The sequence below is a fragment of the Adiantum capillus-veneris genome, chromosome 5 (assembly GCF_014529385.1).
Source record: "Adiantum capillus-veneris isolate H3 chromosome 5, ASM1452938v2, whole genome shotgun sequence".
In the NCBI taxonomy this organism is placed as follows: Eukaryota; Viridiplantae; Streptophyta; class Polypodiopsida; order Polypodiales; family Pteridaceae; genus Adiantum; species Adiantum capillus-veneris.
Genome location: NC_140935.1, coordinates 22,430,542 through 22,502,630, shown reverse-complemented (window position 1 = coordinate 22,502,630; position 72,089 = coordinate 22,430,542). Strand labels below are relative to the sequence as shown.

Sequence of the window (72,089 nt, the reverse complement as noted above, 5' to 3'; positions counted from 1 at the left end):
CAACTCCAAACAAAAGCTTGAATTTTTACTTTAAGCTCAATGCAAGTCTTTTTTTTTTCTCTTTCATAGGACTCTAATACCATAGGCTATACGTGAGTGAAGTACCAAAATCCAGCTGGGATTTCTCCTCCAGCTTAAGCTTTTACACTTGTGGCACTTTTGTGCTTCCATATCCTTTGTATTCTTACTAGTGCTCTTTGTTGTGAAGTGAGCAAGCCTCTCTATGCCTAAAACCCTCCTAAGGTCTCAAACATTTAAATAATTTTGCCAACTAGGAGTGGTAGGTCAAGTAAATGAATTAACCTAAAGTCACAACCTCCTAACCTCAAGGGTTATCAACAATAAGATTAAGCTCTATGTTAAATTAACTAAAGCATGTACAAACTTATTTATCTCTACTGGCAGATAACAAGACATAATAAAATGGACTCAACCAAACCATGAAAAGCCACAATAAGCAAATATAGGTGTACAAAAACATATAGCATAGGAAGTGATACACCTGGAGAAATATGATGCAGCTCCTTAGTAGCTGTGGAAATCGGCATATAACCATGAAGCTCAATGGAACCATGAAATCTGGAAGCTGAAGTCCATCTATGCTGCAAAATCATAAGGCAAGACACTACCACCTAGAAAGGTGTGTCAACATAGAAGTGAAAGTTTTATTACAAAATGAAAGAAATCCTAAACTAGGGTCTCAAACCTGGATACCTAGAGGAAAAAAACCCGTAGGAAAAAAGTGTCTCTAGTATAAATGCATGCAGCTAGTGCACCATAGTCAATATGCTCAAGTCAATGGTCTAGTGCAACTAGGAGAGATAAGAGAAATCTCTCCAAACAATAAAGCCTTTAATCTTCTAGCTCTTTGTCTAATGGTTAATGGTTGGCTAGCACCTAGCTCCATAGAATTTATAGCACAAGTAATGGGTCTAGGGAGGACATCAGCCTGTGACTATGTCATCAAATAACTCTGTAGCTTAGAATCCCTCAGTGGATGACTATTGCCTAGCTCTAAATCAATAGCATGATCAATAGGAATCTTTGGTGAGCTATGGCTCATGGCACCCTATGGTGTAATAAGTGGTAGGCTCTTTGGTAGCCAAATTTTCAATGTCCACGGTATCTCAAGGAAGGTATATCGAGATCTCCTCATATGTGGTCGTTGATATCTAGCTCGTGTATGTCCTCGGCTTGGAATAGGCCTCTCTAATGGTCGTGAAAATGGTCTAGATCTCTGTGGCATAAGTGTGGTCTAAGAAACTGTAGTAGATGTAGGAGGATGTGCAATGTGAGCCAACCATGTGATAGTCCATCATGTGTGCTGTGGCTCTCAATCCAAACTGGCATGTCATCACTAGCTAAAGTTCTAACATGTGTCATCGTGCGAGGCACATAAACATGTCTAGTAGTCCTATCATAAGCTCTCGATGATGAGCTATAGGCTTGATATGTCCTTGGTGGCTCATGGGTGGGACTACTCCTGGTGAGAACATCCTCTAATGTAGGCTCTACCTCTCGGGGTATCTCAAGTACAATGGTAGAAGTCACTGTCGTCAAAGGGGTCCCTGGATCCTGATTTGTGAGGTCTACACTCAAGGGGTGACATTCATGGTCTCTAGATACCTTATCTGTCCGTGTCTCGCATGGGGGGTCTATGTGCTCAATCATTAAAGAATCTGGTGGTAAATGCTCATGAGTAGGTATCTCTATGCAGGAATCTGTCTCTATAGGTATCTCGATCTCTAAAGGCTCTGTAGTAATGTCAACACTCTCATGGTCATGTGCATCGGCTATCTCCTCATGTATAGGGCTGTGGTGGGACATCTACCTCTATGATAAGTGCAAGGGGATCATCAATAATGGCTATGGAATCTGGCTCTCTATCAATCTCTAGTGGCTCAATGCTCGTGTCTAGTGGAGGAGCAATCTCACTAGGCTGTACATCCCTCGTAGAACAAGTATCAACCTCTGGAATTGGCAATGTAGGTGGCTCCATGGTAGGGCCCTCTAGTGTACTCATCATATCGTCAATCTCAATATTCATCCTCTTCATCTCAATCACTCTAGATTGCAGCTGATCAACTATGCTCTGTGGAGAAATCTGTCTAGGTGATGAAGCTCTGGGAGGTGACCTGGTGTTAGCAGCAGCTAACACAGGCTACACCTCCCACTTTGTATAAGTCTTGGGCTCATTGGGAGTTCCAAAGTTGTATATGCTAGTTAGAGGGCTCAAACTTAAACCCATAGTAGAAGGGATTGTGGTGAAAGCCTTTAAAAGGAAGCCTTTATGCAAGGAGGCTTCCTTCTTGAGTATCCACTCTTGAGGATCCACTTTTGAGAGCTCTCTCTCTCTTGAGTGCTTTCTCTATGGATGGCCTAGCCTTGATCTTAATGCCCATGCTTAAGAGGCTAGTACTAATCCATTGTAATTAGAGAAGCTTGATTAATCTAATCCCTATTTTACTCATTAGTTTTATCTTCTCTACATTTCAGTATGTCATATAGTAGTTTTACACTCTCATTATTCTAGATTTGAGAGAGGTAAGTACTCCTTGCTTTGATCTTAACTCTCTTCTTTCATAAGGATTTCAATTAGTTGATTACTTCTCTAATTCTCTTGATTAGTGTAGTGTGCGTGCACTCTTGGTCATGTCATTAGAGTTTGTGCCTAATTGTGTGCTTAAGTGTGTGAAGGTTTAAGAGCCTTGAGCTTAATGCCACTTATGTGTGATGTGATTAGAGTACCTTGGTTGGCATGTGATGATTGGGAAAGCCAACTTCAATGCAATTAGTGTGCGCCTTGATCATGGATGCTTGTGTTGACTGTGTTCTTGTGACTCCATAAGATTGGCAAGTCGGACTTCGGTGGACTTGATGTGTGTAGGAGTTGATTGATTAGTGATTAGAGTATGTTTAGAGTTAGTCTTGCCATGGCTAATCTCTACTTGCATTGGTGAGGTATTCTCTTGAATCCTCTATTTCTATTCATCCGATGCTCGTGTTTCCATGCCCTAGCCGGGTTGCTGATCCATGGATTGATAATTCTGTGTGGGTTGTGATAAGGTCATTGCTACAATGCCTCCCAACATTTGGCACCGTTGTCGGGGATCGATAACCTAAGCTAGTGAGTATAGGATATTTAAAATAGAGTAATTTTCACTACTAATTTCATCTGTTTTTGAGTGTGTGTAACTCAATTTTGGTTTGATTTGATGATGTTGTGCAAGAAATTGAAGCTAATTGTTGAGTTATGAATACCCCAAACCCCAAATTCCACCCCCTATTTCACTAATTTCATACTAACCCTTACTAATTTTGCTTCATTTCCATGCTAATTTTTACTAATTTTTGACTAACTTTGCTAATCTAACCACTAACATTTGAAGTGTAATGTATGTTAAATCCCCTTAAGAGGTGGAATCAACACTTCTATCAAGTTAATTGTGCTAATCCATGCCTAATTTGATGATTTGAGTGTTTGATTTTTGGCCTATAATGGTCAATTTTTTGGATAATTTGGACGAGCCACACATGTGTGTGCATGATGGAATCGTCGCGTGGAGCAAGGATTAGCTTGGATGAAATCGATTGTAAGTGCATTGACCTACACCATTCAATTTTTGGGTGGTTAATTTGATTCCAATGTGTTGCTAATTCATTGCTAAAATTAGGTGTGTATTTCAATTGACATACTTTGAGAAGCCTAATTTTATTGTTTTGAAATGAAATTAATGGTCAATTTTGACTAATGAATGATGTGTGTGTCAAGATTAAGCTTGATTTGCAAAAAGAAATCATGTGTGCATAAAAATCATTGTGTGTGTAATGCACCAAAGAGGGAAAAAAACTGTCAAAAATTCAAGTGTGTGTGTACCTAATCTTGAGTGTGTGCATGCATAAAAATTGATGAAATTGATGATTTATGAATGTGCAATCATCTAGTTGATGTGTATGCTAGGCTAATTCAATCATTGGATAAGCCTAATTGCCAAAAATTTGGGCAAAAATTGAGTGTGTGTGCCTATCCAAGACCACTTGATTTTTTATGATTGATGGTCAATTAGGGCACCCAAATGATTTTTGATTGTGAAATGTGCATGAAAATTGTGTGCAATCATTAGGTGTAAGTCTAAATGCATTGCCAATTGAGCCAAATTTGATCTTTTGTGCATAATTTTGAGTGTGTGCATTACTTGATTGGGTCAAAATAGTGTTAATTTTTTAGAAATTGAGCATGCATGCATTCAAGTATGCTTGATCGAGCTTGCAATTTGAACATTGCAATGAGAAATTGATGGATTATGTGCATAAATTTTTTGGCCTAAATTTGGGTGTGTGTGCCAATCAATGGCATGTACAATCCAATTTGTGAATGAATAATTGGTAATTTTATCAATTATGATGATTAATTTGGCCAAATAATTTATGTGTGTGTCACAATTGGCTTTGAGATTTGGGAAAGATCACTCAATTGGTACTCAATTGAGTAGATTTTTAGTGCATTGCCATGATAATGATGAATCAATTTGATGAACATGGGAAAATGCACTAATGTGTGTACCTAGTACCAACTCAATGGCATTTGATGTCCAAATTGAAGATGAATGATCGGCCTTGGTTGCCAATTGTGATGATTAAGACCTAAACTTTGGTACGTGTATGATTTATTGATTTGAGATGACTCAATTGCACACAATTGAGGATAAATTAATGGACTACCATTGCATTGAAGCCAAATTGATTGGAATTTTATTAAATGTGTGCCTATGTATTGATGTAATCGAATGAGTATGGTCATGCAAACCAAAATGACAAAATCCAATTGGATTTGAATGATTAGAGCTATTGGATATGAGCTACTAAAGATGCAATGGTTAGTTTGGATTTGCAAATGAAACCTAATTGATTGTAATTGGAGAATAACATTTTTGCAAATTTTGAACTTTATTTTGTGTATGGTCATGCAAGCTTGTGGTTTATGACTAGCATTGGCAATTTGAAATTGAGCAATCAAATGATCATGGTTGTAATTACCAATGAGAGAAATTGTGAATTATAGGTCGGCATGCATGCAATTAAATGCTTTGATTCATGACAATATGAAAGGGTGATCTCTAGGATTATTCTGCACAATGACCATGAGCAACTTATGTTGCAATAATTAGGAAGAGAGATCGAATTGATAATTGAAAGGAAATTTATGCACTGCAATGAGGGAAAATGCATTATGTCTTCCATAACTTTTCATGAAAACTGATTCAATCCTCGTATGCAAAAGATTGTGATTTTTGATTAAGGACTACAAAACTTCTTTTATAATGATCGATTGCTCTTAAGGAGTATGCTGCAAAATGTCTATTGAATGCATCTCTCCTCATGGTTGAACCCCACCTTCAAAGACGTGCACAAACGCTTTGTGGGAATCTCCTCTTAAGAGGATAATTTTTTTAATAAAAAAAAAAGTTGTTGTGCCACCCTGTTTCCTGTTCTCTCTCTCTTGCACACAATTTGCGGCCCTTTTTTGGCTCGATCCCACTTACTTTGGCTACACACACACACACACACCCGTGCCCTGCTTCCTCGCTGGCAGCTTTGGCGCTACTCACACACACCCCGCTTGCCTCGCCACTTTTGGCTTGGATTCCTCACACACACACACACACTGTCTCTCAAACCACTTTCCAACTGCAGAGTCGCACACCCTGGTCCCCGCCTTGGCGCGTCCTCACACACACACACACACATGTTGCGGGCATGGCTGTTCTCATCCAGCCCTGTATCTCCGTTGCCTGCAGTCGGTGCACCCCACACACACGCGCTAATAGCCAACAGATGCCTTGTCATTTTTGAGGGGCTCACAAAACACACACACACACACACACACACACACACACACACACACTTGCAGTCACTCTCTTTCTCTCTCTCAGTGAACTTGGTTGCAAGCCTTATGACGTCCACTGCAGAAAAACTCTCTCGCAAGAATTCGCATGCAGACCCACACCAAACACACTCTCTCTCTCACTCTCACTCTCACTGTCACTGTCTCTCACTCTCTCATTTTCATAGGCTGCGATTCAGAGTCCAGAAAAAAATGAAGTTAAAAGAAAATCACAGACGAATGATTTTAAGTGGGAAAAAGATAGAGATGACTCCCACGAGATCTCCTCTCTCACCTTCGAAAACCATACGACCTTGTGAAATTAACCATAATGGTGATGCTATCACAATTTAAAATCTCTTGGACCTTCAAAACTTGCAATCGAGAATTCCATTTTGATTTTTTGAGATGAAGTGCAAATAATACAAAGAGCTATACATTGACATTTTGAAGGTATTTTGCCAAAATAGTCATTGTGTCATTGAAGGGAGGTTCATTGAATTAAAATTTTGCATCACATTGATTTGTGTAGTGCTCTATAGATCTTATGGATCATATTATATGTGTTAAATGAACAATGAATGTTGCGACCAAGAGCATGCGGGCATTGATTCTATGTAATATGATTGTGACTATGCACAAATGACCATACTTGCATCAATAATTCGACTTGTGCATGGTTTAATGCTCGGCTTGATTGAAGTTTTTTGCACTAAATGTCGAGATCTTTTTGAAAAGCATGTGAGCTTCATGTGAAAGTTACACTAGACAATGAGTTGTGTTTGTTTGGTTGGGACTTTATGCTTAAACATGACATTGCTTGTACCTTTTAGTGCTTGATTTGAATGAGAATACCTTGCATAGCACTAAAAAGTTGAGCTTTCTTTGGCCAAAACAAAGTTTAAAATTTGACTTGTGGATTCTTTTAGTGCTCATGTTGAATGATCATATGATTGCAAAGCACTAAGATTGAGCTTGTTTGATGGCCAAGAGTGAGCATTAAACTTTTGAGGTTATGGTTGATTGTGCATTTTTTAGTGCTTATTTTAAATGACAAATGCTTTCATGCACTAACAATTGAGCTTCATTTTGAAGGATTGTGGGAAAAGTTGTGATTTCATTGATCCAAGAAGGGGTCATCATTGCAAAATATTGCAAAATGTGGCTAGTTAGAGCCATTCCAAATTCTTTGGATTAAAAGTTGTATACATGCTAGCTCATAGCTTGGTCAAAAGTTAAATTTTTTCATTTTTGAGCTAGTGTTTAACCAACTTTTTTTAAGCTTCCAAGTACATAATTTGGCTATTGAGAGCCATTCATTTTCATTTCATCAAGTTAAAGTCATCTCTAGCTCATAGCTTGCTCTAGAAGTCCAAAATTTCATGAGCTAGTGTTTAGCCAACTTGTTTGGAGCTTTAAATTGTAAAATTTGGCTATCGAAAGCCACTTCATTTCACCAAAGTTACATTATTTTTTAGCTCTTGGCTTGTTTTAAATTCCATACTTTAAGTGAGCTAGAAATCAATCAACTTTTGAATCAATAGACTTTTGGAACACCTTCTTGAGGGTTCAAGGAGCCGAGAGTCGCACCTAGACTTGCCTTGGGGTGGTAGCCTTGTGTCATGATTTACTTTTTCCTATGAATGACAAAAACAAAACTTCCATGAGCTTCAAAAATCTATGACAATGTACTAATAGATTAGGAGATTTTTTATAGCCCGTAGACACGATAGACTTGAATGATTTATTAAGATTGGTCACATAGTTTTTAAGCTAGTAAGTTTATGAACTTTTAGCCTAGGGTTTTAAATGATTGCTTGTGTTTCATGCATAAAACTGAAATCTCAAGTGGTTTAATCTTCACGATAGGTGAGGTGTCTTTTTTGCTTTATGTTGTCTAGTTTTTTACTATGATTCACCCATCTTTTAGAAGCAAAAAATTCACTTTACATGATTGTTCATTGTACTTCATGTTTTTATCTTTATTGGCCTTCGATGTTCGTTACTTGTTCTTATGTTCTTGCAGCTCAACATTTCTTCCATGGACTTGCTTTCTACCATGTTACTGTGTTTTGCTTCACCGGCACACGTGGACGTGCGCCAAAAGTTAGGAAGGGGGAAATGTTAGCAGCGGCTAACACATGCTACACCGAATATGCATCAAGCAGGATGCTATGGTGTGCATAATATTTCCAACTCACTTTGTATAAATCTTGGGCTCATTGGGAGTTCCAAAGTTGTATATGCTAGTTAAAGGGCTCAAACTTAAACCCATAGTAGAAGGGATTATCGTGAAAGCCTTTAAAAGGAAGCCTTTATGCAAGGAGGCTTCATTCTTGAGTATCCACTCTTGAGGATCCACTTTTGAGAGCTCTCTCTCTCTCTCTCTCTCTCTCTCTCTCTCTATGGATGGCCTAGCCTTGAGCTTAATGCCCATGCTTAAGAGGCTAGTACTAATCCATTGTAATTAGAGAAGTTTTATTAATCTAATCCATATTTTACTCATTAGTCTTATCTTCTCTACATTTCATTATGTCATGAAGTAGTTTTACACTTTCACTATTCTAGATTTGAGAGAGGTAAGTACTTCTTGCTTTGATCTTAACTCTCTTCTCCCATAGGTATTTCAATTAGTTGATTACTTCTCTAATTCTTTTGATTAGTATAGGGTGTGTGCACTCTTGGTCATGTCATTAGAGTTTGTGTCTAATTGTGTGCTTAAGTGTGTGAGAGCCTTAAGCTCAATGCCACTTGTGTGTGATGTGATTAGAGTACCTTGGTTGGGATGTGATGATTGGGAAAGCCAATTTCAATGTAATTAGTGATGTAAATCTCACCCAATGGGTCCATATAAATGCTATCATGAAGATCTCCAATAAGATATGCCATAACGCTCTTGGCTGGCTCAATATTCCATCTCGTCTGCTCATATCTGTATCTACGTCCACAAGCATCAAAGTAAGTCAATGTGTGCTCCAACCTACGTAACTGCACTATCCTAGGATGTACATGGGTATCTAAACAATCATCGGGATGTTCTCTGTCAATAGAATCATATGGGTTGGTTGGCAAGAACATGTATGTGCCCTTGAGTTCATCGGTAACGAACTCAATCGTACCAAAATGTCTCCTCTAAACTCTGGCTATCCGCCGTATATAAGGGTCTATGTCTCTGAGAAGGTACCTCTGGTATAGGAATGTCCATCATGGTCAAGAAACTAAGGCCTGGCTCCTCTATGGCCTACAAAATGTAGCACAATCTCATCTCGGTCCTTAATACTCGGAGTGTCAACCCTAGGCTCGGCTCGTGCCTGCATGGTGGCTCTAGGTGATCTAGCAATCCTCGGTAAATCTGGTGCATGTGAGCTAGAAAGCTCAGTATCTGATGTGCTCATGGCTGGCAATGTGGAAGGTGGTACCATGTCTACAACCTCTCTAGCATGTGTGCTAATAGTAGGAACAATCAAAATCTAAGGTGTAGATGTCTATGTGGCTCGTAGCTCTGGTTGTGCACTAGTATGGCTCTGTATCCTACGCTCCATATCTGCCCTAGTCTCTGCTATTATCTCTGCTGAGGTCAGTCTCCTAGATGGTGGTGGGGTGGAAATCCTGGAGGGGATCGAAGTCCTGTAGGCTGCATAGTCATCATATCTATTGTATGCTCAGTATCACTAAGCCGTGAAGGAGAATATCGTAGTCCACATAGTAATACAAATGTAGAATCATCATGGACACTTTTATAGGTACCTCGGAAGGAACCTGGGGGGATCACAATCATTGTATCATAGAAGGGATACTTTCCAGAGCTAGCAAGCTCTCTCATGTAAAACCTCCTATCCTCATCCACATATATGGGTCCAGTGTCACACATTCGCAATGATGCAGTCTGTGGTGGCTCAAGTGTGTCTCTGCAATCCTCAACATGGGCTAAAGTGATATGCTCCGAACTATCCTCCGTCAAGTGTTTATATATTGTACCAACATCATCAAGAAGATGACCTGGCAATGTGGCATGTGCCCGGGCTCTAAGCATCTGAATCTGGGGCCTGGCTATCTGTGGGTTGAATCTGGATATACCATTGATGGGTATCTACATGGATGTACACAATTAATTCATCTAACTCGCCATGGATCCATAATAATCGATCAAATATGGCCTCAAGATCCATGACTGCCAAAGCTAGCAGTCTAGGTCAAATCTGTTGCTAGGGGGCAATAAATCAATGCACTAGGTGCAAGGCGTAATCTGGCAATGAATCCAAATGTAATCGGGATCTATGTGTGTAATATAGCTCTAAAATCGGTCACTCGATCAAAGTCGTAGCCAAATGTAGGTCTAGTAACCAAATCGAGCTCTAATCGCGCGTCGGTGTGCTAAGAATAGCCAAAAGCGTCCAAATCAAGTTCTCGCATGTGAACAGACTCTAACTAGATAAATTTGGTCAATATCAAGGCCACAACGAATCTCTATAGTAAGTCGAGGTTAAATATGGTCAATCGTGGGACTCTGCGATGAAATCGAGCCAAAATGCAATATTACGCGTGAAACAGCTCTAAAGCGTGTAATTTGGAAAATTGTAGACCCAAAATAAAAATCCGTGTCAAACAAGGTCTGTGTGTGTGATCTGGCTCGAATATGCTAAAAACGGCTCAAATCAACAAAATCGGACAATTTCGGATGAATTTGACTCTCAGGGCTCTAAATGCGTCTATTCATGTTTAAATGCATGTGAACGGGGCGTGTGGGGATGTTTGATGCATGTGCAATGTAATGAAGAGAAACAAGACAAAGAAAAGAAAAAAAAAGAAAAAAAATTGAGTTTTTTTGTGTGTGTGTGTGTGTGTGTGTGTGCGCGCACGCGAGAGAGAGAAAACGTGTATGTGTTTGTGTATGTGTGTCTGTATGTTTGTTTCTTTGTGTGTTGACTTTCTTGTCTTTTCTTTTTTAAGTCTTTTGTCTTTTTTTCTTTTATTTGTTTTGCTTTTGTTTTATTTGTGTGTTTGTGTGTGTGTGTAGGGGTTGGGTCACACGAGGTCAAGGAGTGGAGACTGGTTAGAAAGTGTTTGCACGAGGGCAACGAGTGCGGGACAAGGTAAGTGCAAACGTGGATGCAGCGAGGTTGAGCGGAGTCCGGTGGTCACGGAAGCGGGATAGGTGAAAATATACACAAATGCAACAAAGTTAAAATTACCCAAAAAATACTCGAAAAATGCTAAAAACAACCAGAAACTTAGCGAGAGTTCATTGTTTCAGAAATGTCATTTGGGATCGATTGTTCACATCAAATTTGAGCTAAGGCCAACTTGAAAGAATGGAAAAAGACACCTCTGGGACAAGTCCATGCAACAAGACAAACTAATAGTGACACACACTGGGAGCTGCTTGTAAAGCCATGGGCCAGTATGAAACTGAGCTCGGGGGTTGCCTAGAAAGGAGGCATATGGCTAAGTGGAGAATTAGGTTTCATATAGGCCTTAGATTGGGCGCAAAAGCAATTATCGGAAGCAATTTCTTATCTTATAGGTATGACATAGTAGCTTCCTCAGTTTGAGATATCCATTAGCATATGGACTTCGAGGGGGTTTGCAATTGTATCTAGCTGGTTATTCAAGGGGTACCAAGCCAAGTGGCTTACATACAATGAGCTCTATTTTTACCAGAACCCATGACTATGAGCCATATCCAGTTATTATTGTTACTTCTTACTCCATTGCCTAGACTGCACATTCTGTCCAGATTTTGAGACAACTAGTCACAATGGATGACAAGGTTCAACAATTTCAAGTTTTTTGGTGTTTTTAACCTTTAATTTGGAAAGATGTTTTGCTTTGCAAAGAAAAGGGCTTTAAAGGCCATAACGAGCAGCAAGGCTTCTACCCTGTGCCGCCAAGGTACTGCTCATTGACTTAGGATCAAGGACAAAACACACATATTTGGGGGATTGGCAATATTGGGATATAAGCTCACATTTTAAGTAGCAACGTCAAATTGTGATGTATCCATTCCAATATAGATTGTGCAAGGCACTTACCGTATCAGGGCTCAAACTATTTAGGCCTTCCTTGTAGCCGAGGGCTTATGTCTCTATTTTTCTAATTTGCATGCATGATGAAAAGTGTCAACTATATCAAGATAGAAGTAGGGCCAACTTGGGCCAACTAGGAAGGATCAAGGTAGGAAGCGGCTCAATTGTCTCTAATCTTTTGACTCCATTAGCTCTTCAAGCATGGAATGCCTATGATCTTATAATATGGGCATCTACATATGTAATGCTCCTTACTCTCTACTTCTGCTATGCATATCCTACAATGTTGGAATTAGGGTTGCAGGAAAACACACACAGCTTGGAGAAGACGAAGGAAGCTCAAGGCACACAACGGAGAGTGTATTATGTTACCATATACATCTGGTAGTGATGTGTGTGAACACACTAGGACCGCCGGGGCATTTTTTCCCGCTTTAGGAGGTTTTTTCCCCTGTGCATTGTATATACGCCCATCACTCTAGGGCTATCTATCTTTCCATTTGCACACTAAGTAACACACTCTCTATTGTGTGCCTTGAGCTTCCTTCGTCTTCTCCAAGCTGTGTGTGTTTCTCTGCAACCCTAATTCCAACAATTGGTATTAGAGCAAGTCACGTCCTCCCGGGCTTAGTCGCAGCTGCTCCAGCACACGCCTGCTAACTTTCTCCGATTTCAGTGAGCTTTGGCAAGCGTTCGCAGGTCGACAAATATTTTGGGAAAGCTCGAAGAGTTGGGTCTGCTCAGAATTTTGATTTGGGCCCATTTCGGCCTCCGTTTCCACTATAGGCAGTACTGCATAACAGGTGCCTTATAGTCTTCTACGGTTTGTGCTATATAGCACAGGTTGTTCCCGCTCCGTTTCCACTATAGGCAGTACTGCATAACAGGTTTCCACTATAGGCAGTACTGCATAACAGGTGCCTTATAGTCTTCTACGGTTTGTGCTATATAGCACAGGTTGTTCCCGCTCCGTTTCTCCTATTTTCGGGTAGTTTTCACATCAGGTGCAGCATTTACCATGGCTGACAACAACAACACAAATGTGTTCAAGATGTTTGCTGAGGACAGGTTGGATGGGGACAACTACCCTATGTGGGCTTATATGATGCAACATGTTCTTGTGTCAAAGAGTGTATAGAACATTGTGCAGGGCATTGTTGTACGTCCTAGTTCTGAGGATGTAGGCGATGTTGAGATGTTGCAGGTCTTGTTGCAAGGATTGCAGCTGTTAGAGTTGTTTTGCCCACGGCAAAACAAGCTCGTTGGGTTGTTAAGGATGCGCAGGCTCATGCATTGATTGCGTTGTCTGTGAAGCGCACCATTGATCCTCACATCCGTTCAGCAAAATCTACAAAACAGGCTTGGGATATTCTAGCAGGTCTTTATGCAAGCCGCAATGAGGCTAAAATTGCTTTGCTGCGTAAAGAGCTGGAGTCGAAGATTATGCATGAGGAAGATGATATGGACACTTTCCTTGCTAGTGTCAAGGATATCAATGAGCAACTTATTTCTGTAGGTGAAATCATTTCAGACAGTTCCCTTGTGCAGACTGTTCTTGATGCCTTACCAGCTTCCTACTAGACTTTTGCTAGTACTTGGAGACTGATGACCCAAGGAAATCATGAAGTTGTCAAGTTTGATGCATTATGCACATTGCTGTTGCAAGAGTCACTTTCTAGAAAAAACAGGACTAGGCAGCGTGCAGTTGAACAGGCTTTTATTGCTTCTCAAAGAAAGGGTGGTAAGAGTAATGCAGCCACTTCTTATGGTTCTGCTGCGAGTGGAAAAAAATCTATTCCTAATGCTTCTGCTGGCAGCAATTCGTCGGGCAATTCTGGTGATAAGGGCAAAAAGAAGATGCGTTGCCATTATTGTAAAGCTAATGATCACTTGATCAACTCGTGTCCTAAGTTGAAGGCCAAACAGGCTAAGAAGAAAGAGGGTGGTTCCACTGCAAATGCTGGTTCCACTACAAATGCAGCCATTGTTGAGTCTTCTGTGAAAGGAGACTGTAATGCTGATGTTGATGCAGAATGGGCTTTTAGCGCAGAGTGCACTTACAATCCTGCTGTCCATAATGCATGCTTGTCAGTTGCTGCAGATTCACATGTGTGGTATTTCGACGGTGGTGCTACAAAGCACATTACCTCACATCGTGAATTGTTTACCTCTCTCGAGTCTATCCCTCATGGGAATTCTATCACTTGTGCCAACAATGCCTCTTATCCGGTTCAGGGAGTTGGAAAGATTGTGCTTACTGCTGCAAATGGCAGTTCCTTCACACTTGTTGATGCACTTTATGTACCTGGGATCAAGAAGAATCTCTTGTCTGTATCCGCACTTGACTTGGACTTGTAGTCAAATTTGTGGATGACAGATGTACAATTCATGATCTTAGTTTTGGTGATGAAATTGTTGTATCTGGGCTTTTGTGCCGTGGGCTGTATAAGCTCACTTTGTATGACAAGTGTGGACAAAATTTTGCAAATGAAGTTGCCGATTCAAGGGCTATTTCAGATGCAAAACTTTGGCATGCACGTTTTGGTCATCTGAATTTTGCCAGTTTGCTGCGTTTACAGAAATCTGATATGGTTGCTTCTTTGCCACCTCTTGAAGCACCTGTCAAATATGTTTGTGAAGGCTGTATTTTGGGTAAAATGCAGCGTTCTAAGTTTCCAAAGGATGGTTCAGTTCGGGCCACATGCAGGTTGCAGCTTGTGCATAGTGATGTTTGTGGGCCCATGCAAACTCCGTCCTTGGGCAATTACCTGTACTTCGTGACTTTCATTGATGATTACTCCAGGCATACATGGGTATTTCCACTTAAAGCGAAGTCCGAAGTTTTTATGTGCTTCAAACAATTTCTGGCTATGGCTGAAAATGTCTCGAAATCTACTATGGGCACCCTCCGTTGCGATCGAGGGGGGGAGTATATGTCTCATGAATTTAATGCATTTCTGGCTAGTCGTGGGATAAAACACCAATGTACAGTGCCTTATACACCTCAGCAAAATGGTGTTGCTGAGAGGAAAAACAGGTCACTGACGGAGATGGCACGATGTATGGTCACAAGTCAAGCGTTGCCGCATTCTTTTTGGCTTGAGGCCATCATGTGTGCCACTTATGTACTTAACAGGTGTCCTACGAAAGCTTTGCAGTCTATTACTCCATATGAAGCATGGCATGATAGAAAGCCTTCTATTGAGCACATGCGTGTTTTTGGCTGTCTGGCATATGCTTTGGTGCCACAAGTGCAGCGCAGAAAATTGGATGATAAGGCTGTCAAATGTATTTTTGTTGGTTATAGTGCTGAAAGCAAAGGTTACAGGTTGTATCATCCGCAAACAAAACGTATTCTGGTTTCTCGGGATGTAGTGTTTGTGGAAGATTCTGTTCAGCCCTTGCTGTCATGTACTAGAGACAGTAATGTAAGCTCACAGGACATTTATGACACTTTTTTGCCTCTTTTCAGTGGTGGAAATACGAATGTAAGTTCCAATTAGGCAAATGTACAGCCTATGGGGGTTTCTGAAAATGTTTTAGATCAGCCTATTATTGATGCAGATGTACATGATGTACTTAATGAAGAAAGGGCTGAAAATGAGCAGGCTAGGTTTATGCCAAAATGGATGGTGCACACTTTGCATGACAGTAAATTGGATGCACCTTTGTCTAGTCGTACTCGTTCAGGCTGTCGCCATGCATCTTATAGATCAGATTGTTATGCTTTGGGTGTGTCTAGCTTACATGATGTTGAGGAGCCTCTGTCTTTTGATGAAGCACAGAATTCAAAAAATTGGATGGCTGCCATGCAATCAGAATATGATGCACTTGTTAGAAAATGACACATGGACTTTATGTGATTTGCCTCCTGGCAAAAAGGCCATTGGTACGAAATGGGTTTACAAGTTGAAACACAAGTCGGATGGTGAGATCGATTGCCATAAGGCTCGACTTGTTGCAAAAGGTTATGCACAGCAAAAAGGCATAGATTATGAAGAGACTTTTGCTCCCACTTGTCGTATGACTACTGTACGTTTTCTATGTGCATTGGCAGCTCATTTTGGTTGGGATGTACATCAATCAGACATTGTTACTGCTTTCTTGAATGGTGACATATTTGAGGAAGTTTATGTAACGCAGCCTAGCGGTTTTGTCATAAAAGGACAAGAGAACAAAGTGTGCAGATGTAAGAAGGCTTTGTATGGGTTGAAGCAATCTCCTTGTGCTTGGTATGAGAAAGCTGACACTCATTTGGTTAAACGAGGCTTTCGTAATAGTCCAACAGAAAGCACATTGTATGTAAAGCGTGAGGGTGATGTACTTCTCATTGTGGTTCTTTATGTTGATGATTTGCTGATCATTGGACCAAATGAGAGACATATTGCTGAAGTTAAGGCTGATTTGAATGCTACTTTCAAGAGGAAAGATTTGGGGCTGTTGCATCATTACTTGGGTATACAGTTTAATCAGTGTGATGGTGGTATTGCCTTGTGTCAGAAAAGTTACATAGAGACATTGCTATGTAAGTTTGGACTTGAGGATTGCAAACCTATTGCCACTCCCATGGAAACAGGTTTGAAGTTGAGTCTACATGATGCTGGCGATCGTGCTGATGTCACTCTTTACCAAACTGTTGTTGGCTGCCTCATTTATGTATGCAACACGAGGCCCGATATTCAGTTTGCAGTCTCACAAGTCAGCAGATTTATGCATAGCCCAGGGTCTAAGCATTGGTAGGCTGTCAAGAGGATTTTCCACTACCTTAGTGGAACTTTACATCTTGGCTTGTTTTATCCCAAGGGGGGATCATTGCCACCAGACTTACATGCTTTTTCGGACTCAGATTGGGCTGGTTGTTTTGACACGCGAGTGTCCACGAGTGGTTTTTGTTTCATGCTTGGCAGTTCATGTATATCATGGTTGAGCAAGAAGCAACCTACTCTCGCCACTTCGAGTTGTGAGGCTGAGTACAGGGCAGTCTTCACAGCTACGGTTGAGTGTGTATGGCTCAGATGCCTTATGGCTGATTTGGGTGTTGGACAGGACACTGCCAACACTATCTACACTGACAGTCAGAGCGCATTGGTAGTTGCGAGGAACCCAATTTTTCATGCTCGCACAAAGCACATTGAGGTGCATTACCACAATGTCAGGGAGAGTCTCTCAGTAGGAGAGATCAGCTTGGCGTATGTGCCAACACAGGACAACCTTGCAGATCTTTTCACAAAGGCATTGTCTCGTGAGAAGCTTGAAGCTTTCCGCAAAGCTTTGGGCTTACTCCCCTTTGTGGACTGATCATGTCCTCAAGGCATGGCACTACCCTTTACTCCCATCACTCTAGGGCTATCTATCTTTCCATTTGCACACTAAGTAACACACTCTCTATTGTGTGCCTTGAGCTTCCTTCATCTTCTCCAAGCTGTGTGTGTTTCTCTGCAACCCTAATTCCAACAAATTACTTAGTGTGCAATGAAAAGATAGTTAGCCCTAGAGTGATGGGCGTATATACAATGCACGGGGGAAAACACCTCCTAAAGAGGGAAAAAATGCCCCGGCGGTCCTAGTGTGTTCACACACGTCACTACCACATGTATATGGTTACAAAATCCCCCCTGGAGTGATGCGGTGAACGAGAGCTGGCACATGAGTAAAGGGAAGTGCCATGCCCTGAGGACATGATCAGTCCACAAAGGGGAGTAAGTCCAAAGCTTTGCGGAAAGCTTCGAGCTTCTCACGAGACAATGCCTCTGTGAAAAGATCTACAAGGTTGTCCTTTGTTGGCACATAAGTCAAGCTGATCTCTCCTACTGAGAGCCTCTCCCTGACATAGTGGTAATGCACCTCAATGTGCTTTGTGCGAGCATGAAAAACTGGGTTCCTCACAATTGCCAATGCGCTTTGATTGTCAGTGTAGATAGTGTTGGCAGAGTCCTATGCAACACCCAAATCATCCATAAGGCGTCTGAGCCATACACACTCAACCGTAGCTGTGAAGACTGCCCTGTACTCAACCTCACAACTAGAAGTGGCTATCGTAGGTTGCTTCTTGCTCAACAATGATATACATGAATTGCCAAGCATGAAACAAAAACCACTTGTTGGAACTCGCGTGTCAAAACAACCAGCCCAATCTGAGTCCGAAAAAGCATGTAAGTCTGGCGGCAATGATCCCCCCTTGGGATAAAACAAGCCAAGATGTAAAGTGCCACTAAGGTAGCGGAAAATCCTCTTGACAGCCTGCCAATGCTTAGACCCTGGGCTATGCATAAATGTGCTGACCTGTGAGACTGCAAATTGAAGATCCGGCCTCGTGTTTGCATACATAAATGAGGCATCCAATAGCAGTTTGGTAAAGAGTGACATCTGCAGGATCACCAGCATCATGAAGACTCAATTTCAAACTTGTGTCCATGGGAGTGGCAATAGGTTTGCAATCCTCAAGTCCAAACTTACATAGCAATGTCTCTATGTAACTTTTTTGACACAAGGCAATACCACCATCACACTGATTAAACTGTATTCCCAAGTAATGATGCAACAGCCCCAAATCTTTCCTCTTGAAAGTAGCATTCAAATCAGCCTTAACTTCAGCAATATGTCTCTCATTTGGTCCAATGATCAGCAAATCATCAACATAAAGAACCACAATGAGAAGTACATCACCCTCACGCTTTACATACAATGTGCTTTTTGTTGGACTATTACGAAAGCCTTGTTTGACCAAATGAGTGTCAGCTTTCTCATACCAAGCACGAGGAGATTGCTTCAACCTATACAAATCATTCTTACATCTGCACACTTTGTCCTCTTGTCCTTTCTTGACAAAACCGCGAGGTTGTGTTACATAAACTTCCTCAAATATGTCACCATTCAAGAAAGCAGTAACAATGTCTGATTGATGTACATCACAACCAAAATGAGCTGCCAATGCACATAGAAAATGCACATTAGTCATATGACAAGTGGGAGCAAAATTTTCTTAATAATCTATGCCTTTTTGTTGTGCATAACCCTTTGCAACAAGTCGAGCCTTATGGCGATCGGTCTCACCATCCTCTCTCTCTCTCTCTCTCTCTCTCTCTTTGTTTATACTGTAAACTACCTCACATTCTCTAGTCATGTCCAATCCCCGCACACATCGGTCTAGAGGTGCACAGAGATCAGAACCACCGGGTTATAATCTCGTCTTTATTGGTCAATGCTTATATTTGTGGGTACAAGAAATCTACACACCCACGTCTACATGATAGTGCATGTAGTGGACAAAACCCCTTTGCCTCTTCTCTAGTTGTAGCATTTCACAGCATCTTAACATCTTTTCACAGTAGATCTTTGTCTGTAGCATGGAGGTACGCCATTCTTGCAATGTAGCTGATGCCTGCTCAAAGCACTTAATTCTTACTCTAGATTTGACGGGCTGTGGTGTGTGTGTGTGTGTGTGTGTGTGTGTGTGTGTGTGTGTGTGAGAGAGAGAGAGAGAGAGAGAGAGAGAGAGAGAGAGAGAGAGAGAGAGAGAGACCCTTGGAATCGTCATCTTGCATCACTAATTTCTGTGTAGGCTCAATTTTCTCTTCCATTGGCTGATCATGACGGCTTATTGTATGGTAGCAGCAGTCGAACATGCAGGTGGAATTGCTGGTCCGCATGGACTGTCGAGGCTGTGAGCGCAGGAAATTTTCTCATGTATGAAAACGGAGTCTTTTTTAGTGTTTTTCATATGAGCAAGTGTTTTTCATAGAATGCTTACCATCATGAGCGCACCTTCATTGAAATGCACTAAAATCTATTCTAAATCTAAAAAAAGCTAGTCCATCGAACATAAATCTAGATCTAATTTAATCTTAAACTCAAAATAAACCTAAATCTAATCTAACGTAAATCTAACTAAAAATAAACCTAAATCTAATCTAATCTAACTTAAATAAACCTAAATCTAATCTAACGTAAGTCTACATCTAACCTAATCTTTAACGTCTCTTGGGATGGTTTCCTACGACGTTAAAACTCTCTTCTTCTCGTGTGTGTGTGCCAATAAAAAGAGGAAAATGGTATAACCTTTCTATCACCCAAGTGTGATAGATTGGTTATGCCATTTTCCTCTTGAATAACAAGTCTTGAGTTCAACTCCTCATCGGCTAGATCTTTAAGGTCTCTTAAATTAGTTTCCTACGACGTTAAAGTAAACTCTCTTCTTCTCGGGTGTGAGTGTGTGGGTGTGTGTGCACGCCAATAAAAGGAGGAAAATGGTATAATCTTTCTATCACCCAAGTGTGGTAGACTGATTATGCCATTTCCCTCTTGAATAATAGGTCTTGAGTTCAACTCCTCATCGACTAGATCTTTAAGGTCTCTTGGGATAGTTTCCTTTGACGTTAAGACTGTCTTCTTCTTCTTCTTCTTCTCTCTCTCTCTCTTTGTTTTATCTCTCTCTCTCTCTCTCTCTGTCTTTTCCTCTCTCAATGTGCGTGTATGCATTCTTTGTTTATGCATGTGTGTGCGTTTTTTGTTTATGCATGTGCTCTCTCTCTCTCTCTCTCTCTCTCTCAAAAACATAATGTGTGTGTGTATGTGTGTGTGTGAGGGAGAGAGAAAGAGGGGAAGGGAACATGAGAGTGAGGAGAGGGAAGGAGCATACCTGGGTCTCCTTCCTCTCCTTGTTTGTGTGTGTGTGTGTGGGGAGAAGAAAGAGAGAGAGAGAGGGAGAGCGCGGGTTACCTTTTCTTGCTTGAGCACGCGCCAAAAACTCAGATCTGAGATCTGAGTTTTCGGACGCTCTCGGTTAATTTTTTACCCTTGTCGGCGTTGCTATGGGCGTCGCTAAGTATAGCGACGCCCATAGTGACGCCTATAGGGACGCCGTGGGTTTTCACATTTGAGCGTCGCACTGCGAGTGTCGCTAATATTAAGTACCTTTTGTAGTGAGTCCTCTAAGCTACGCCATGTAGCTATGCACTTTCAAAAGTCCTCCAGGCAATGGTGGTCTAGCCTACGGGCCAACGGTGAAGCTCCACGAACATGGAAAGGTTTAAGAGCTTCGATTTTGAAGGAGTTTTGACCACCAATGCCAAAGACAAAGTACTCACCGAATGGTGAAGCTTGAAGCTCTCTCCCTATGAATCCATTCACAAATATGTCGACAAGTTTTGGGATTTACATCTTAAAGCCACTGTCTTCAAACAGATGGATTTTGGAGAGCAAAAACAACAATTTTGTGCGGGCTTAACTAAAGAAATGGCGGAGTATGTCAACTCCCAAAGGCCATGCACCATATCGGCGGTTATAGACCATACTATGGTGGCTTCTCAAATCAATTTCCAAATAGGGGCTAAGAGAAATTCTAAGCAAGGGTTCCAATGAGCCTAAGGGGAAGGACAATGTCCAAAAGTCTCCTAAGGGCAATTCCCACAAAGCTAAGGAGAAGGGAGTTTACAAAGGCAAAAAAAAACTCTCTCCTGAAGAGCTTGAGCATTATCGCAAGGATAACTGATGTTTCAAGTGCGGTGAGCAAGGGCATGCGTACCGTGCTTGTCCCCAAAAGAACACCCGCCATGAGACTCCTAGAGCTACCTTGGTCGAAATCCAAGAGGAGGAAACTCACCACAAAGGATCTCCTCTATGCTATGCTTGAGAAAAGGTAAGAGAACATGATGCTTTTATTCTCTTTGAACATGGTTCTACTCACAATTTCATATCCACAGAGTTGGCCACCAAGCTAGCCATACAAACTTACGAGATGGGAGATGTCCTACCCGCAGATGGTGCTTTCAAGGGGCAAGAAGCTTTAGTCACTCCCTTAATCGGGAAATTGAGGCTCCATGTCCAAAGCTATGTGGACAAAGAGGACTTCTTTATCTCTCATCTCAAGCACGAGGATGTAATCCTAGGGGCACCATGGTTTGATCTCATGGCTGCCAATGTTAAATTCCCTGAAAGGAGAATCTACTTTAGGTTCATGGAAAAAGATATGTGCATAGATGCTAAGGAAATGGGTAACACCATACCCATTGTACATACGCAAGCTTTCAATAAGTCAATAAAGAGCTCTATTTCCGTGCATGATTTTTGTTAAATATTCTCAAAATGAACCCAATGCTTTAGCAAAAGAAAATATAAACAATCACAAGGAATTAGAGTTATTCAATTTTCTCAAGGGGTTTCAAGATGTCTTTATTGACGACATCCCTTGTGAACTACCTTCTAAACAATGATGACCATGCAATTGAACTTCTTCTAGGAAGTTCACCGCCTAATAAACCTCCTTATAGAGTTTCTCAAGCTCAACAAGAGGAGATTATGCGGCAAGTGCATGAGTTAGTTGAGAAGGGCATGGTTTGGCCTAGCTCAGCTCCATTTTTCTCACCTGTGCTATTAGTGCAAAAGAAAGACGGCACATATTTTATGTGTGTCGACTATGGAGCACTAAATAGGATCACTATCAAGAATAGGTTCCCGTTCCACGGGTAGAAGACCTATTTGATAAGCTACAAGGGTCCACCTACTTCAGTACGATTTACCTAAAAAGTGGCTATCATCAAATAAGGATAGTTGATCAAGACATTGTAAAGACCGCATTTTGCACTACGTTTGGTCTTTACGAATATATTGTCATGCCTTTTGGCTTGACCAATGCACCAGCCACATTCAACCGCTTGATGGAGAAGCTATTCAGGCCTCACTGAACCTTTATTGGAGTGTTCTTTGATGATATTATCATCTACTCTAATTCACTAGATGAACACAAGCAACACCTCCAGGTAATATTTCAAGTTCTAAGAGAGAATAAACTTTTTGTTAATCGAAGGAAAAGTGAAATTTTCTTGCAAGAGATTCATTATTTAGGTCACATTATCTCTCAAGACGGCATCCAAATGGATCCATCAAAGTTAGAGGTAATAAAAGGATGGCCTAAACCAGGGATCTTTATGAATTAAGAAGCTTCATAGGTATGTGTGCATACTATAGATGCTTCATAGAAAAGTTCTCACAAATCGCACGACCATTACATGACCTAACAAAGAAAAACGTTAGGTATACATGGTCTGCCAAGGAGAACAATGCTTTTGAAAAGCTTATCTCTCAATCTGTGCTTACACTACCGGATCTCTCAAAGCCATTTGAGGTCCAATGTGATGCTTGTGGTGATTGCCTAGGAGTTGTCTTGCTCCAAGAAGGGCACGCCATAGGCTATGAAAGTCGAAGGCTCGACCCTATTGAGCAACTCTAGGCATATATGAAAAGGAACTCCTCGTAGGAGTCTAAATGCCTTAGACTCATGGAAGCACTATTTATTGGGTACTCCTTTCATTCTGTGGACGGATCACCAAAGTCTTAAGTACTTCATGGCGTAGACCAAGCTCTCCGACAAACAAATGAGGTGGGCAAATTCCCTTTCGCAATTTCATTTTCATATTGCTCACATTGCTAGCAAGCATAATCAAGTAGCCGATGCACTCTCAAGACGGCCGAGAGTGGATGCGGTGTAGGGGGATATGTGTTCGCTACGTGAGCCGGGCAGGCGCCGGCGGGCCTCTGGCTGTAGGAGGTGTGAAAGAGAGAGAACAAGAACAACAGATGCAACTGAATCTGGAAATCACTGTAATCATCAATTAATTGATTAAAGCTTTGAGTAAAACTTAATTCTTAGCCAAGGCGGGCTGTTAGCAGCATCGTCACTCGGATCATCTGATAACTAGGAGTTTAAGCTCTCGTTTACAGGATTAACCGGGCCATTAACGACACCGGACTTAACAAAATGCTAAATCAATCTCTAGTTGATGACGGTGATGGTAATTATCTCTTGTCGCTTTATCTGCTTCAAGTTCCATTAGATTCTGCAAGCTTCAAGTCAGTTCACTGCCTCAATCATCAAGCCTCAATTATTATCAATTATCTTGCAATTTCCTGCTTTGTGCGCTTGCACTTACTTATCTGCCATTTATGAATTTTTACGTCTCCTGTAATCCATTTGCTCTGATCGCCTTTGGTGCTCTGACTCTCTTTTTCTTGAGTACCTTATCTTGCCGAAATCTGCTTATCTGCTCTTGCCAAGCATCCTTTCCCTTGCCGAGACTTGCCTTACATGCTCTTGCCCTCTCCCGCTTCTCAACTTGCTTGCTTCGACAAGCTTCTTCTCGACCTTGCTTGACTGCCTTGACACTCTCCTTCTCAATCTAGATTCCTTGCCTCAACAAGCAAAAGAGGCTTGTAATTCCCACCTCCGTTTTTGCTTGCTATATCCGCTCATGCAAAAGGCTTATTAGCATGCCCCCCCCCCGCAGTGGCGCCCGGCGTCATTGACGTGGGCGTGACCTTATTTGATGACGTGGCAAGCGACGGAATCGACCTTCACCAAATCCGGTGCAAATAGGGCCGAACTGGAGCGCGAGGAGGCCATGAGCATTCTTCGTCTCTGTGGCGGGTCCATCCGAGCATCCTACTTGCCGGCGCGAGCGAAAGCACTGCTGTCTTCGCTGCCGCTACGGCTCAGCTCGCCTTGCTTATCTTTTCTTTTCTTTTTCGTTTTCCACATTCACACTCAAGACCTCAGTTATTTGGGCGGCCACTTAATCGACGGGCGGACACCATTTATGGCTCATGTGGGTGGCCATTAGCCATGTGAGTATGGGCAGCCATATTTCCTCATCGGATGGCCCTTAAACTTCATAGTGGGCACCACATCGCACATACATGCCACTAAAGCATCGCCAAGCACCACGGTCGGCATACATACTGAGTAAAGCATCGGCTGAATATGTGTCATTTTCAAGTAACCCACTTGTTCTTAGCACAGTCTTTAAGTGAGCTCACAAAAGAAACATGCGAGTGAGTTTTTCGGCACAATATATTTCTCCAATATCCATTACTTTGTATATTCCTTCAATCAAAGCATTATCAAATATATACATCTCGACCCTGATAGTGCCAAGCATAGATCCATCAACATACCCCTCTTTCAATGCACTACGAGTGATGACACTCTGAACAAGATTCTCCTCGAGCACTTATCCTCGAACCCTGCCAAGGCTATAAAATTCCCAGATGGTACTTTGACCGAGCGGACCGAACTGGTACGGAGCCGGCCCCCGGTGAATCTTTAACGGCTAATATCTTGGTGACCGGAACTCCGATCGCTGATCCTACTACATGACAGCAAGGGGTGAACAGAATCTTCCACAAACACTACATCCCGTGAATACGCTTTGTTTGCGGATGATAGAACCTGTAACCTTTGCTTTCAACACTATAACCAACAAAAATACATTTGACAGCCTTATCATCCAATTTTCTGCGTTGTGTTTGTGGTGGCACCAAAGCATATGCCAAATAACCAAAAACCCGCATGTGCTCAATAGAAGGCTTTCTATTATGCCATGCTTCATATGGAGTGATAGACTGCAAAGCTTTCGTAGGACACCTGTTCAGTACATAAGTGGCACACAAGATGGCCTCAAGCCAAAAAGAATGCGGCAAAGCTTGACTTTTGACCATACATCGTGCCATTTCCGTAAGTGACTTGCTTTTCCTCTCAGCAACACCATTATGCTGAGGCGTATAAGGCACTGTACATTGGTGTTTTATCCCACGACTAGCCAGAAATGCATTAAATTCATGAGACATATCCTCCCCCCCTCGATCGGAACGGAGCGTGCCCATAGTACATTTCGAGACATTTTCAGCCATAGCCAGAAATTGTTTGAAGCACATAAAAACTTCGGACTTCGCTTTAAGCGGAAATACCCATGCATGCCTAGAGTAATCATCAATGAAAGTCACGAAGTATAGGTAATTGCCCAAGGATGGAGTTTGCATGGGTCCACAAACATCACTATGCACAAGCTGCAACCTACATGCGGCCCTAATTGAACCATCCTTTGGAAACTTCGAACGCTGCATCTTACCCAAAATACAGCCTTTACAAACATGTTTGATAGGTGCTTCAAGAGGCGGGAAAGAAGCAACCATATCAGTTTTTTGCAAACGCAGCAAACTAGCAAAATTCAAATGACCAAAACGTGCATGCCAAAGTTTTGCATCTGAAATAGCCCTTGAATCTGCAACTGCATTTGCAAAATTTTGTCCACACTTGTCATACAAAGTGAGCTTATATAGCACACGGCACAAAAGCCCCGATGCAACAATTTCATAACCAAAATTGAGGTCATGAACTGTACATTTGTCATCCATAAATTTGACTACAAGTCCAAGTCTAGCAAGTGCAGATACAGACAAGAGATTCTTCTTGATCCCAGGTACATAAAGTGCATCAACAAGTGTGAAAGAACTATCATTTGCAGCAGTAAGCACAATCTTTTCAACTCCCTGAACCGGATAAGAGGCATTGTTGGCACAAGTGACTGAATTCCCATGAGGGACACGCTCGAGAGAGGTGTACAATTCACGATGTGAGGTAATGTGCTTTGTAGCACCACTGTCGAAATACCACACATGTGAATCTGCAGTGAGACTGACATGCATGCATCATGGACAACATGATTGTAAGTGCACTCTACACTAAAAGCCCATTCTGCATCAACATCAGTATCACAGTCTCCTTTCACAGAAGTCTCAACAATGACTGCATTTGTAATGGAACTAGCATTTGTAGTGGAACCACCCTCTTTCTTCTTAGCCTCTTTGGCCTTCAACTTAGGACTGCTTGATCAAGTGATCATTAGATTTACAATAATGGCAACACATCTTCTTTTTGCCCTTATCACCAAAATTTCCAGACGAATTGTTGCCAATAGAAGCATTAGGAACATGTGATTTTCCACTCGCAAAAGAACCATAAGAAGTGGTTGCATTGTTGTTACCACCCTTTCTTTGAGAAGCAATAAAAGCATGTTCAACTGCACGTTGTCTAGTCCTATTTTTTTCTAGAAAGTGACTCTTGTAACAGCAATGTGCACAATGCATCAAACTTGACAACTTCAGGTTTTCCTTAGGTGATGAGTCTCCAAGTACCTGCAAAAGTCTGGTAGGAATCTGGCAAGGCATCAAGAACAGTCTGCACAAGGGAACTGTCTGAAATGACTTCACCTGCAAACATAAGTTGTGCATTGATATCCTTGACACCAACAAAGAAAGTGTCCATATCATCTTCCTCATGCATAATCTTCAACTCCATCTCTTTACGCAGCAACTTGCATAAAGACCAGTCAGAATATCCCAAGCATGTTTTGCAGATTTCACTGAACGAATGTGAGGAGTAATGGTGCGCTTCACAGACAACGCAATCAATGCATGAGCCTACGCATCCTTTACATCCCTACGAGCTTGTTCTCCCGTAGGCAAAACAACTCTAATAGCAGCAATCCTTGCAGCAAGACCTGCCACATCCTCAACATCACCTACATCCTTAGAATCAGGACTTACATCAATGCCCTGCACAATATTCCAGACGCCTTTTGACACAAGAACATGTTGCATCATGTAAGCCCACATAGGGTAATTGTCCCCATCCAATCTTTCCTCAGAAACAAACATCTTAAACACATCTGTGTTGTTGTCAGCCATGGAAAATGTCTGTGCCTGATGTGAAAACTGCCCAAAATGAGGAGAAACTGAGTGGGACTAGCATGTGCTATATAACACAACCAACAATAGACTGTATGGAACCTGTTATGCAGTATTTGGCACTGACAAAAATCCTGCACAAAATGACAAAATTGCCTGTGCAGACCTGATTGTAGTAGAAACGAAGGCCGAAATGAGCCCGAATCAGAAACCTAAGCAGACTAAGCTCTGCGAGCTTACCCAAAATTTTTGTCGACGTTCGAACGCTCGCCAAAGCTCACTGAAATCGAAGAAAATGAGCAAGTGTGTGCTGGAGTTGCTGGCGACTAAGCCCGGGAGGACGCAACCTACTCTGATACCAATTGTTGGAATTAGGGTTGCAGGAAAACACATGGAGAAGATGAAGGAATCTCAAGGCACACAACAGAGAGTGTATTACTTAGTGTGCAATGGAAAGATAGTTAGCCCTAGAGTGATGGGAGTATATACAATGCATGAGGGAAAAAACCTCCTAAAGAGCGAAAAAATGCCCCGTCGGTCCTAGTGTGTTCACTACCACATGTATATGGTAACATACAAGTCCTCTTAGGTCTAGAATGCATGCAACTCATCCAATCTCTAATTTGTGTGACAATATTTGAAGCTGTCCAATTGCTACTAGGGCACTTGTGTGGCATGCATTCAAATTGCTTTTGGGGCATAGTGTGGCATGCATACATCTCTATAGCATGGCCTCTTTATGAATTCTTCCTCTTGGCTAGTCAAATGCTGGTCTTTGTAATATAGCATCTTTATTGGAAGAGGCAATGTAGGTGTAATCCAAGTCTCTCAAAAGTAGAGATGTCAATCATCCTATCTATGCATTTGGTTTCTCTCGTAGTGTGGGAGGTGAATTAAGGTTGAGTTAGGGTCATACTAGATACATGGTAGCCACTGCGTAGCTCGTTGGCCATGTGCACTAAACCACTATGTCACTTGGGCATACCATGATCTGCTCACATCTACCTTTTCTATTTGTTTGCAAGCCTCAAAAGCTTTGTAGGGGAGTCTAACCTATGGTAACTCTTTTCCTTCAACACGGAATATTATGTCTAGAAGAGGGTCTCCAACGATATGGGTGACACTCTAAGCTTAGCTCTGATAAAATAACATGGGAGTGGCTATTGAAGACAGGTGGCACCAACATTTTAGCATCACCAAGGTTGCATACCTAATAAGCTACCTCTAGCTTCATGGAACCGAGACCTCGACTGGGACTTGTGGTAGCAATCATAGTAACTTCCAAGCACACTTTCTTAAAGGTATTGTTGTAGGCCATCTCAAGAGCCAAAGTTTGAAATAGTATTGGCAACATAAAGCATGCATAAGGTGGACAAGAGTACGTGCTAGATCTAGGTTCACCCCTAGCTCGAAGCAGTATGCTACTATTTCCTCAATGTACATCCCAAACAATGTGGGAGAGAGTGGGCACCCTTGCTTCACACAAATGGGGTGGAGAGAGAGAGAGAGAGAGAGAGAGAGAGAGAGAGAGAGAGAGAGAGAGAGAGAGAGAGAGAGAGAGAGAGAGAGAGAGAGAGAGTCCAACTTTTTGAGTCAAATCACAAGCATAGAGACTTGTTTAATACAACTTCTCGCATTGACTTTGATAGTGTAGATAGGTGATAGAGGCTTTTAAGTGTTAAATGCTAGACTGCTCAAAAGAAATGAATAATTTAACAATACCACCTTCTCTTCGCGTTAAAAAAGATAGGAAAATTTGCTATGAGCATCCAACTTATCTTGTTGAGTCTAGCACACACTCCATTATTCAAACCACATGGCATTACAAGTTTCATTGTCACTTTGTCTAACACATGGCATATGTGTTCAAAGGCAAGGTTATAGCCCCTTCACATAAATAAATTGGAGGTGCTTTCATATGGCCATATGGTTGTGATTCAATGTTGCCACACTCTAGATAAGAAAGAAGCACGCCCTTGATTGAATACTTGAATAGACAAGCAAACTGGATATTTTCTGTTTTATGGGAGTGTCATTGTCGTTGTATGGCCTGTAGCTTTATCAGGCCATACTAGTTATATACCCTCTTTGCACCCACTATGAGCATGTGATGTATCTTGGCATCCAACATTGGTTTTCCAACTACGAGCTTGGCCAAGGTCCAACTTCCAAAGATACATGCCAAAACAACCTCACTTCCTTGAGCTATATATATATGTGTGTGTGTGTGTGTGTGTGTGTGTGTATATATATATATATAAGAGAGAGAGAGAGAGAGAAAATTACCAAAATACCCCTCTAATTTGTGGAAATTCTCAAAGTACCCCTCAAATTTCAAAAATTCCCAAAATACCCCCAATATTTTGTAATAAATTTCCAAAATGCCCTTCAACTTTTCCAAAATTCCCAAAATACCCCTGGTCGGGAGATTAAATTTCTCCAAAGATGTATTTTTTGTAGCTTTTCATAAGAAGACCGATTGTCTATCTATACAAGATGCTCAAGCTAGAATTTGAGTTGGTTATGTAGTCTTTGGAGATGAATCGCTTCATTATTTTTAAACATAATCGACTATTTTTGCGAGGTAATTTGTGACAAATTACATGCTAAGCACTCAAAAACAGATCTAAATTGTCAGAAAGGATTAAACATCAGAAAATCTTGAACAATCCGACCAAAATAGATACAAGGGCATTTTGGGAATTTTTGAAATTTGAGGGGTAGTTTGGGAATTTCCACAAATTAGAGGGGTTATTTGGTAATTTTCCCATATATATATATATATGACCACCTGAGTAAGGCTTTGCTTAGCTCAAGCTAGCTGCCCAGATCCCGTATATCCGGCGATGAAAATCTGAAGTGCGTCTTTCAGAAGAGCAATGCTGCGCAAGCAAGCGCATGTGGGCGCCTTTCAACAACAGAGCCAGAGATCAACACCGTTCTCTTATTCTAGCACCCTCAGCGTGCTTGTCTCGGTCATCTTCCTTCTAGGCTTCATCTTTCCCTTGACAGCCTTACTGAATTCCTCCTCTCAGCTTTCTGTGAAGAGGGAGAGGTGGCATACGTACACCCTGCCTGAGGCTGTGCGTGCAGTTGCACGAAATAACACAGTTATCTTGTGTGCCGTGAGCCAGCCATATCTGCCCTTTCTTATCAACTGGCTCACCAGCATTGCCAAACATCATAGGCAGCATGGAGTTCTAGTTGTAGCGGAGGATTATGCTACATTGTATGCTGTAAATGAGAAATGGCCTGGCCATGCTGTGCTCATACCTCCGGCCCCTGCGCTACAACAAGCCCACAAGTTTGGATCACAGGTAAAATTACTAATCTGCATTGCAAGAGAAGATCTATGCAGGTACTATATGTTTACTTGACCGATGTATATGGATATTTCAGTACCATTGTATCCCATTTTTAGAATTTTCTTTATCGTTTGTACGCTGGCAGGGCTTTTTCAACTTTACTTCTCGAAGACCAAGACATTTGCTTCAGATACTCGAGCTAGGCTATTCGGTGTTATACAATGATGTTGACATGGTCTGGCTGAAGGATCCATTCCCTTACTTCAAAGGGAAATATGATATCTATTTTACTGATGACATGACACAGGTAACATTTTTGGTTTGTTGTTTGGACAACATGCTTAGAGATAGGGTTCTAACTTGTCAATCAACTATGTGAAAGAAACTAAGGTCCTATCCTTCGAGTTTCCGGACATGTCTGTGAGGCTCTTGAAAAGGACCATGGATGACTTTTGATGCTTGTGCTGGTGTTTTAATGCGCGACAAGTCATTTTGGTTTACTAAATTTTTCATGTACTCTTTGTGATCGAAGAGTTAACACTTCAACATGGAACTTTGCTGTTGTCATGGAAATGTGTGCTCTTGATTTGATAATCCTTGGTCAGTGCTTTTTAGAAAAATTTTCAAACATTTTTCTTCTTTCTTTGCAAAAATGCCATTTGTATTTGTTGTTTGAGTGCATAGAGTTTCTGAATGTATCCCTCTCTTTGTATGTGTAAGTTGGTGCGTTCACGCTTTTTCTTCTAGTTTGCAGGGGCAAGAGTCACATTTATACCGGTTGCTCTCCAAATCCAAAGTGCTCTTTGGAGCTCTTGCTTTGGTCATGTTCCCATTGCTACTTTGCAGCATCTTGTTTCCAAGAATATGGCTATCGGCTCGGCCAAGCTTCGCAAGCCTCACCATGTTTGTTTTTCATGTGCGAAAGGCAAACAACACAGAGTCTCGTTTCTAGAGGAGGCAACCTTTCGTGCCTTTGGTATTTTTCCCTATCTTGTAGGTCCTATGGAGGTTGAGTCACTTCAAGGATCCAAATGTTGATACTTGAAAATGATTTCTCCAGAAAGATTTGGGTATTTTTATCTTGCTAAGAAGTTTGATGCTCTTTCACTTTCAAAGTTGGATAAGTGAAGCTGCGAATCAATCTGACTCTAAGATCTCTACCTGAGAACTGACAAAAAAGGTGAACTTATACCCTTTGATTCATTTCTCTCTTCTAAAGGCATTCAAAGGGAAATTTCTCTCCCTTATGCTCTTGAGTAGAATGGTGGTGGAGAAAAAGAACAGGACAATGAAAGAGCCGACACAGACTCGCATCATGCCTCTGCCTCCCTGTTTTGGGGCGAAGATGTGGCACAAACACTGTATACCGGGGGTTATAGTTGTGGTGCGCTTGTGAGAGGGTAGTTGACTTGGTGTACGCGCTCGACCACCTCGACATAAAGAAATCCTAGCATGGATATTTGCACTCATAAATTCTTTGACATGACAAATCACATCATTGAAGACATGCACAAGAAACATGAAGATGTTGATGGTGAGTATCAAGATTTGTCAGCGGCCTATGATGACAAAGGAGGGCACTATCTATATCAACCTATTAGCTTTGGAGTCTTGGCATTGTTTGCACAACCATCGCTCCCATCTGCTTGGAGAATTCCATCATTCTAGAAGAGGCATTGCATCATCATCGATCGGTACATATTTTTGGCAGCACATCAGGTCCACACCATCTACATCTTCTTAGCAATCGGTAGCCATCAATCCGGAGCCAAAGGGTTCCAATCCGAGGCAACCAGTGCGGGAGTTTGCAGGCATTGTGAGCCTACATTTGCAATCACATCCATTGCATAGACGAGTATTCATCTAGAGCTTCCGTCATACAACAATCTAGTCGAAGCCCCAAGAGGAGCCTTTATCTTTGAGGAGTTACTTGGCAGTTTCATGAGACATCATCCAGAGTACTTGCTATGGTTCGTGGGCATTCCAAAGGACATATCCATCTTCATCTCCCATTTTGCGTTGCTCTCGCCAATCTTCACGCGTAGGGACAATATAGGCTGGCCGGTATCTTCGTGGACATTGGTGTTTGCATATCCAGCCATTGGCTCTATGAGCATGCGTCCGGTTGTAATTTGGTTCACACCATGCGAGTTGAGGCAACAAAGGTTATTGTTGGTTGGTAACCACCAAGGGCCTCTTTGATCCAAGAGACAGTCCATTGTTTGCGAGTAGATGCATCATCACCCTCCTTGTGTTTTGGACATTTCCACATCACCCAAGGGAGACTCTCTCTCAAAAGGCACCGTGGACAACATCATCTAGAAGGAACTTCATCTGAGACCATCTTATGGTATGCATGGAATTTGGTACCAGTAGGTCACTCTAAGCAGGAAGGGATGTCACGTGCACATGGCTCTCTGTGGCACGTGGACATGCTTCATCGACTTCCAGAGACAGTTTTCCCCTTCTTTCTATATAGGAGTGTCTAGAATCCTAGGAGGATTAATATTGGCAATTTTGTGAGCCTGTTCACAGGACCTGCATGTCCGGACAAATCCATTAGATTAGGTTTTCTGTTTTAGAACCCTCTTGCATAAATGGTTTAAACACGCGTTTTGACAGATGTCATTTGGCATGACATGCATGTAGCTCTAGGTTAGAGGAATCCAACGAGCCATTCCTCATGTCAGTGGGATTCTCGGGTGGACAGATGTGTGACAGTTTCACCCAGAAACTGACTCCCTGGCCCAATTTATTAATAAGTCATTTTTTTAATGATTAATTTTGTTTGGAATGGTGGATAGTTTGCCCTACCTAAGTCCTTGTTGGGACTGGTGGACAGTCTGCCCTACCTAAGCCTTAGTAAATTTATAAGTCCAATTCCAACCCTATAAAGGAGACCAAGCAGCGAGTGCTTTTCATGAGATTTACAGAGCACTAGACCAAGGGACAGATCAGCTAGCGTTTTTCTCACATCAGCCCTAGCGTTTTGAGATCTGGCAGCACAGTGTTTTGAGCTTGTAGCCCTAGCGCTACCCCTTAGCAGTGCAGATCAGCCAACGTTTTCATTTCCAACCCATTCCATCACCGGGTTGTGTTTAGATCTGCTAATGCTAGCCATCCCATTGTGGTCCAGTACTTCGGCAGCCCATCGAGCCTCCCCTCGGCCATTCCCTCGCCGGCATCGAGTGCTCACTTTGCTGTCCATCATCAGCATCGCAAGATCTGCGTTTTCAGCCCTTCATTCCTCACATCGAGAGCGCAATTCAGCCCCAGATCTACCCCTTGGCGGCCATCCGCAATCCCACATCGAGAAGGATTCAAAGGTGCGAGAAATTAGCCTCGGAGGTGCCTCGTCTTGAGGAGTTATTGCGGCGACAATCATCATTCGAGTCGATAGAGTCTGCACTTGAGGTATTGCATTGTGTGTACATTCCATTTACGCAATCTAAAGCAAATACCACATCGGCAATGGTGTGGGGGGGCCTTGAGAGGGTTGGTTGGGACCCCATTAGGTGTCATTCTCCTCTTTTCTCTCTATTTCTACCTCTACACATCTCTACCGCTCTCTCTCCAAGCTAAAAGGAATCACTAACACAAGGAAAAGAAGTAAAGGATTTGTGGAAGTGTAAAACCTAGATCTTCACCATTTCCATTCCGTTGCACCTGACACCCCTCTATCGCTAGAGAGGTATTTGCTTTAGATTGCAGAAATTCTGATATAATGGTTCTAGATGCTGAGATGCTGATGGGATCTTGCGGTAGATGCTGGGAGTTGAGAGGGTAAGGGCTGAAACGGAGTTACAGCTTGTTTGCATGCACATAGGGTTAAATGTGCACGTGACAAGATTGACATGGACCACCTTCCTAGAGAGAGAGAAGCTGTGATTGGCCAAATGAACACAATGATCAAAATTGCATCTATGACCTCAACCTGGAAACGCTAACCCTAAAACGTGTCACTATCGCCAGGAATCTGCAAGATCCAAAAATGCTGGCTGATTTAGTCCAAAACGCTAGGTTGATGCTGTGGAGCAAAAACGCTAGGCCTCTTGGGGGTTCTGCTGAGAAGTTGCCTGTTGAGCGTGTGCTCCTGCTGCCTCTTTCGCCCGAAAGTGCTAGCGCTAGGTTTTTATTTATACAAACTTAGCAAAATTGCCCTACCTACTTTCCAACAAAAGTCACTTAAAAATAATAAGTGAAAAATGTCAAAAATAGGGAAAATAGGTTTATGCACTGTAAAAATGCTAGTGATGGAATATGACTGGAATCTGATGGTCATGCTGTGTGCGACCAGAGGATATGCATCTAATCTAAGTGTCTGGACATGCACGGTCTGCGAACAGACTCACAAAGTGCCAAATCACTTCATATTCTAGACTGACTTGACTGAACCGAACCCTGATTATGTTGTAGCTTGTCCACAGACACATAGGGTTGGGTGTGTCACGTGACAGTGGTGTTCATTCCCCTGTGCCCACCCGTGAGAGAGTCATGAGCATTGTGCAATATGGCTGTCCTGAGAGAGGACAACGCACATAGACAGTGACGAAAATACAACAAACCTTCAGAATGAGATAGTTGCTGGGCTTTTGGGGAGCAAGGGCCTGCAACCATTGCTTACCAAACTCGGAATCTGCATACTGATTCTTCATGTTGTCGAAAGAGACACCCTGAATAGAACTGTGGATCTTGACTCAAGAGCCAGAATTTGTCCTTTGCGACCGATTAGCTTTACCAGGCACATACTCAATCAAACCACCAAATTGCTAAAAAAATTGTGACCACCGTGCTTGGCGATCACTCCAATGTGCACTAGGCATAGACTGGAGTCACTTGACGGCTTGATGATCTGTGCGAATCATGAACTCTCTAGCATTAAGAAAATGCTTCCAATGCTTGAGAGAGTGAATAACAGACAAAAATTCTTTGTCGTAAACTGAATAATTCTTTTCGGCGCTATTTAACTTCCTAGTGAGAAATGCAACTAGACGGCCATGCTATTGAAGCACAACACCTATTTCGACATTGCTTGCATCCGTCCATACCTCAAAGGGGTCGTCCCAAGAGGCAAGTATGAGACACGGTGCTTCTGTCACTACAACCTTGAGACCTGCGAAAGCCTCAACGGCTGCTTCGGGCAAAACAACGCGCTATCAGCGAGTTTTCACCCCTTTCAGAACATCTGTCATGGGTGTCGGCAATACATGCAAAATTCTCTATGTGCGAACTATATACTTAACATAAACCAAGCAAAGAACGCATATCTTATGCATTTTTGGGCAAATTCTTAATACGAACCTGTTCTACTTTTGCGGGATCAAAGCTTGACACCTTTTGCAGAAATGATATATCCCAGATAAGTAACTTTAGTGAGAAAAAACTCAGACTTTGTAGCTGCAATGTACAGTTGACACTCATCCAAATGGGCTAAAACCTTTTCTACATCCTTTTCATGTTGTTCCCACGATGCAGAGAAAATGAGAATATCATCAAGAAAGATAAACACACACACGCAAATCATATCTTTCCAAAACGGCCTACCATGAGACGGTTGAATGTACCCATGACACTTGTCAATCCAAAAGTCATAACCACATACTCCCATTGCCCTCGCTTTGTGGAAAAGGCAATCTTGTAGATATTGCCTTTGAATATCCTTACCTGATGGTATCCACTTTTGAGATCAACCTTGCTAAAAACCTTTGCCCCATTGAGCCTATCGAGGATATACTCAATGCGAGGCATCGGAAACTTGTTCTTGACGGTCATCTTGTTCAAAGCCCTGTAATCAACACACAAACGAGACGAACCATCCTTCTTGCAGACAAATAAAAGAGGAGCAGTAAAAGGACTTACACTAGGACGTATGAATCCTCTGGCCACCAACTCTGTGAGTTGCCACTAGGACGTATGAATCCTCTGGCCACCAACTCTGTGAGTTGCCACTCTAATTCTTCTTCGGTTGCCGTTCTTTAGGTGGTGGACATGCCTTCTTTATATGACCCTTGACGTGACATTGATAACATGGACCTTCCTTTGTATAAATGATTTGTTCTTGTGGCATTATTTATCCTCCTATAATTCCTTGTGCAGCTTTTTCATTTGGGGTTAGCTTAGGTTGAGAAGGTGTTTTAGCTTTACCCTTAAATTCATTTTGAGAGTTCTTTTCCGAAGGATTAGAGGAAGATGGGCTAGAAGAGTTACTATTCTTACCGTTTTGTATGTTCCGAGGAGTCTGAGAGGTATTGTGAGAAGACTTGTTTTCCTTAGGATTTCCTTTGTTGTGCTTCATCTCCTGCGCGAGAGCAATCGCTACCGCCTTGTTGAGATCTATGGGGTTGAGGATTTCGACATCGAACTTGATATACTCGTCCAACCTGAAAAGAAAAGCCTCTTTATGTTTCGCATCCGATTTGCGTAATTGGGTGCCGAGCTGTAAAACACGGTTAGAAAAATACATGACTGGGGTACCATTTTGCTTAAGGTTACGCCAATCTTCTTTTAACCGGGCTAGGTACCGTGGCGGCATAAACCGCACCTTGAGCTTGTATTGGAAGTCGGCCCAATTGAAAGAAAGGGGCACGCCTTCCTCGCATGATACCAATGTTTGCATCACTGGCAAGATACATGGCTGTTGTCAAAACTTTGCTATTCCTTGTTTTCTTAGTTGTCGCAAAGTAAGCATTAAATTGATGCAACCAAGAATATATAACATTAGCATCCATCTTACCGTTATACTTACTGAACGTCAACTTCTCAGTGATTGGGTTGTTGGAATCCGCTTCTCTACTTGTGTTACCTAATGAATCGCCTATGTCCTTGAGAGGCTCGGATTTCAAGGTGAGTACCTGTAGGACCAACTCTTGCATGCGTTGGTCTCTCTGCGCCTCACGCTCTAATTCCGTAGCCGCTCGCTTTTTTTTTTTCCGAGAAAAAGATCCTTGTATTAGTAAATGAAAACTGCCCATAGGGCTCAACCACCTCTGCAAGAGAGGGCTACAACAAGCATGATGGGGAGACTCTCCCAATGAAAAAACAGCATATATACAATGAGGCTAAATCAAGAGATGGGGGGAGGGAAGAGCGACACAGGTGGACGGTAGTGCCATCTGAGCACACCCTGGACAATGGTGTAGAAAGGCCCAGGGCGCCAGAGTCGGAGGAAAGCCTCGCGGCGCTCCCGCATGCGGTCGGAGCTGCCCTGTAGTCCCTCAAGCTGTCCTCTGAGAGTATGGATCAGCTCTAGCCAAAAGTCACGAACAGTCTCTGCTGGTGGCACAGGGCAAGCCTGAAAGATGCGGAAACAGCGGGCCCGCCAGATGAACCACAGTGTCAGGCTACTGATGAGCTCCCAACACTCCTCTCTCACTGCACCACTCCTGTGGAGTAAGCTCTGTAGTAGGTTGGAGTGTAGGTCGCCCCCCCCTGTATCACTATCATCCTGCTGGTGGAAGATAGCTCAAACTGAAGTGCCGGGCCCGTGAGAGTGGACCAAGCCGTTGCCCCCCAAGCGTACTGTCGAGCCGTGGAGAGAGTAGGCATCAGACGAAGAACTCGTAGCCACACCTGCTGGGCCGAGGGACATTCCCAAAGACAGTGACGCTGACTCTCCACCAAATGGTCACATGCTGTACATGCGGCCGAGAGACCACTATGCACTAGCCAGCTCCCTACTGTTGTAGCTCTGTGTGCGACCAGCCCAGTGGGACAAGGTGACGCGCCTCGGCTGTCTGGAGTCCCACAGCCTCTCCCAAAAGGCTGCCAAGAACTTGACTGAGAGACCCTCCTCCTGCCAATGACGTGCTGCAGCGGGGCGGGCCTCTGTGTGTGCTGCAAGTATATGACGTCCAAGCCGAACAATGTACTGAAAGAAAGGGACTCCTGGATGGTCTGCAGAAGAGAAGGGGTCCCTCCATAGCCACTCACCAGGATCCCACTGTACTCGTGCCAGTGGACAACACTCCCAAGTCCAAAGCCTCCAGTGTCCAGTCTCAAGAGGTGCTGGGTCAGGGTCTATGACGCAAGTCCTCCCAGAGATGCCCACTACTCGGATCCTGTGGAAACAACTCTGCTACCTGCAGGGCCTCTACTGTAACTCGCTGTAGTCGTCCCCCATCCTGAAGCTCGAAGAAAAGGGTTGGGACCATCTCTGAGCAGGCCCTGACTGAGATGAGAACCTCCAGTCGTGTGAAGGCTCCCATCCATAGGGGTGCTACTGGCTCAAGAGACGTGAGCCACTCAGTTGGACCTGACTCTGAGATGTCCTGACACATGCTCTGCACACCTCTCATGCCCTGTAGCTGGAAACCCTGCACCTCCTCTGACAAACCTGTGAACTCTAGCTAGTCACCTAGAGAGCGCGCTAGTCCTGTTGCCATGGGACCCCAGGAAACATGAGGCCGACTACCAACCAAGTGGCTTCTCTGAGTGCTAACCATGGGGTTCCAGACGAGGGGCTGCCGTAGGCGCTCCTCCGTGCACGTCGGCTGTCTTTGCTCCAAGCCACGTCGTAAGAGCTTCCAAGATCGAAGCAACCTCACAGCGAAGCGGTCCTCCAGTCTCCTGCTCATGCTCAAGCCAACTTTGCGCATCTCTGTAAAGATCCATATGGTCGAAGGTTGCCAAGGGCCTCGTGGCATGAAGCCTCTGCAGCAAGAACTCCTTCCAGAGCTCCTCACCTGGAAGAAGTCCTCTGACTATGAACTTCCCAAGAAGGGCTCTGCTTTGCTGTGCTGGATCAATGATCCCCAGCCCTCCCTGAGAAGAAGGAAGTGTGATGACCTGCCAAGCCACCTTGGCTCGGGCTATCTGAGTGTCACGTCCTGACCAAAGGAAGTTCCTGATCAGCCTCTCTACCTGGGTGATACAAGAACTCGAGAAGATCCTGCAGGAAGTGATGTACCACATAGTCGCCAACAACACCTGGTTGGCAACTACTACTCTACCAGCCAAAGAAAGTCGTGCTGAGCTCCAATGTAACAACTTTCTCCTGATGGACAGGAGAAGGGGAGCAATCTGCTGCTCGGGAGACAAGTCCTTACCAACCTGACAACCCAAGTACCGAACTGCAGTCCCTGGGGGAATCCACCTGAAACCCTCTCCTGGCATCCAATCTGGCACAGGGGCACTACCAACCGAGAAAGCCAATGTCTTTCTCCAGTTGATCAGTGCGCCTGATGCACAACAGAAGGTCTCCAAAGCCTGCTCACATCTGTGAAGATTGGCCTCCTGGCCATCTAAGTACAAGGCCGAGTCATCGGCAAACTCAGCGTCCAGTAGCTCATCTCCCCGAATAGGGAGTGCTAAGCCCCGTAGACCAACCTGCTGTGACACCAAAAATCTGCTCATCGCCTCCGCATAGAACAGAAAGAGAAAGGGGGCAAGAGGATAGCCCTGTCTGACCGAGCGTGTGAGCATGAAGCGATCACCTCTACCTCCTGCCAAAAGCACCTGACTGTGAGCCTGTCTGTACAAGGCTGGCACCCCTCTGATCCAAGCATCTGAGAAGCCCATCTTGCGTAGAGTGCCCTCTAGAAAGTCCTAGTCAACTCTGTCGTATGCCTTCTCAAAATCGAGAAGAAGAATCACAAGGTCCTCACCACGAAGCCGTGCCAGGGCAGAAGCCTCCCAGAAAGTAAAGATGTTGTCAAGGATACTGCGTTCCTTGACAAAACTTGTCTGAGTCCCATGTATAAGGCTCTCTAAGAGTGGCTGAATCCTCAAACTCAGAGCCTTGGCAAGAATTTTGTAGGTTGAGTTGAGGATGGTGATTGGACGCCACTGCCGAATCTCATCCAAGGAGCCACCCTCCTTGGGAATGAGGTAGATCAGGCCCTCACTCATGCTGTCAGGCATCACTCTTGTGTGCAAAATGTACTGAAAAGCACTACAAAGATATGGGCCAAGCAGGTCCCAGTACTCCGAGAAAAAGCTGGGAGTCAATCCATCCTCACCTGGACACCTACCACGGGGGAGGGCCCTAAGAGCCGTGTGCAGCTCCTGAAGCTGAAGAGGCATCTCTAGCCTCTGACACATCTCCTCAGTCACAAGACAGGCATTTGTGCCCAAACCTGCTCCCTACATGCATCCTGCCGCTCTAACTGGGGCTCAGCAGACAGTAACTCACGGTAGAAGTTAGTAGCAACTGCACGCATATCCTCGGGTTCACAAGCAACTGACCCATCGGGCCTCCTCAACTGACTGACCTTGGCATGCGAGTCGAGGTCCCACTGTCTCAAAAAAAGCACCAGTCACTGTACCCACTTGAGTCCACTGAGATGCTTGTCGGTGGAAAGCAAACTCATGACGCCTCTCCTCTGTGCTAGCAAGCTCCTGTCGAGCCTGCTGTAACTGCTCCTCCAACCATGGACTGTCTGGATGCTGCTCCTGCATTCCGAGAAGGAGGTCCCTGCCAGGATGCCCACTGATCATCCCAAGTCATTGAAGTGGTCACTAGTGTAGAAGCGATTTATCTGCGATAGATTCACTCCTCCCACTCTGCGGTCCGATCTAGAGAAGGCAAGACTGTCTCGGGGCCTCACAAAACGAGAGTGCTGCCATGTATCCAAGACCCTCAAAGTCATACACAACCTCTCCCAAGCTGCCAACTCGACTCCATGCACAGTAGCATGGCTGCCACCAATCCTGTCAGAAGGGTCCTCCAACATGTTGAAGTCCCCTCCTATGCACCAATGATTTGCCTGTGGCAAAGACTCAACAATCTGTGACCAAAACTCTGCACGAGCACTCGCCACATTGGGCGCATAGATGTTCAGGAAACCCACAAGGCCATCCTGAACCTGCATAGTAATCCACTAAGCCCTGCCTGGCACAATAATCCCTCTGCCCACAATGGCCTGCTGCAATGAGTCCGCAATAGTCATACATACCCCACCCTGGATGCCTCCAGGTCCAAAAGCAGCTGACCAAAAGGTATCATATCGTCCACGCAAAATCTGACCACATCGCCGAATGCGGCTCTCACACAGATGGTGCTCCTGAAGTATAAGGAGATCAATCTCTCCTCCCACAAGGCAACGTTGAAGCTCCTGACGCAATTGGCCCCGCTGACGCTGAAACTGGGGCCCACCTAGTCCCTGCACGTTCCATGAGACAATCCTCATGGGGAGCGAGAGAGAACAGATGCTGCCGTAGCAGCGAGACGGGCTATCTTCGAGGCTGGCTTGGATGGGGAGTAATCCGCATCCGAGCGTCCTCTAGATAGGCGTGACTGCAGTGAGTGCCTAGCCCAAGCCCAAGCAGAGCGAGCCGTGCGTAAAGCAACCTCCTCTGTCCAGGAGTCCTCATGAATGTATACATAGCAAGGCAAACACTGCGTATCAGCAAAGAAGTACACCACAATGTGCCTACATCCTGTTGAGTCTGGGGGTGTCACCGCAAACTTGGCCAATGGCGAGAAAGTCTGCAGCATATCTGTAACTCCAAGTTCTCCCATGTGGTGAGAGAACTCTAGGATCTGTATATGCAACCAACCCAACACTGAGTCGAGGGTCCACTCTGTCTCGGCCCTGCCACAGAGAGGGAAGGAGAAACCAACTGCTGAGTCCAAGGTCTCTGTCCCCCTAGTGGCAAGGAACAAAGCATGGACCCTGAAGCAGGCTGCCTCATGGTCTGCTGCAGAATCGTCAAGAAAACAAGTGAAGCCGTAGTCGAAGAAGTCCCAGCGGCGCCGGATGTCAACGCTCGTCAGACCACGAGGGATAGCTTCAAGGGAAGATGTTTGAATCTGCAAAGGGGGCCGTAAGAAAGGCTGACCCTCTCTCGCTAGGCGACTCGTGGCAAAGGCGCTGCCAAGAGATCTCCTAGCCGCCGGAGAGGGCCCTGCCCCCTGGGTCGACTGTGGAACTAGAGTAGGAGGGGAGAGAGAAGGAGCTGGGGGGAGCGGTGGAGAAGAGGGGCGGGATGGGGCAACAGAGGTAGAGGAGCGAGGTGGAGAGGCGACGGGAGCAAAAGGCGGGGGGGGGGGGGGGGGGGGGGGGGGGGGGGGGGGGGATGAGGAAGAGGGGGGGAACTCTGGGGGGGGGGGGGGGGGGGAGAGGTTGTCGAGGGTGAAGCGGATGTGGGGGTTGGCGCAGGGATCTCCTCCTGCTCAAGAGGACCAAAGCGGTTCCCCGTGGGAACCTACTGCTGTTGAGTAGGCGCCTAAGGGCCACTCTGAGTGCCAGGCTGATGCTGTGGCCCCTGTCGTCGTCGACCACTGGCCTGCTGCCACCCCTCCTCTGCTGGAGCCCCAGGCTCGGAGGGTGGCTCGGCATGTGTGCGCTGTGCCGCTGACTGTGGCTGTGGGCCAGCCTTGGCAGGCTGGGGCTGAGGCTGAGGCTGAGGCTGAGGTGTAGGTCGTGGCCTCCTCCGTGGACAGGCCTTCGCTAGATGGCCCATCTGTCGACAAATGAAGCACTGGTTCGGGAGGCCCGAGTACTCCACACTCTGTCTAAACCAACCCCCACTCACCCGAGGCAAAAGGATAACCTTCGGGAGCGTGTGGGTATCTCTGACCAAAACTCGAACTGAGGGAATGCCAGCCGCCTTGGCAGCTACGGATGCTGCCGTACGAGGTGTCTCCAGGACAGTCCCAATGGCGGAGCCGATCCTGGAGAGAAGTGGTAAGCTCTCCCTCCGTAAACCCGGGAAGCAGACCGAGATGGGGATGTCTGCCTTCTCTACTAAAACATCCGAAGCTGGGTCAAAACCATGCCGCCACTGTCGAAAGTGGGCACGTGATGCTCAGATGGCCAGTGGACTCATAGCTATGACCTTGGACGCCATCTCGGAGGTCTCAAACTCGACCTGATAGTAACCCCGTTCGAGAATCTGGACATCCAAGATCTTGCCCACCTCTGCGAGAAGGCGGGCCTGAAGAAGGTCTCGCAGCTCTCCTTTGCTAGGTCGGGTGCCGAGAATCTTGCAGATGACCGAAGTCGCCTGCAATCGCTCGACCTCTGCGGCAAGGCTCGCTTGCTCTGTTGGCGAGAGAGCAAGTCGAATGGTGGGCTCAGTGGGGTCGGGCGAGGGGGCTTCTGGTGAGTCCCTCTGTGGCGAAGCTGGAGCCTCTATCTGTGTCTACTGCTGTGGCGTAAGAAGAGGGCGACGGAAGGACGTTGCAATTAGGCGTGCAGAGCACTGCCCCAATGATTGACTTAGTGCTGAATGGGCCAATTGCAGGGAGCGATCAGGGCGAAGAAAAAACAACCCACGCGTGCGGGCGGACGGGGGGGGGGGGGGCGGCTAAAGCGGGAGCGCAAAGAGCAGCGGGAGGGGATGGCAGAGGTGGCAGGGGCGGGGCAGCGCGGGCGCAGGCAGCCGGGGGGGGGGGGGGGGGGAGGCAACGGGCAGTGCTTGGGGGGGGGGGGGAACAGCAGCAGCGAGCTAGCCGCTTGCTTTTCTTCGGCCGCTATGCGTAGAGCTTCACGCGCTTGCTCGTGCTCAAGCTTCATAGTTGCCCTTTGTTCTTTGGCCGCCAAGCACGCTTGCTCACGCTCACGTTCCATGGATGCCTTTCTTTCTTCGGCCGCCAAGCGTGCTTGCTCATGCTCACGCTCCAAGGCTGCCTTTCTTTCTTCGGCTGCTAAGCGCGCTTGCTCATGCTCACTCACGCTCCAAGGTTGCCTTTCTTTCTTCACGCTCACGCTCACGCTCACGCTCACGCTCACGCTCACGCTCACGCTCACGCTCACGCTCACGCTCACGCTCACGCTCACGCTCACGCTCACGCTCACGCTCACGCTCACGCTCCAAGGCTGCCTTTCTTTCTTCGCGGTCGCAATCCATGGAGGCGCGTTGCGCCTCTTTTTGTAGCATCATGTCCATCATCGACTTGACCAAAGCCTCCATAGGATTTGGTGCAATCCGTGGCGTAGATGGGGATGGGGGAGGATCGGGGAACAATCCTCCTGGTGTAGAAACTTCTTCTTCTCCAACTCCACTCTCATCACCTTCACGCAAAGTATCCATTCCGCTTCGGGTGATGACCATACATTGAGATCTTGGGTACTCGGGTTCTTGAGGGACTTGTGTTCTTGAGGTTCTTGAGTTCTTAGCTTGCGATCGGTGTTTGAGAAGGCTTTTCTCTTACCCGAGCTCGACTCTTCCCTAGGGGCGCACCCTTTGGCGGCCTTGCGCTCACACCAAGGTTGCTTTTTCCCACCTCACGTCGATTGGCCGGCTGCTAAGTGCAATGAGTGAAAAGAGGAACAAGGGGAGGCTGGACAAGCCCTTCTTTGTTGGGTTACCTACCACTTTTCAAAAAGATGAATAGGAATCGACACGCCCAATTGGACTTGGGTTACGTGCGACCGCAACAAGATTTTTTTTTTTTTCTTGTGGGTTCTTTCCTTGAGTGATACAAAACGCTGCCAAAAAGCTCTGATACCAATGTAAGGTGCAGCGGAAGTGAATTGTTGTTATTGCTCAAGATGAGTGCTTCGAATTGTGCTCAAGGGTTCCTTTTACTTACGGAAGGGAGAGCCTTCCGTTCTTCTTAGAGAGAGAGTGCAATGATCACAACAAAGTGAATGCTACTGTGAATGAAAGTGCTGAGAGAGAGAGAGAGAGAGAGAGAGAGAGAGAGAGAGAGGAGAAGAAGAAGAAGAAGAACACGACACCAGACGGTTCTCAAACCCTCCTCCAAGGGCCCCCCTCTCTATGGCGAGAGAGGTCTATGTTATAGATTGCACAAATCTGGTACTGTAAGGATCGGGAGGGCAAAAGAGCTCAAGGAGGCTCAAAGGTGAAAGACTCCATTGTTACACAGTGAGCTACACACAAATAATAAAAGGTACACGATCACTAAAGGGACAAATTGATGTACACACAAAATTAGTATATCATATTGCATAGCATATATTTATGTACAGCACAAGGCTTTATTTATAGGCCTTGATATTACACGGTTGGTAGACTTGGCTCATTCTTGTGTTTACAGCAAATATACTAAGGTGTCAACATCAACTGAAATGAGATGTGGAGGGATGTCCCATGCCTATCTCAACAATCCTTCCCTTAGGCATGGACTATACTGAATGAAGTTGAATCAAGACCTAAAGCCACACAGGCTAATGGTCACACAGACTGAGGTAGTCGCACAAACTATAGTCACACAGACTGAGTGGTCTCATTACATGGTGTCACACAGACTAAGAAGTCCTCCCCTTAAACAGAGAAGGTGAAAGACTATCCATTTTACAGTACATCAGTATATTCGCAAAAGTAGTTGGGGGCGGCACACACATGGAGACAATTCTCTTCCTGTTGAGCTGCATCTCCATCCTTTTCTTCTGCAAGATTGACTCTATTTTTGTTGCTTCCTTGGCACTTTGATGGTGGATGACCTTTGATGCCGCAATTGCTACAATATTTGTTCTTGTAGTAGTCCTTGGAGAAGTGTCCAGGCTTGCCACACTCATAACACTTTTTGTTATTTAATCTAGGTAATGATGATGACGCCCTAGATAATGATGATGATGATGTAAAATAAGCTCCTCCCACTGATTTAGATTTCTTCTTATTTTTCTTTTCTTCTTCATGGATTGCGCGTATAACATATTGCAGAGAAGGTATGGGTTCGTTTTGCTCTAAGATTGTTACTATGTTGTCAAAACTTTCAGGTAGAGCACTTAGCAGCACAGCGACTTGATCTTCTTCCGGGACTTGGCACTGAATGTAAGTGAGCTGCGTGATTATGCTCATTAGTCTATTAACGAGGCTTGAAACATCCTCCTCTTGAAGCATAGTAAGTTTGTAAAGATTTTTCTTTAAGCTAATCTTACTTTGCTTTTGTTTAGCACCGAAGTTATGTTCCAAAATATCCCATGCTTGGATTGCAGTGGTACAGCTATCTGTAAAATGCACATAATTATCATGCAGTGATGTGATAATTATGCCGAGTGCCTGTTCATCTTTAGCTTGTGCTTGTGCGATTTGGGCTCTAGTGAGGGTGCCTTCAGCAGAAGTGGATGGTTCGCTTATTCTCGGTTTTACAACAGACCATAGTTGCTTTTTCATAAGATATCCTCGTAGCTTGGTCTGCCGAGTGTGGAAACCGTCTCCATTGAATTTTTCAATCCCTTTCTCTCCCATGATGCAAAGTGGTTCCAAATGCAGAGGGTCTCGGTCTTACCGGCACAGAGACTCTCTCTACGGCAATGTCTTGCCCAATTTTTTTTTTTATAAAAAAAATGTACACAACACGGATATTTTGACCAATAGGTGAAGTCACTCTTCACTAATACCGTCGTGTGTAGACAAAATTAATCTGCCGCCGTGGGCTCTTGAGCAATCTGCAAGTCAACGAAAAATTGCCGTATAAATTTGATGCTTCGAGTGGCGTCGTTTAAGAAATTGAAGTCGAGCCTTGAATTTGATGAGCTCGAAGTCCGAAGCTGAGTGAAAATTTTGTGTGGCTTGAGAGTGAGCCGAGTCGGGAAGCCGAAGCCGAGACTAAAAATTTGAACAACTTGAGCACTTGTTTTTTGAGGTTTTTAAATGAAGCCAAACTAATCTTTAAAGGCTAATGTGAAACCAAAGAGTAAATGAAAAGAAATCAACTACACAGAAAATGGCGAGGTTGGCACAGAACCGAGCAGAGCCGTCCACTAGATGGGCAAATCGAAATCATGTTGCAGCTTGATCAAGCACCGCAGATGGAGGGCGCTAGTAGAGGCGAAATCATCCATGCAAGCCGATTGATTCAAGGCCGAAGATCAAGGATTTATGTGAGAATGAATCCGGACCGTCGGTTGCAAGAGAAGGTTTCGATGCCTTTGAAAAATTTGATTTGAGAGTGTGTGCAGCAACTCAAGCAAGCAAAAACCGTCGATTTGGCAAGAGGTTGAAATCTTCAGCTCATAAAGCTCTTCACGCATATAAGAAGGTCCTTCTTGACGTGGGAAGATGATTTGTAGGTTCCGATTAACTCGATTCCCCTTGAGTGGGCTGATTTCAGCCGATTACATAAGTTGTTTTTGGCTCTTAATCAGCTTCTAATCGACTGTGTGATTAGCAGAGAGTGCACAAATGGGATATCTATGGAATGAGGAGAAGATTGCTAAGCTAATTATGGTGCTCACTGGCTCTGACCAGTTGTAAGGATCGGGAGGGGAAAAGAGCTCAAGGAGGCTCAAAGGTGAAAGACTCCATTGGTACACGATCACTAAAGGGAGAAATTGATGTACACACAAAAGTAGTATATCATATTGCATAGCATATATTTATGTACAACACAAGGCTTTATTTATAGGCCTTGATATTACACGGTTGGTAGACTTGGCTCATTCTTGTGTTTACAGCAAATATACTAAGGTGTCAACATCAACTGAAATGAGATGTAGAGGGATGTCCCATGCCTATCTCAACAGGTACAATGGTCTAGATGCAATGGACTTGCCGACGATGTCGATGACTATGACGACGACGAGGACGGACTGAAGTCCGAAAATGAAAGGACTGATTTGCTGAATTCTGAAATGCTGGCTGATCTGGAAAACGCTGGCTGAATTCGGCGACGCGGCGAGGATCTGCTACAGAGGTTGAGATCTGCGAGGCTAAGGGCTGATCTGCAGGTGCAGAGGGCTGAAAACTAAAAACGCTAGGTCTAATCTCCAAGTTGGAAAACGCTAGGGCTGATCTGCTGAGTTGTAGAAATGCCAGGCTGATCTGCAAGTGCAAAAAACGCTGGGTATTGAAGGCTGAAAACGCCGATGGTTCCCTGTCGGTGCTGTTGAGTAGAGAGACACTGCAAGTTCGGGAACTTCTTCTGTTGCCTCTTATGCCTGTACTGAGTGCCCAAAGGTTTTCTTTTATAGTTGCTTAGCAATTTGCTCTACTTACTTTTCCAACAAAAGTCACTTATCAATAAATAAGTGAAAAATGTGTGTTTTGGGAAAAAGGGTTCTATGCTCTGGAAAATGCTCTTGATGAGTACTAAATGTCATGCTAATGATCATGCTGTGTGCAATTAGAGGGTATGCAACTAATCTAAGTGCCTGGACATGCACGGCGTGCGCACAGGCTCACAAAGGTGCCACAACACTTCCTAGGCTAACCTGAACCCTAGACTTGAGATAGCTTGTCCACATGCACATAGGGTTAGATGTGCACTTGACAGCCAAATAGGAGGGAGAGGTGGTGAAGGAGCCACTAGAGTGGTGTATGGCTGATGAATGGGGAGCTGGAGGGGGAGCATCCAGTAACGTGAACCATGGTACGGAGTCCAGACTCCAGATGGGACGATTCTGAAAGCAGATATTGTTGGACTGCACGTGACAGCGGAGATTCCCCTTTAACATGATATATAGATTCTGCTTTTCGATCCTCAAGTGCATGTGCATAGGGGGCACCCATTGTCTAATCACTCACAAAAAAGCTGGTGTCCTCCAACTGCAGTAGATGATTATACATGTGGACTGCTGTCACGTGACACATCCCAACCCTATGTGTTCGTGGACAAGCTACAACATGATCAGGGTTCAGTCAGTCCAGTCAAGTCTAGATCTAGCAGTGATCTGGCACTTTTGTGAGTCTATTCGTAGACCGTGCATGCCCAGTCACTTAGCATAGATGCATATCCTCCGGTTGCACACAACATGATCATCGGAATTCCCATCAGAATCCATTAGCATTAGTTAGGGGAATTTTCCAGTGCATTTAGCCTATTTTCTCTATTTTTGGCATTTTCACTTATTATTTTTAAGTGACTTTCCAACAAAAGTAGGTAGGGCAATTTTGCTAAGTTAATATATAAGCAAACCCAAGTTAGCACTTTCTGGAAGAAGAGGCAGCAGGAGCTTCCGGCTCAACAGGCAACTTCTCAGCAATACCCCCCCTCAGCATCAGATCCATCGCCACCATCTCCCCTCATCTGGCGTTTTTCACAGCATCAGCCTCGCCTTGAAGCTTCCCCCTTCTGGCGACAGTTCCCTTGCATGATCGACCCACAACACCCTCAGCCCAGCGTTTTTCATTGCAAAAACGCTACCCCTTCATCAGCGTTTTCCATAGCAAAAACGCCAGCCAATCTCAGCCTTTTCCAGCGAATTTCAGCATTGCATAGACCTGCAGTAACCAGCGTTTTTCAGCTTTAGTGAACCTGCTGTGGCAGCGTTTTTCAGCCAAGGTAGTCACCCCAAAACGCAGCCTGAGGAGCAGCAGCATCAGCGTTTTCATTCTCAGCCTGATCCCCGACAAGAACCATCATTTTCAGCCATAAGCACAACAGTAGAACAGTCCATTTCAGCCCCGAAACAGTCCATGAAAATCAGCAGATAGAAGATCCCAATTTTCAGCCACGAAGTCGTCGTCGTCATCGGCATAGTCCCATTGCATCAGTCCATTGCATTCGCATTGTACACCTTTGTGCAATCAAGTAGACCACTCTCGCCGACGAGAGTGGGGCCTTCGGAGGAGGGTTTTAAAACCTCTCGGGTGTCGTATCTCTTTTCTCTCCTTCTCTCAGTCTCATTCACTTGCACGCACAATATCCACTCACTTTGTTCGTGACCACAGCACTCTACAGACGGAAAGCTCTTTCTTTCCCTAAGAACTAAAAAGGAACCTTGAGCAATAAAGATCACTAATCTTGAGAAAATACAACATTCATTCCGTTGCACCTTACAACTGCTGTATAATACACATGCTCAAAAGGGGTGCGCCAAGGATGCATTTTCAAGCGTAGCTCAGGCCATTGTTGGGTTCTTACACTTGTGACTCGGTTTTGCATTTGCATGTATTGAAGTAATGCATGTATTGAAGTAGCCAGCTGGTGATTCTGCTATTGCTTTAGATCGTTTGGAACAAAAAAAGACACATCTCATTTGCAGAAAGCCAATGAAACTTGAGGTTATGTGTAGTATAGTTTTGCAGTGCTTTCTATTTGGCCTTATATTGCTGTCTTTGCAAGTATTTCTATGATTCCTCTTCTCAGAAAAGTCAAACGAAGAAAGCCATCAATTCTCATGGTTGATTTGTTCTTTAGGTTAAATCGCATGATCATTCGCACAAGCTGCCACCTCCAGGAAAGAAGGGGCGGACATATATTTGTAGCTGCATGCTTTTTATTAGGCCAACAAATGGAGGGAAGCTTATATTGAAAAAGTGGATCGAAGAGCTCAAGGCCCAGCCATGGTCTCCACGTGCCAAGGCGAATGATCAGCCTGCTTTCAACTGGGCACTGAACAAGACATCTGACATGGCATGTTTCTTTTCCAAGCGCTCCCCAATTCGCAGGTTACCTTGTAAACATCACTCAAAATTTCATGTGTTTATGCAGGTCAAGCTTTACTTGCTACCGCAGAGAGCCTTTCCTAGTGGAGGTTTGTACTTCAAAAATGAGACCTGGAGGAGAGAGACACAAGGGAAACATGCAATTATACATAACAACTACATCACAGGCTTTGAGAAGAAGATCAAGCGATTCCGAGATTTTGATCTTTGGTTTGTAGACGACGAAGAAATGGATCCAACTGAAGCTTTGGTGAAGCTCAGATCAAGCGAGTGAGCAATTGGCTCTTAAGGGGTAATTTTGACAGAGTGGATGCTTGGAGAGCTCATGTAATTAAGAGTGTAAAAGGGCAAAGCCTTTACATCCTCACACCAGTGCAAGGTCAATCGGTAATTTTCTTCATAGCATGGTCCAATTTTTTTGGTTAGGACCTGGCATGGTGTATCGTGATGGGTGCCATATCCTGTTATGGATTAATATATAAAGAAAAAGTAATTCTTTCTGTAGAATAGTAAATAATTCTCTTTTTGTTAGCAGTGCAGTCTTCTTTTTTTCTTTTTTGAGAGAGAGAGAGAGAGAGAGAGAGAGAGAGAGAGAAGTCTGAGGGAGAGAAAAGACAAGCCTGTATTACTGTAGTCCTTGAGGATGCTCGGGTCAGCCTGTATTCGAGGAGCCATACAAATCAAAACATACGTACAAAGATGCGATTCTAGCATACATGAAATGCTAAATGCCTTAAACATCCCCCAATGTAGTGCATGAAGTAAGAAGTCTCCTAAACTTGTTTAACTTCGGTGCAAGTCCTCTCTCATTTCACTCATAATTCAAAACAATTTCCATGTTAAGTATTTTGATTTGAAATATGGTTTTGTGCAGCCTTGCCACAATCCTTGCAAATTGTCTGAAAACATAATGAATGCACCCATCCTGCAAATTGTGTGAAAACACCAATGATACAGTATACGAAGAATATGCTCAATTCAAACGAGCACCAAAACACTTGCATCTCCTTCGAGTATAGAACATCATGCACTAAAGGCACTTACATGAGCTCTCTCTCTCTCTCTCTCTCTCTCTCTCTCACTTTGCACAGGTTCAGATTAAAGCAAGGTTGATTATTCGTCTGAGTGGTATCTAGAGCTCTCTTTCGAATCAAACATAATTGGATTGCAACCCCTAGAAATATTAGAAATATTCAAGTGTCATAACAATTAAAAGTAGAAAAGGGAAATACAAACACATTTATGTCCATTATGTATGTTTCCTCCTGCATTCTGGTTATTAAGTGGTGTGAAAAGTTTCCTTGTAGGTAAAGCATTTGCATTTGGCTTGAAGTTTGAGCAAGAGTAGAGTGTAGCATGAGAGTTTTTGGCAGGCATTTGGTCAAGGAGGAAAGTTTCTATTGCTTGGTCCAGTTCCATTGAACAAGGGAAGTAGGGTCATTATGAAATTTTCCTTACATAATGAATAATCTACATTTTGTTTGAAAAGTTTGACAAAGTTTCAATAGGTAGGATGATCCTCGTAGCATGCATAAGGCAACTCTCTCTCTCTCTCTCTCTCTCTCTCTCTCATGCACACGTGCATGCACATGCATACATTTTTTGCACATCATCTCTATATGTAAAAAAATAGGGAAAATTACCAAAATACCCCTCTAATCTGAGGAAATTCCTAAAATACCCCTCAAATTTATAAAATTCCCAAAATACCCCGGTATTCTGTCATAAATTCCCAAAATGCCCTTCAAATTTTCCAAAATTCCCAAAATACCCCTGGTTGTGAGAGTAAATTTTTCGAAAAATAAAATTTTTGGTAGGTCTTCACAAGAAGAGTGATTGTCTATCGTACAAGATGCTAAAACTACAATTTTGAGTTTATTACGTAGGCTTTGGAGATGAATTGCTTCATTATTTTTAGACATAATTGCCTTTCTTGCGATGATAACCGGTGACAAATTACATGTTGAGCACTCAAAAACTGATCTCAATTGTCAAAAACGAATGAAGATTTGAAAATCTTGAACAATCCAACCAAAATAAATACAAGAGTATTTTGGGAATTTTTGAAATTTGAGGGGTATTTTGGGAATTTCCTCAAATTAGAGGGGTATTTTGGTAATTTTCCCAAAAAAATATTATGTTCTTTGTATGCGAGTCTATGGTGTCTATATGCGAAAAGCACCATATGACATGTTTCAATTAATCGAGTGAGGGCTAGAAATAAAATTGCCAATTTGAAGTATATGTCTAGATGGTTTCAAGATGTTGGTTATGTCAAATGCTCTTTTTGTACTGCCATCAACTCGAGGAAAGGAGGGAGAATTCCACACACACACACACACACACACACACACACACACACACACACATATATTGCTATTCTTTATGTACACACAAGGGGAAATGCCGTGGGAACAACGATTGCAATGGGGAAGTGGGTAACACCCATTGAATACAACACGTGGGTCTCAAACCCTCTACACAAAGAGAAGAAGAAGAAGAAGAGAGTTTTAACGTCGTAGGGAACTAGCCCAAGAGACCTTAAAAATCTAGCCGACGAGGAGAGTTGAACTCAAGGCGTGTTATTCAAGTGGGAAATGGCATAACCAATCTACCACACTTTTGAGAGAGAGAGAGAGAGAGCGCTTTTGGCATTTTGCGTAGGCTTACTACAGCCAGGTAGAGCTTCTTCACCACTTCATGATTAAAGTATCTTATCCTTAGATGTATCCTGCGATTGTATGGGTTATTTTCCTCATGATCTCATTGTATATCTTTCAGTTTTTTCCCATATTTCTTGTGCTCGTATTCGTTACTAAACATACTCGTTCTTCTTAAAAGAAAACCCATTACCCCCCGGATATTCCTCCCCCTACCCTCAGCTACCTCTACGCGTCCGCACGCCCTCTCCTGCCTAGCCTCAACCCTGCGTACGCAGACGCCCAACAGCGATGACTGCACCAGGTACTGTTGGAGGAATAGTCCAAAGAGAGAATCGGGGGATTTCACGAGAGGTAATGGGACCTGCGCGAGAAGAAGAAGAAGAGGATTTTAACGTCGTAGGAAGCTATCCCGAGAGAGAGAGAGAGAGGGAGGGAGAGAATTCACCCCAGGCCATGCGCAGAGAGAGAGAGAGAAAGAGAGAGAGCGCGCTATATGTTGGAAACTTGGACTGCACCTCAAATAACCTCTCATGCAAAAAGGCAGAAGAGAGAGAGAGAGAGAACTCCACAGGTGGTCGCTGGTATACAGCACGAGAGAGAGAACTCCACAGGTGGTCATTGGTATACATCATGAGAGAGAGAGAGAGCTCTTCAATCTTTGTTTCCGAATCCAGCATCTTTAGATGATTCTCATTAATCATTTAGTTTTTTAAATGGGTACGACATACTTGGACCTTTGGTTAATCTTACGTGATGCAAAGGGTCACAAGCCCCACTCTTTGGGCACAGAGAGAGAGAGAGAGAGAGAGAGAGAGAGAGAGAGAGAGAGAGAGAGATGATTGTCTGTCAAAGCAGTTTAAAAAACACCTTAATTTTCATGATACCCCATGGGGTACAGGCTTTACACAAGAAAACTTTATCAAAGGTCAGAAAGTTTCTATGTAAACAATTGTAAAATAGAAGACAGAGTCCCTTAAAAGAGTTGGTATGGCGGTAAAGCTTTGGCCTCTCAACTTACGGGTTGTGGGTTCAAATCCCCCGTTGGGTCACACTGTAGAGGGACACCTTGTGCTCACCTGGTGTTCACGATGCTAGGGCTCTTGCCCTTGTACACTCGAGTGCATCCTCCTCCTGGGATGGGTCACCCGAGGAGGAGGTTCCTACTTGGTTGCTACGAGTTCTCACCGTCATTCCCAGCACGTGGTGCATCAATTAGGTGGCCATGGTGATGCCTACGCGTGGCTCTTGCCCGATGGTACGCGGCCTTTGCCTGACCATGTAACATGGCTAATATTTTGAAGGGGATAAGCACCTCCCCCTATGGGCCTTCTGGTGTGTCGAAAAAAAATAGGAAGGAGAGAGAGAGAGAGAGAGAGAGAGAGAGAGAGAGAGAGAGCATCATATACTACTTAACATGTGATAAAAACTTTGTATACTTGCCATCTGATTTATGCTGAGCATGTATACATATAACAAGGAGCAAGGCCAGGCATGCCAAAATACATTCAACAAGGAAATTCCAGCTCAGACATTCTTTTCTGAACTTGCATTTAAAAATGGAGTGACCATGGATTGCGACCTGCAAAATTGTAATCCCTCCATAGAATTTGGGATGCAAAGGTCTTCTACTTTTCTCCCTATACAGATAATTGTGAATTACCTGTGGCAACAAGAACAAGTCTCTTAGAACTCCGCCGTAGACTTCCAAATCTCTTCTCCACCTACTCGATCTTGTCACATACAAGGTCCAAAAACTTTTAGAGAGTAGTAAGCCTGGTGATCCTGCAGTATCCCATACACCTGCAATCATAAGCATCGCAAAGGTGCCAAATTGAAGCGGTATGCAAATCTTTGTCACGGATGTCTCTATTCTGCTAAACTTGCCTTTGGCATTACTCTGCCTTGCCTTGAGAATACCCACAAAGAGGCATATCAGTGTAATGCAGGATAGACATCTCATGATGTTGATGAGAGCTCCCATTAGCTCAACACTTGGGTCCTGATTAGGTAAAGCAATGAAAGAGAACCCATTTCCCATTGATGTTGCAATATACAAGATCACAGGCATTGCCATGCCAGCTCCTTGCAAGGTAATCATAGTAAGGGAGCTCGCAACATACGTATCTGCAACTTTCCTGCCTAATGCCAATTGACTAAAGCAGCAGTATAAGGTTCCGCTAGATTCGAGCAATCGTAATCCACTCTCCAATCTCCTGTCCATTCTCTTGATCCCTGCAATTGTGCTTGATTGTCGGCGGCCCACTATGTGAAGCGGCTCGAAGTAAAGATTATCAGAGACATGCCTTGTACTGGCAATTCGGACCTTCCATCCCCTCTCTTTAAACCACGCCAAGTTGGATGGTGGAAACTGTACATTGATGAGAATTGAACAATCTGATTCCCCACCGAGGACCATGTCGGGGCCTCGCTCGGCCAATGCAAAATCTGCATATGTGCATGCTGCGAGAACCATCCGTCCACTCCTTGTGTCATACAAGCCCTCTGCTGCAAGGTGAGCCCCACCTACCCACATTTCAACCCCTATCCTCATATGCTTGGACTGAAAGCCACTCCCAGAAGATGAACTGTCGACTGCCTTTGACTGCCCCTCCAACAAAACACAGGACTCTACCGCAATGACATCTAAGTGTAAATGCAGCCGATTTCTTCCGGACATGGAGTGCCCCACTGTCTCAAAGCTCAACTTTTCTGCCAGGTCTGTATAGCATTGGTCATAACCTAAGCTTGTGGGGTACACAAATCCATCTAAGTGCTCTTCATCAAGCATTAGCATCCCATAAACTTCTTCAATCCTTGTGTAGAGGTAGCTGATTTGGTGAGGTATCATTCTCTCCCTGTCATACCTAGAAGGCCAATATGTTTGTACCTTCAGAGGTGAGAAGAAGAGCTCATTTGACGCATCACTGAGATATACTAGCCTCCCCTCGACGATCCAGCGGTTCAAAAGGCTTATGTGAGAGTTAACATCAAGGTACACACCAATACTGCAATCATAATCGTCTTCATCTGATGCAAAGACAGGTTGGTTGTGATGAGAGGGCTTCAACGAGCAAGCGCTACCGCAAAGTTTTCCTGAGGTCTTGTTGAGGATGCCTTCGACAGTGAGCGTGAGCTCAGCAGCCGATTTCATAAAGAACTCCGTGTGCTTGTTTTCGTGGGAACGGCCTGCGAGGCTAGCTGTTAGAAAGAACCTCACTCTGAGCACATTTCCATAACTACTGCATGCAAATTCATGAACTTGCACAGTATTGGAGATTGTCATGTTGGGTATGCGAGTTGTGAAGGGCCCTATCCTGCGCAAACTTGAAGAAAGTATGGACGCCTCTTCTTCATTACTCAAAATCAGGTGCAAGTCATCAAAGACTTGTCTCAGATCTTCACAATTCAAAGGGTGCACCTTCCACTTGCTGTTGCCATCCAGCTCACACTCCACACCATCATGTTGACGAGCATAGCGATAGCGGGATGGTGTCGAAAAGTAGAGTGCAGAGACCGAGAAAGGGGCAAAGTAGAGAGGGTCCTCATGTCCTCTTAAGCTAGAGATGACTCCACGGGTGGAAAAGGAACGCTTAGTAAGGTTTACAGGATATACCACATCAATAGATATGTTGCAATCTGTTGTAGTAAAAATGGGGGGCTCTTTGTATTGAATAGTCTCCGTGCAGCCATTGGCAGAGCATTCTGGCTGGATGTGAAGCTTGCCATGCCTACTCCTTGATGAAGAAGATGAAGATGGTGTTGGTCGGACTGCACAGCCCAACATGCAGAGGACTTGATGTTGTGAAGTTTGTATAAAAATACCCTCAATGGCGATGGTCACTTCACAAGAAGCCATATCCGTGCCTGCAAAGTGTGGGGGTGCAACGTGCTCCCCATGAAACCAAAAGTGGGAAATGCAATGGCAGGAGGCAAGGTGAAGGTTGCCTCTTGCAAGACAACCAGCGCCATGGCTGTTGACAAGACTATGGCAGGCATTGTTGGTCAGATGATGGTTATAGTAGGCATGATGGCCAGAAAAATTCTGATGGGCAGCTTCTCCTGCTTCATCGTGCTGATAGTGAGATTGATGAAGATGGATGTCAGCATTCTGCATGTCATGTGCTGATTGGGAATCACCATGGGAGACTTTGCCCTTATGATGGTAAGGACTGCGTGCAACACGTTGTTGATGTGAGGTGGCCTGCTCATTTTGGTGATCATGTGTGCTAGCAATGGAAGAATCCTGCTGATTGAACAAATGCGTGTTATGGTGAAGGGGATCCCGATGAGCCTGCGGTGTATGATTGCTGTGGGCAGTATCCTGGACAAGGGTGAAGCCAAGGGGAGAGCTGGTGTGCTCATCATGTGGTTCATCGTGGGTAAAATGGGGAATGTCATGGGTGGAATTCTGCTTATGGTGGTGAACTTGGGCTTCCTGCTCGATGTCCTGAGGATGAGAGTGTGAAGAGGGATCGACGATTGAGATCGCTGGACCGATCTGCGTAATCCTAAGAGTGGCGACCGGAACAAGGGGCTTGGTAGGATGTGGAGGGATTGGGAGGGAGAGGAAGGAAGGGGGTTGAGGAGTGGGAGTCCAGAGAGACGCAGTCCAAGAGAGCATGGTGGGAAGCAGGGACTTGTGTGAGGAGTTGGAGAAGCAGACATGTGGCCGCTCCACAGAGGCCTTCTCGAGCGACTTGCTCTGCAGCAGCTCCGACATGAAGGGGTGAGTCCATGCTGCTGTGCTGCTGCTGTAGAGAGCTTCTTTCCCGCATATGCACAGCAATAAGACTAACGTCAGGACATTGCGCAAGCTACTTGCCGGCATTGACACAGACACGAGAGAGAGAGAGAGAGAGAGAGAGAGAGAGAGTGTTCTTGCTGTTGCCATCAAAAACCGTTGTTAGTTGGCTTCTTGAACTCTTTTGTTTCAAAATTTAAATGGAAAGTGTTAAGCTAAGGAGGATTGTGTACATTCGTGTCCTAAACCATTATGCCAAAATGTTCACTATTGCAAAAAAATGCATCAGCACACCCAAGTAAAGTGGTTGAAATTGTCCACCAGCTACCAGCCTTGCCAAGGGAAGGAGTTGCTAAGGCCACAGAGGTGTGAACGAATTCCAAAATGGCAATAGCTTGGCATGTAGCAAGCCTCAATAGTATCTCGATGTTGCTTCCCACGAATGCAAGAAATGCATTTCCCATGCTTACTTCCAACTTCTAATAAGCTCTTAAGCTTTTGCTCACGAAAAGCAAGCCGAAAAGCATCATTGCTCAAATGACCAAATCTGTAATGCCAGAGATATCATATGGGTATCTTGATTGCTGAAGAAAGAGCATAAAGCATGTACAGACCATTCTCCTTTGCCCCCTCAGACCGTAATCCTTTGCCCCCTCCAACCTCCTTGCTGGAGTCACGATCCCGAATGGACATGACATCCTCAGTGAAAATCACCTTCATGCCTAGCTTGCACACCTTGTGCACAAACATAGGATGAAATCCTAGATTTGGAGCAGAAAGCACTTTATAAGTATGCATACCCCCTCTACCATCTCGAATAAATTCCATTTAACCCTCGTTTGTGAATAGGAATTTCACATTTTTGGCCAATGAAAATGGTACCACAATGTTTCCCCATGTTGGACAAAAGATCTTTCGAAGGTGTCGCCATGTTTTTTGCTTGAGCAGATCGCATACAAACACGCCTTGTAGGTTGTAGGATTGTTGTATGATGTCCATTGTCTAAGGCCTAAAGAATTAAGAACTTACGATTTTTAGTACGAAGCAAGTCCAATAAGCGAGAAAGATGTCTTTTACTACTCTCATTCACACTTACGAATGAATTGAAATCGGTATTAATTCGATCTATAATTGATGGATCAACTTACCATATTCAGAGACATGCTACCGTGCAACACATTGTCGTGCCGCTTTTTAGGCACAAGATGAAAAACAAAGTTTTGCCTGTATCTATGAACTTTGAGAAATCTATAATCTATGTTAGAACTGCTTATGGCATTAGATTAGCATGAATGTATGTATTATGTGGGTTTTTGTAGACCAAAAGTGCTTCAAAGTTAGGGATTTATTATTTACGTAATTATGACAAATTTTGTGTGATCATAAGGTCTTATTGACACATTTATATGATTATACTAAACATGATCACAAAGAATCCGATTAAGGGCGACCTGGAAACCACTATAATCCGGTCGGGCTTTTCCATTTTCCCTGTGGGCCTGCCGAGAATACTAAAAAGCCCGGCGGACCCGTAGAATTATATATATACGGGCCCAGGGTGTTATTTCTTTGTTTCATCTTCACACACACACACACACACACACACACACACACACACACACACAGAGCTCGTTGATCGCCTTTGCACGTACGTCGAGAGGAGAGAGGGGGTTGTGTGGGAGCGTGCTCTGCTTCGCACTGCTTCGCAGTGCGCGACAATAGCAGAGTACCTGACCACACGATCCGGGTATGTGTTGTGTGTGTGTGTATGTGTTGTGTGGTAACGTGCCTTTTGTCGTATTGCACGACAGTCATAAGGTACCTTACCACACAATGGGGGTGTGTGCGTAAGCTGTTTTACGGAACAATGCTTACCACGGGGACATCACCTCGGTGACGCGGGGAAGATGGTGTCCTTGTGGTAAGTATTGGCTTACTATCTGGGTACTACGTCGGTAACGCGGCGAATCAGTCTCCTTATGGTAAGTCAACTTCCCTTCCCCTTTTCCAAAAACATATGGGCATCGGTCGGTAACGCGGCTATATGATGTTCGTATGCAAGTCATTATTTCTCCTTGGATTCATGCGGCACTCGGTCGGTAGCGCGGCTAATAGAGTGTCGTTTTTTAGAAGCATTTGTTTTGTATATATGTGGCGTCCAGGTCGTTAACCCGGCCGTACGAACATCATATTATTTGTATGTGCATGTGCACTTAATTTTTTAAGTATTAAGTATATGATATATTTGATCGGTAACGAGGCTCTGAAGAGTATTTCATATACAAATGTTTGAATTGTTTGATTTTGTTGTTTTTAAGTGTCCATATGAAATTTATACTAGCTAATCATATTCAAAAGAATGCTTTATTCATCAATCATCGCTATTTTAAATGCTACATTTACATAAATTATATGAAAAAAAGTATTTGCACACAATTTGCACGTTAAATAGTCATTTTTATCTTTTCAAAGGACCTCAAGCATTATCGCTATTTTTAATGCTTCATTTACATAAATTCTCTGTAAAAAAGAATTTGCACACATTTTGCATGTTAAATATTCTTTTGTATCTTTTTAAAAGAGAATCAATTATCATCGCTATTTTGAATGCTACTTACATTTACATAAATTCTATGCAAAAAAGTGTGTGAACACAATTTGCATGTTAAATATTTATTTCTATCTTTTTAAAGAGCAAGACATTCTTCGCAATTTTCTAGTCGGATTTGTATATTTCCAATGTTTTAAATGTTTTTGAAGTCTTTAAGCCGGTGTGTGCTTTGTTTGAACTAGTATGTGCGCACGGAAAAAAATATAAGTTAAAAATTCAATATATGCTAAAATATGCCAGATTGTTAATATGTATTGTTTGATCTGGATTAAGTTCTTATAAACCATTTGTTTGATCTGCATTTTACACGTGTAACATATTGCAATTTTAAGTGAAGATTGTTTTTAATTTTTATCAATATTTCTTTGCACATTTCTTAAAGTCTTCAAATTGTGATTAAGGGTTTGCTTGAAATAGTGTGAGAGTGTTAGTGTCATTCGCAACCATGAATTTGTATTTGATATGCTATTTTTTATTGTCCAGTGAAAATATGACGCCAGATCAAAAGAAAAGTATTATGCGTGCCATTCGTAAAGAATGTATTTTGACAATCTTATCATGTGCAGATGGTCGCATACAACAGATTAGTGAATGCGACGTCTTCATCAAAGACCTCACTAGCGCTACATGGGAGAACACAGAGTGCAGGCTGTGAGGTAAAGGCCAATAGTTGTTGATTCCAGAAGGGATTCGAGAATTTGACCCCCACCACAAGGTTAGGACAGTGTTGGGCAATATGAAAGTATGTTGCACAGACTTCAAGGAAGATATCCCACTTGCTTGCGACATGTCAAAATTAGAGCTTTGGGATAAATTGCGGAAGAAACAGAAGGTAAAGATGAAGCATGTGAAAGCGCAGGACCAAGAAGCTTTATCCAAGAGATTGAAGATGGCCCAAGATGCACAAGCAGCTTTGGGAGGTCGATTTGATGCCAGCGGCACCGGCACAATCATGCGCACGGCTTTGAATGCCAAGTGCGCTCATCTTGTCGGCATCCCTCATGAAACCTTGGTAGAAGGTATGAGGGTTGGAGCAGGCTCCTTTGGTGTGTGCACATTGTACACCATCAAAGGCATGTTTTTTTTTCCAGACCACATTACATATGTGGAAAAATGTTACAAGGGAGAGAGTGAGGCAAAATTTAACAGCTTTCAGACAGAGCAAGGAATGCAAACGCTTCACTCCTCCATTGTAAGGTGCATTGGCTTTACTACCGAAGCTCCTTGGATCACAATATTCCCATACTACAATGGGGGTACCATGGGCGATATGATGTGCCACTTACCATTCGCTCACGGATTGTTTAGATGACACATGTACAGGCTACCACACGGCTCGAGGTCATTGCCTGCAGAAAATCTTCCTGTACAAGAGATAGACACGATGTGGATCAAAGCAGTGATTGAGCAGATGCCAGCCAATTGTCACGCCTTAATTGATGGCGTTGCGGCTGTCCACTCGGTTGGGATAGTGCACAGTGACTTGCATCCGTTCAACATAATGTTGGACTTTACTCGCGTCAATAAACCCCGTTGGTATCATTGATTGGGGGATGATGCTTAGAACGCCAGCTAAGTACGCAACAATCAATTATCTGCATCCAAGTGCACAGTCGGACTCTACAGTTTTGGAGGCACAGGGAGCAGGGAATGCAGAGATAGCTAAGCGACCGTGGATTGCTCCAGAATTATACAATCCATGGTGCACAGATGCGTACACAAAAACGAGCGACATTTATGCATTGGGCTATCTATTCGACATGCTAGCAGATTTTTGGAGTGCAACCAAAAACGTTTATTTTTCAGAAGAAGGTTTTAACCACCCGAATGAAGATGTTACGAGGGCTATTCGGATTAAAGTAGATTGTTGGATGAAGTTAAAAGAGCGGGAACAAAGAAGAAAGGCATCTGATGTGTTGATATTTTTCAAGAGAACATTTAAAGACAGACCTTAACCATGTCCAACGTTCCCTTGTTGAACTTGTACCATCATTTTATCCGATCTAAATATTTTTATGATATATATCTGTTTGTCTAGGGTATTCTATTTTTTATTGAAGTGTATTATATGGTTTGAATTGGTTCACCTCCTTGAGTCAATTATCTTTAGCCATTTCAAATTTGTCGTGCTGAGTGTCAGTATTTCAAATTTGCCTTGTGGTTCAGTTAGTCGCATTAGTTGTGGTTTGATTTAGTGGATTCTGACGTCTTATGTAGTGGACAAGAAGTTTCTATCTTGTGCATCTGCGAGACTATTGAATCGTGAGAATATATATTTGCCAATGATATTGAATATTTATCTATTTGTTGATTGCAGCTCCAAGAGAAAATGAACGATGTGAAGAACAAGATATTGGCACCCAATCAGTGCCCGATGATCAACAACAAGTGGCTGTTAATGCATTTCAGTGCATGAAGTCTCTAGCACACAGTATGTCGGTACAATAAGCGACGCGCACTGCTCAACAACTCTCAAAATGGGCAAATCCAAAGCACATGCAATGGAAAGAGATCAATAAAGAAGTGATGAAGGACATGATTAAAACAATATGGCCATGTGAGGATGTAGAGATCAAGAAAGGAAGGTGGAAGGTTTCAAAGTGCAACCATGATGTGATCAAAGAAAACGCTGAGAGGATTTACTTGGAAGTTTATGGACATCCCATGCACAATGCACATTGTGCGCTATATTTTGCAAAAAATGTTATATGTTCACTTTGTGCAACAGTGACCAGTATACTTTTCGTCAAAGGAGACAACTGTTGCCACTCATGATATAAGGGAGAGTTGTGTCACTTTCACCCAAGATGAGCTGGCATTGATAGTGAAAGTCTGAGTGTTGTGTTTCTCCTTGTAATTCAACCTCCACATCTATTATCAAATTATCTTCTATTTCATCTATAGTGCATTGAGATACACCAACATTGAACTCTTCTTCGTCTTTGTTTTGACAATCATACAACCAGGCTGGCATTTTCTCCCCGTAGCCAGCACTTTCAATGTGATTCAATATCTTTTCGTTGCAAAACATATACACTAATTTTTCCACTTTGTCTGCTAATAGTCTGTTGCGAATAGTGCTGTGAACATACTTTTACATGCTTTAATTTCTCTCTGAACTTGAGTTTGCTGCACATTGTGCCAGTACTTTCATTGCAAGGGGATGTAAGGTAGAGTAATGCTCTCCACCATTCATCATCCATCACTTCTATGTAGGTTGCTCTTTTGCCATTACTTGTACAAAATCATTTGCAAAAGGATCTTCTTTTAATTTAAATGCACTCATTTCTTTGATCCAATCAATTCGGTCTTGAATGTTGGAGTAGAACGTGTTGACTACGTGGTAGAAATCGCTTACCACCTACGTATTGGGCATCATATCTAAATTCCAATACTCCGGATTGAGCATGTAAGCAACACTGTGGAGTGGACTATGAGCGCTCTTCCACCTTGCATGAAAATAATTGGTCAAAATTTTTTGTTGTTTGTGAGAGAATGGTAGCCACCATTCCTTCTCTACTACAGACTCTTCAGCTCTTCAAGATTTTCAAGACTCTGTTGGACTAACCACCATGTCATCCACACTTTGCCCAAGTTTGGCGCCCTTTGATCAAGATTGCGGATCGCAAACATAACGGGCATCATCACATGGTATCACTCCTCCACCAAGTAGCCTTGTTTACATTGTTCACTATATTTAAGACCACTATATCACGTGCGTTCAGGCTCTTTTTCTAAAGTCCCTATTCTGTGAATTTTCTAGGAAATATAATGAACCCTTTTCTTTTAAATTCTATAATTTTGTTTGAGATTTTTTAAAAACATATCCTTATGTATCCCCCTCCTTTTCAGTCATGTGTTACCATACATTAATCCTTAGTGCATTTTATGTTTTTGTCCTTTTCTGACTAGTAGTGTTTGAATCTTAGTTCAGAGGTGAACATTAGTTACAAATCTTCTATGGAAGTTTCTAAGTTCACTCTGTGTGGAGTTAATTTATTGCAAACTTTACCTACCAAATAAGTTCCTGAAAAAGGAGTAAAGAAAATAAGAGTCTCTTTAAGGAATTTGGGATCATGGACCTTGCAATACTGCATGCCGAAGCCCAACGTGCTAAATTTATGGTCTCCATCGCCAAACAAGACCAATTTTGGGCCATCATGACATGCTCTAAGTGAGGGGGCAGGACTATTGTGACCATCATACATTTAGGCCTTCATCTACTATTGGTTTTGGCTTTCTTGTAAAAACGAGGTTTCTATCATGGATGGTCAGTTGTCCCTTGCCCCGCATAGCAGGTGTCCTTCAAAACATTACAAAACATAATTTCAATTTGAAATTTGTATAGATACTACCTGTGCTCAAATTATAATAAGAAGGATCTGAACTTGGTTCAATATTAGTTTTCTAGAGCCTTGCAAGTAAGTTTTGGAACATATAGTCTAGCTTTTTTGTGCACTCACTTCAATCCTTTGCTAATTCACAAACCTTCTTCTGAACATAACATCTTCGTTTGGGTAGTGATTACAACCGAGTTTCAGCAGGAAGTTTCAACATCACTGACATGCGTATCCTATATAAATCAAGTACTCTTTGTCGTTTCAAGATAAATTTCACAACTTGACACGCTTTATCAATTATTTTGGTGAACCATGTGGTTTCTCCAAGGTTAGTTGGCGTCACTGCAGGATCTGCGGAGTTAATATTTGTCTCTGAGAACTCTTGACTCGAAGCCACAGAGCTATATATGTGTTGTCTCTTGCCATCCTTTTTGACGAGCTCTTCTCTCAAACGTTTGCAACGGAAGGTGCACAAGGATGTTCACATCTCTTACAACTCTTTTTAATGCTACCCAAAAATGATTCCTAATACGTGGTGCACCGCCTGATTTTGTTGTGTGACAAAGTTTACATTGCCACTCCATATATCGGCCGCATATGTTGTGAGCATAATCCCACTCTTTGCCAGAAGCTTTTTTATTCTTTGGCTTTTTCGTACCACTTCTGCCCACATTTTGCTCCATTGCTTTTAAATTAAAACTGAACACAAAAGAACCAGATGTTCAGTTTTTGAAACATTTTTCTTATTTTCAATATATATGTTTATTAAAAAACCATTCAATAGGAAAGTAACCATGATGCACAATATGAGATTTTCAATGCACGCTAGTTAATCTACATATCGATCACCTATATTGTGAGCAAACATACACATTGCAATACAGTCTATGCATGGTATATTAACTACAACAATACTATGAATCTCTCAATGAAATTATTATTATAATGATTATTTATATGTCCACTTTGATTTGCAAACAATAAGACACATTTAATTTTAATTGCTATAAAAAAAAACAAAAGCAATAAAATATATGATTCGTCATTTCATGCACTAATAATCTATCGTAATACATAATGCACTCTCTGTATAAACCAATGCATGAACTATTGCAAATAAATCTTCAATATAATCTCTCAATTGAGGACTACTTGTACCTAGTGAAGGATTGTAGCCCCCTATGCAACAAACTCAATATATAAAAGCTATTTTAACCCAATTAAGGATTATAGCTCTTATATTGTGGAGTGACAATGTAAATCAACTCAAATCTATGGTGGTGAAAAATTGCAGGACTTCAAGGATCGTTATATTCCCAGCACACTAGTACAGGACATCTGACCCTTGACTATTGACTTGTCATTTACATATGCTCATCTTCTAAAACCAATTATAGCCCTCATTTGGACCAATGGCTTCTTCGCAATGAGCATGACTCTCCAAGATTTCAATTGTTTTGGTTTTGTACCTTTATGTCGGTAAACAAATAAATTTTTTTTAGAAGTGGTTACCGAATTAAGAATCACGTTCGGCCCAAAAAAAGTACCTGTGACTCTATAAGCTTAGGTCAATTCACAAGGAGATGATTATACCCGGCACTCAGATATACTCCCCAAGGATTTGCCTAGCTAAAGAACCGCGGTTAGCACACTGTTTACTATATATAATTACTCCCACCGGGCTTTTTGATTTTCCTGGCGAGCCCTCGGGCAATTACATATACCCGACGGGCCCGCCGGTAAAATGAAAAAGCCCGGCGGGCCTCGCAGGGAAAAATAAAAAACCCGGAGGGCTAACTGGCTCTATGGGTTTTCGAAGGTCATAATCAAAATCACGTTAACAATTAACATGATCACGTGATTTTCTAGTGTAACTACTAGAGTTATTGACGTAATCACACGATCGTGATTACGTTAATGAAATCCCTGCTCAAAGTGAACCAATTGGGCTGACAGGTGAAGATTAAATGAAGGGTTGGTTTTCTGCTTAGAAAGATAGAGCTTGAGGTGCTAAGTAAATTGGTCCAGACGGCTCATCAAACGGAGCCCTGGTGAGAAAGTTATTGCAATTTAAAGCTAAAAAAGATTGCAGATTTGAGACGGGCATGGCAGATGGGAACAGGTGGTCAAAGGTGATTTGAAGTATAGATGCATAAAGCTTAAATTATGGACTCTGTTGGTCTTTTCAGATCAACAATCGGAGTCTCATGGGCCAAGTTAAAGAGCTATGAAGTTTTGAGAGGGGCCGATTTTGAGCCGGTTTGGTCACTTTGGAAATTGTGTCATCGGATGTTTTTTGGGCCTTGACAGTGATCTAGAAGGTAGTACATGTCGTGTGAAGTTGGCAAGAAGTAACAACTTGTGAATCAGGTTCCCAATGGCCAAGATAGGGCGGGTCAAAGGTGTGAGCCGATGCCGGGCAGATGGGTGCAGGTGACTTCTTTCATTTTCCAAACGGGTAGTTTGAGGCCAAGGTAAGACCGGGCTATGGCATGGACTAGCAAGTTCAAAGATGAGAAGGAGGACTTTTGGCCGGACTTGATGGCTTGAGTATCGGGTAACGGGGTAGGAAATGGGAGCAGTAGGAAAATGGGAGAAAATAAGTCATTTTTTTGGGGGAGTTTTTTGTGTGGATTGGGGCCTTAGGAGCTTGAAAATGTTTGGATGCTCCATGTGGAATAAAAGATTTTGTATGTAGTGCCTTAAGGTTTGAGTATGGGATATATATCCACGAGGGATTCACTAGTAGTAATAGGGGGACGCCACCTGCGTGCAACAAAATTGTCTTTTTAACCCCTACATACGGGACCATTCTATGTAAAATCTATTCATTTTGCCTTAGGAAACCCCCCTATTGTACACTCACGTGATACCATACGGTAACCCTTAGTGAATCCCCCATGTATATATCCTATACCGTGCAACACCTATTGTGTATCCAAGGTTGAGAGAGCTCTCTCTCCAACGTGAGACAAATGGCGTGGGCTGGTGGTGGCGACTCAAGCACTGATCATGGCCTTTCTTGGCACCCGATAGGCGGAATTGGAGGACATTTTGGTGATGAGGGGTGGCGGTGCTAGTAGTAGTCGATAGTCTTGTCGAGGCAGTAGCCGGGAAGAGCATCAAGAGCACAAGAGAAGTGGATGGCGGTGCAACTTGGGGAAGTTTTTTGATCCGAGGGTTGCAATTCGAAGGGCATACCGAAGCATGCGTATGCCATGGAATTGTAAAAGAGCAAATATAATTCTTAAGCTGTATCTGTTGTCATTTGACAGCATCTCTTGAGTCTCGAATCTCTATTTCTTATTGTCATATCAATTACTAGCGTTCTTATTTGCAATCTTCTCTCTCTTAAACTCTCTTTAGTCACTAGTATTATGTGTATTAAGCCATTAATTAAGTCTATTTGCACTTGTTTATCCTAGCTTGAGTGTCTGGTAAGCTCTTGTCTACATCTAGAGGCCCTATGCTTTCCTGATCGACCTTGGAGAACCGCGCACTCCAACAACGTCGTGCTCGATGCACAACCTATTTGCATTGATTACAAGGGCATGAAATGTTGGGGTAAAGATGGGGTGCCTCTTACCGCGGTCGGATCGCCCAGAGGCGTCCTACTGTCTATACTCGTACACACCTTATTCTCTACTAGATAGAAGAATAAGGGACTCTCTCCTTGTGATGAACTACTCCACTCACATTTTGCATTCTCTATCTCTCTCCTTCTCCCTCTATCCATACGCACTGCGTTCGTGCACTCACAATTGGTATTAGAGTTGTAGTGAAGGCCTTGCATCTTGCGACGTCATGGCAGAGAGTGCAACGAAGCTGTAATTTTTTTAGCATTGCTTTGCAGTAGAACATTGGCTTAATTTCCATTACCCGTACCAAAAACATTGTGGTCTATAACTTTTCAATTGATTTTTTTTCCAAATTTTGCACCATTTTTTCTATTTATTTTGACAGACTACCTGCATGTCGAGGGTAGACAATTATAGATTTTTACAGATCTATAATGACTTGTAAAAACAATACATTTCATGCCCATTCTTGAGATTTTTGATTATTTTTTCATGATCTACAACTTTACAGAAGGAAATTTCTTCAAATTCTCGACGGGTTAAGAGATATTGGCTGTCTGGCTATAGGGCGTTCAAAAAGTTACAGATTAATATGTAGACCATGTATTTGTATTGTGGTGATTTAGAGTGATTTTGGACTTGATTTGCTACATCAAGTCAAATTGATCTTGGTTGTTCACTTGTTTTGTGCATTTATAGTTCTCTCAGTGAAGAGAGTGTGGATTGAAAATTTCAGCAAATTTATGTGCATAAGTTGAGAACATTTGGTGGATGTATGCACTCTTATGGACTTAGGATTTGAGAGCGGATTCATCACATGTTATAAGCATTGGCTTGTACAATTGAGCTGATTTTAGAGAGAGCGGTGTAGGAATTTGCAGAGAGTTTTGCAAGACGTTTTGACATTAATTTAGTGCTTTGGTTTATGGAAATTTGCATATGGTTTTGGCACTTACTTATGTGTAATCACTCTATTTTGTGTATGTGGAGTGGGGATTGCCATTGTATGCACATTGTGGAGCCATTTTGGCATCTTTGATGCGGTCTATGGTTGAGAATTGCATTGAGACTTTGCTCATTTCGCATGGGAAACTTTGTCCAATTTTTCTTAGATTTCTTGCCATAGTTATGGCTTGATTTCCATACACTCTTTTGATGCATTTGTAGTCATTGGATTGAGAGGGCGATTTGTAGACATGTAGTAGTGTTAGTGTGTATACGCGCTTCACCAGGGGCACTTTTCTCCCACTGGGTTTTTCCCCCTGGACATCTGGTGTGAAAGGACACCTTATCTCTTAGGGTTTCATATAAGCTTTGTAGCTCTGAGTTTGTACACATATTATTATTCCAATACAGAGAGAGAGACTACAGAGATCTCGTACACAAGCTCTGTGTCTTCTCCTTCTCCATCTTCTTCCTACTCTGAGTTGCTGTCTTCCTTCTGTTTCCTGTTTCATCATCTTCAACAATTGGTATCAGAGCAAGGTGATTTCCAGAGCCTCTACTTGCGTTTTCGCGTCCGCGCGCGCAATCGCAGTTTTCAGGCAGTTTTCGGAAAATTTGTTCGTGGGAGCATCCTCGACGTTCCGGGAGTATTCTGATCAGGCGACCTGGGGTTTTACCCCCCTTTCGAAGCCGTTCGAGCCCTCAGAATTTTGTTCTGAGCAGCGTAGCAGAAGTTACTTTTCGGAGGCGTTTAGATCAAGAGGGTGTGCTTTTTGACAGATTTTCTTCAGGTAAACAGTTCTTTTGGGAAGCAGCTTGTCTTAGCTTTGTGCTGAGATTTTGTGTAGAGTTTTGCTTGGATTGGAGAGGAGATTTGTGAATCTCTTGGAGGTTCTTTTGCTCTCTTGTGTGCATCTACAGTATGGCTCAATCTACGGAGAAAGAGATTTTTGGTGCGTTTACATCCGAAGACAAATTGGATGGTACCAACTATTCTCTTTGGTCTTTTATGGCCAAAAATGTTTTGGTTGGTAAAGGATTGTGGGATTATGTATCTGGAGATGAAGTTCGTCCAGGTAGCATTGCACCTGCCACGCCTGGTCGTGGTGCAGCTGTTGGTGCAGGACCCTCACAAGTCACTCCAGAGCAAAAGAGATGGGATACTAAAGATGCACAGGCTATGGCTGTGATTGCCTTAACCATAAAGAGGACAATCACACCACATATCAGATCTTGCAGAACTTCTGAGGATGCTTGGAACACTCTGCAAGCTATGTTTGGAGGAAGAAACGCTGCCAGAATAGAGTTTTTGAAGAAACAACTTGACAAAATACAGATGGACGAAGGTGACGATATTGTCGAGCATCTTACAAAAATCAGGGATCTTAAAGAGCAATTGCTTAGCATTGATGAAGTGATTCCAGAGAAGGACTTGGTTTCCAAAACACTCAATTCACTACCACCATCTTATTTGACTTTTCAGACTTCTTTGACTCTGTCTTTGCGAGCTAATCCTGACCCTCTTCATTTTGAAGAGTTAGTGGCTTTGCTATTGCAGGAGGATCAATCACGTAAGAACAAGTCTTTACAGGTGGATGGTATGGATCATGCTCTTGTTGTACAGAACAAAAACAGGGGTAAAGAGAGTGCTCATCACTCCAAGTCTAGTGCAGGACAATCTTCAGAGAAGTCTAAAGGTGATTCCGACAAGTCCAAGAAGAAAGGTAAATGTCACTACTGCAAGAAACCTGGTCACTACATTAGTGAGTGTAAAAAGCGAATTGCTAAAGAAAAGAAGAAAGAGTCAAGTTTGGTTGTTTCAGCTTCTGGTGATTCTTCTACAGCTAAAGAAGAGTCTGCAAACTTTGTGCAGGATTCTTATGCTTTTGTAGTATGTTCAAATTTTTCTGCTTACAGTGTTGACAAGACACAAATGATTTGGTACTTTGATAGTGGTGCATCCAGGCATATTACTTCAAGGAAGGATTTGTTTTGTTCATTGGATGCAGCTCCAGCAGGAAAGAAGGTGACATGTGCAAATAATGCTTCTTATCCAATCAAAGGCGTTGGTAAGATTTTGATTACCATTTCAGATGGTTCAGATTTATGCTTGCCAGATGTCTTATATGTTCCAGGGATCAAGAAGAATTTGTTGTCTGTATCCTCTCTTGCAAAAAATGGTCTTCGGGTCATTTTTGAGGATGACAGATGTGTTGTACGAGATCGAGAGAATGGTTAT

General features: G+C 43.4%; 1 protein-coding gene across 1 annotated transcript; it reads left to right on the top strand.

The window, feature by feature from the left end:
- The first annotated feature begins 30,231 nt into the window (after window positions 1-30,231).
- LOC147456998 (UDP-D-xylose:L-fucose alpha-1,3-D-xylosyltransferase MGP4-like) lies at window positions 30,232-51,503 on the top strand. Its single transcript, XM_086512045.1, has 4 exons — window positions 30,232-30,746; window positions 30,880-31,041; window positions 50,725-50,940; window positions 51,019-51,503. Exons 1-4 carry the CDS (start codon window positions 30,309-30,311, stop codon window positions 51,244-51,246), a joined length of 1,044 nt encoding a protein of 347 aa, XP_086368171.1. The 5' UTR covers window positions 30,232-30,308; the 3' UTR covers window positions 51,247-51,503.
- The last annotated feature ends 20,586 nt before the right edge of the window (window positions 51,504-72,089 follow it).

What these genes read in the sequence shown, in the direction of transcription:
- LOC147456998 (XM_086512045.1), top strand. Translation starts at nt 30,309, where the DNA reads ATGCTGCGCAAGCAAGCGCATGTGGGCGCCTTTCAACAACAGAGCCAG. An exon ending in TTACTGATGACATGACACAG is followed by an intron (nt 31,042 to 50,724) that starts GTAACATTTTTG and finishes TTTGTTCTTTAG; the next exon opens with GTTAAATCGCATGATCATTC. An exon ending in TGAACAAGACATCTGACATG is followed by an intron (nt 50,941 to 51,018) that starts GCATGTTTCTTT and finishes GTGTTTATGCAG; the next exon opens with GTCAAGCTTTACTTGCTACC.